Source organism: Protopterus annectens, chromosome 12.part0 (genome assembly GCF_019279795.1).
Source record: "Protopterus annectens isolate FY-2018-M chromosome 12.part0, PAN1.0, whole genome shotgun sequence".
Taxonomy (NCBI): Eukaryota; Metazoa; Chordata; order Ceratodontiformes; family Protopteridae; genus Protopterus; species Protopterus annectens.
Window position 1 is genome coordinate 1,458,013,531 of NC_056746.1, and position 72,089 is coordinate 1,458,085,619.

Below are 72,089 nucleotides of genomic sequence, written 5' to 3' on the forward strand. Positions count from 1 at the left end.
TCAAGTGCCTTTTTAAGCTGTAAATAACTATATATCTACACTGCACAGAGAAACATGCAGTATGATGTGTTACTTAAATGTTTTCATTTTTTTAAGATTCTTTTTCCCCTTTCTTTCTTAAAGTGACTTGTCTGAGACTATGTCATTAAAATACTCTAACAAAAGGTCTAAGCAGATAAAGCATGGTTTTGTTTCATATATTATGCTATTGTTATTTACTATACTTTGAGAGATATTAGTTTTATGCCGATTTATTCATGCATTACCAAACTGTTAAGTTAATGACCTAGAAAGTTAATAAACAGGAATAAAATGTTTTTACCTTTTGGGATTGTAGTCTTTTAGTTAAAAAGCATTTTTGTTGTACATTTTAGAGAACTTCATAGATTTGCCATCTGAGTAAAGTGCGGTTCCCTTTAGATAATTTATGTGCAGTATAAAAGGAAAAAAGTGTAAAGTAATTATTTAAAAGTTACTTGTCATTTAGTTTCTTCTTGTTTATGTCTACTTTCTTCATTCATTCCTCTCAGCTTGGTATTTTAGGGTAACACTAGTCCAATCCATTTCTTCTGTTTGATTCAAAGTTTTGTTCGATGTTAAAAATGACACATCCAAGGTGTCAAAAGTCTTTGTTCCATCTGAGAAAAAAAATTTAAGGCTCTCAGGAAACAGTAGATGAATCTTAAAATGTCTCCTTTTCAATTCTTTTACTAAAGGTAAACATGCCTTTCTTTTAGAGTTTACCTCCAATGAGTAATCATTGTTAAATCTTATTATATTATCTTGGTATTTGACAGGAGAGTTTGATCATGCAGTTTTTAGCATCAGTTCCTTGTCCTGAGAAGATCTAAATCTTACTATTATTGATCTTGGACTTTTATTTGCTTTGCCGGAAGATGAAGGAACTGCCAGTGACCTGTGGGCTCTTTCAATTCCATAAGAAAAAGACTCAGGTAAATTCAGAATATATGGAAGACAGGATAGGAGGAAGTTTACCATGTTGTCTCCTTCAGCATTTTCTGGTAGTCCATAAATATGCAAGTTATTTCTCCTTGACCTATTTTCTAGGTCATCTAATTTGTTTGTTAGAAAAGTATTTTGTTTTGAGAGAGACTCAAATTGATGTTCTTGTTCCATGAGTCTGCCTTCCATGTCATTTAATGTTTCTTCTATATCAGCAATCTGAGTCTTATGTTGCATTATCAATTCTTGTAACTGCGCCATTTGTTTTGTGCATTTTTCTTTAAAAAAGTCAAGTTTTTTGTCCATTTTATCAAACTTCAAAGATAAATCCTGCATGGTAGATAATGAAGTTTATAGTTCCTTTTTCATTGTCTGGTCATGTGAAGTGTTCTTTTGATAACTCATTCTGTGAAGAAACTTGAGCCCTTTCTGCTTGAATTTTGACAGACAAATTGTAGAATATGAACAAAATAATCCAATGTAGACTTCCAAAGACTGTTGTAGAAGTTACTGATTAAGTCTAAGACATTTAGGAGTCTCAGTTTTTAAACTTTTCTGTCAGAAACATAACTTAGATAAGAGAGCTGAGAAAAAGTGCTGTCAAGCTGTCAGCAACCTGGCCATGCCTCCAGCATGCATTTTCTGAAGGATGAAATTCAAATGTCTCTGATTATTTAGTGACTTCAATTTCCAGTGAGTTGGCCAAAACACACATATTTTATGAGGAACAGTTCAGACATATGAGGCGAAAATCGATACATTCTGTAAACATCTGGATAGCTGAGAGGTATAGTTCAAGTTTAGAATGCACTTACCATTTCATACAAGATTAATATGTAGGTATGGCTGACTGGTTCTTTTGTATTTTTGGGTATAGATTGTTACTCAGCCTTAAATCAATCCGTAAACATTGATGATGAATATTAATGATGAATCAAAAAATTAAGACATTAAAGGGATCACTTCCAGTTTTTCCTGAGGCCAGGAATCAGTTGCTGGCAAAGGTAATAATGCACTTAATTTTATCTGTTAGAATGTTAGGGGACTAAGTACAATACAGATGATGACTGCAGTTATATAGTGAAACAGAACGGCGTGCAATTAATTTTTTATAAGAAACCAGACTTAAAAGGGATGAGGTTACTAATGTACTGAAATATTGGAAGGGATAGGACAAAACAACTATCAAAATATCTTTAAAATAGAAAGTATTATTATTACATCAACAACTGATCAGAAAAATATGCAGGATAAAAAATGGGAAAGTGGATAATGCTAAAAATCCTGATGCATGAACATTTTTTATTTAATTTTGTGGCCCCACTAAGCACAATATAAGTGAAATGCAGGAATTCTTTAAACCATAGTCTTAGAAACAGTTGATCAGTTATATTAGGGGGTAATTTTATTTTGGTTTCTTGATCATGGCAAAATTCCAGAAGGGAAGATTAGACCTCCAAGATTTAGACAGAATTTGAATTGTTATATGAAGGATAATTGTTAGCTGTATGGAGTGAACAAATTCCATGGGGAAAGATCGCACATTTTGAGCAGCCAGTCAGAAATAACTAGTTGTAATGACATGTGCTCATGGATAATAGATAGGTAGACTTAGTGACAAAGCACAAGCACCAAAATTTATCTGACCATTGCATGGCAAACTTGTAAATTAGTAGGATATACCTTCATAAGATAAAAGGAGAAAGGATCTTAGATCAATTAATTATTAAGTCTAAGTATAATAGTAAGATACTGGTAGGGTGAATAAAGGATTGTTGGCACCACAACCAGGAATCAGCAGTTGCATGGAAAGCTGAATGGGACATATTTAAACAATACATATAAAGGTTTGTAATATGACTGCAAAGAAATGAACATAAAGATAGGGTATCCACATTCAGGGAAATGAAAAAGAGGTGGAAAAGATAAAGCTTTATAAGGTCAATGGACATAAGGATCAACTGACCTCAAATATTGAAACCATAAGATAGAACATTGTGATTAAACTATATGGAATAAATGAAACATGGTAGAGATGGAAATCTTTTGATTGTGCTAAAGGACTGAAATCCCTTAAATATTTGGCAAGAGGACATTTTGAGAGAAGGAAAGAAATCACTATTATAGTATTTAGCAATAAAACTGAGGACATCATATATAATGAAAATAAACTAAATGAATGAATGTACAATAAACATAAAGATATTTATAGCTCACAAGAAGGAGATTCAGAGGATAAACTTAACTGCTATGTAGTAATGGTTACTGTTGCCAACTGCCTCAATAAGCCTATTACTGTCTCAGAAATTAAAAGATCCACTGAATTACTTAAATCAGGCAAAGAAGCAGAATCTGATAGCTTGTCTACAGAATTTTATAACAATTATAAAAAATTGCCCAGTACATATTAAGATATCCAAGAAGTAGAAAGAGTAGATTAGCTAAGGGATAAAAGTAAAATGGCCGATATAATCCTTATTCCCAAACCTGTAAAAATGGTCTACTATTGGTGCTCACATGCTAGCAGCTTGCAAAATACTTGCTTCCTGTCACTTGCCCCAAAAAAGCAAGTTTGCAAACTACTGCTAGCCTGATTTCCCATTTCTACATAGCCCTCACAACAGCCCAACCTATAAAAGTCCTACTGGGACCTAAACTCTAACCCTAAATCTTCCTTACCCTAAAGATGTACTCCCCCAGAGACCTTGATTACTCCTTAAACCTAAAACCCAAACCCTTCTTTTCTAAACCTAATTCCCCAATCACTCTCTAACCATAAAACCTCCCTTCCTACTCCCTAACCCTAAAACTCTATTACTGCTCCCTAACCCCCAAATCCCCGCTTGGTCCCTAATACTTAAATCCCTATCACTCCCCTCAGCTGCTTGCCTAAACTCATGTTTGAGCTTGAATGTGAGCAGCAGCTTATACAAGCTATACAATGTTCAGATCTCTAGCTTTGTGGTTTTCTAGCACTTGACACTTGAGAGCTTATAGTGCTTCCTGGAGAGGACATTTTAGATCCAAACATTTATGACCCATTTCACTGATTCAAATTGATAGTAACATTTACTCAAGCTGAGATGGTAGTGTAATGCATAATAAAAGAAAGACAACAAGGCTTCACAAAAGGAAGGATGTTCACCCAGAATTGGTCAGGTCATAGCTACATGTTGCACAAAGGCTTATGAATATCATCATGAGCCTAGAGTGGTCATCCTACTGGATTTTAGACATGCATTGGAATCAATGGATTGGAAGTATGTGTCAAAAGTATTACAGAAGTTTCAAATGCCTCTATTTTTATCAGTAATTGTAAAGCCTTCTATTCTAAACCTACAACTACAGTGTGAACACATGGCATTTACCCATCAAGCTTTAGTTTATATAGACAAACACCTGTGTTATTTGGTATAGCCTTTGAAATGCTAGCAGATGTCCTGGAAATTCAAGTGAAGGAATGAATGATCTCAGTATCACTTCAGAATCTCCTAATATCCACATGCGTTGTGGATGTTGAAAATATTTGGATTCATCAACCCCAGATAGGTACTACACATGTTATGAAATTGATTAAGATGTTCTTTCTTGTCTCAGGATTACACCTAAATAAAAGGAAATATTTGATATTTCCCCTTAACAGTATATGCAGAGATGAAATTAAGGTTAATAAAATTAATAGTCAAATGAAGATTGTCATAAAATGCACCTATTTACATATTTGTATGTTCAGTAAAATGAACAAAATATTCAGTCTAAATATTCATATGATCTACTATGAAATCATCATCATCATCAGCCCCTTTTTTCCATTTTCTACATGGGGTTGGGGTATTGTGTTAACCATCACCATCTCTCTTGATTCAATGCTACACTCCTGCCTCCTTCAACACTCATGTCTGCCTGCCACAGATCTTCTCGCACACGATCCATCCATTTCTTTGCTGGATGCTCTTATTTCCTCTTTCTTTCTTCCTGTCTGTCCCAAATCTTCTTCACCGCATTGTCTTCTGATTTTCTACACGTGTCTGAATCACCATAATATGTTTTCTTTGATTTTCTCTGCAATTGGAGCTACTCTAGCTTCTGCACTTGTGTCCTCATTTATTCATCTGTCCTACATTGTGTATCCTACCATCCATCTCAGGCACTTAATTTCCTTCACCTCTAGCTTCCTCATCTGCTCTGCCTTTCCTGCCCAGGTTTCTGTACCATACAGTAGTACTGGTCACACCACTGTTTTGCACACTTTATGTTTCAGCTTCTTTGGCATTGTTCTGTCATACAGTATGCTTGACACTCTGTGCCAGTTGGCTACAGCCCCTCTGATTCTAGCTTTAACCTCTTCATTCAGACTACCCTTCTCCTCATCCACAACTTCCAGATACTTGAAGCTGCTAACCTGTTCTGCTATGTTCCCTACTATCTCAATTCTCAGCTTCTTCTGATTTCCCCAATTTATTTATTTATTATTTATTTTACATTTGTTAACCGGGAAATTCTGACTGGACCAGGTCCATTTTCAGCGGAGGCCCGGGGAGAAAAGCTCCAACATCAAGTTATACAAATACAGTGCATCCAGCATAATACACAAAACAGGTTACATCATGTATGCTGAACATAATTTGCCGCCATTACTACTATCTTATCTGTACTTAGTTTCATCTGATGTGCCTTCAGTTTTGCATTACATTCCCCTATCCTTTGCTGAAGTTCTTGCTCAGAGTCTGCCTGTAATTCAACATTGTCTGCATACAGCAACTTTGTAGATCTGTCCCCTTTGACCTGTTTGCTAATGTAATCCATCACAATATGAACAGTAGTGGTCTCAGATCTGAACCCTGATGCACACCTACTCCCACTGGGAATCCCTCTGTGAGACTGAACGCTCTTTCCACTTGAGTCATTGGTTCCTTGTAATTAGCCTAATTATACCAATGTTTTGGGGATTTTGAACCAGTGTAGGACTGCCCAAATCAGTTTTCTTGGTACCTTGTCATGCCTATTCTCCAAGTCTAGGAATGCCCAAGTGGATTCTTTCCTCATCTTTAGCTTCTTCTCAACGGCCTGTGTCACTGCAAACATTGGGTCAGTTGTGCTGCTTCTTGATCTGAATCCAAACTGCCCCTCTCCCATCTTAATTTCTACTACTCTGTCTATATGTTTCTTAATCAACCTCTCTAGAACTTTCATGCACTGTGACAGGAATTTGATACCTCTGTACTGCCCACAGTTATGAATGTCCTCTGTACTTAACTGGGTTAGAGACCAGTTGGCACAATGGTTAGGGTCTTTGCCTCCCATGCATAAGGTACAAGGTTCTATCCTGACCTGTAGTAAATGACTGTGTGGAGTTTGCATGTTCTTCTATGTCTCTATAGGGATCCTCCTACATCTGTAAAATCATGCTGAGTGTTTTCATCTCAAACCCACAAATGAATAGAGCTGTGGGCAGCAGCACAGACTCTATATGGTGCCCTACGAGGGAAAGAGTTGTATAGACCAAATGTTTTGGGCATCCACTGTGGTGCACAGTATTTTCAAGATAGGAGGAAATGGATCACAGACTGCATGCTGTGGCAGTGCTAAACACTCAGTGCAAAGTATGGTTCTAGGCGATTCAATCATGGTAGGTGAGTCTGTCTACCATGAAATGTTTAACAAAATATAGGGTTGAAAAAAATGTAATCATTTTTTTGTAAGATCTAAGTGATAAAAATGGTCTTTCTCCCTAAGATTCAATTCCTGAAAAAATTACTGCAGCATCTACAGTATATTGCTCTCATGAACAAAATTAATAGGTTTTAAAAAGCAATAGTGAGTTACATTTGGGATTCAAAGGTACCAAAGATAAGTAGAAATAAGATCATGGCAATAACAGAGAAAAGGAAGACAGGTTCTGCATTTGTACTGATACACAATCTCTGAATAAAATGATTAAATGAGACCCTTGTTCATTGTTTACAGCTTAAAAAGTGGTCTCACTCTCAACAATGTCAAATGCCAAGTTTTTCTCAGTACTTGATGCAAACCAGGGAATCTGGAAGATGAAACTAAATTAAGCAAGCTCAACATTGTGTATGCTTAATATTCAGTTAGGTTGTTGCAGATTCCTTACATTTCTGTTTAGTATTTATTTAGCATCATAGAGATTTAAAAAAAAAAACTTTTTGCTTTCATAATTGAAGGATTGGGAGATGCTGTAGACATAACTTAAGCTCTACTGGTGTGAGGATCAGAGAAAAGAAAGACTTGACAAGAGACTGAGGCAGATGCTGAACAGATTGAGGGAGCTTTATTACATGTTAATTAGGAGCACATAGCAAATATGTGTGATAAGTCTGATATACATGGGTAATATTTTAATGTTAGAGGGATTGAAACATACATTCAAGGCTAGAAGTCAAAAAGGCTTTACAGAGATGTGTGAATGATGCAGTACCTTCCAAGTTTATACTTGGTATGTTTGAGATAACTGTTTCTGTGGAAACCGTTGGACTCAGGTGTGGCCTGGGAATGGCACTACAGAGGGGAAAAAGAGTTTTGAAGTACTTAAAACAACTAGTTACAGAGGCACCAGTATTATAATACTATGATGTGAATAAAGAAGTTGTGTTGCAAGCAAATATCAATCAGAAATGTTTATGAGCTGTGATTGTACAAGGAATATACAATTTAACTGTGAGTTAAGAGCACTTATCTAACTTTAACATCTCCCCAAAAACTCTTTCCTGGTTCTCCAGCTATCTTTCTGACAGGTCCCAAGCAGTGAAATGGGGCCAATCCTCTTCCACCTTCCTTCCAACACCCACAGGAGTTCCCCAAGGTCCCATTCTTGGCCCTCTGCTATTTAACATTTTCATTAATGATTTCCACAAAGCCATTCCAAACACCAAAATTGTCCAATATACAGACGGCTCTACTCTGATCTGCTATGCCTCCAACCAAACTGAACTCAAGTCTCTAACTCAATCTGCCTTCTCAACCACTGAAAAATGGATGCTCCAAAACCACCTCTCACTTAACGCTAACAAAACTAAAATCCTCCTATTCACTCCCTCCAAATCCACTCCCATTGACAAAAACTCATTTCAAATTACCAGCCTCAACAACCCTATCATTGATATTGTTCCCTCCGCCAAACTCTTGGGGGTCACCATTGATGAACACCTAAAATTCAATACCCATATCCAACTTAACATCAAGAAAACCCACATAAAACTCGGCCTACTCTCCAGGAATAATCACTTCCTCTTTCCTTCTACTAGACTGACCCTGGCCACTACATATCTTCTCCCATCTCTTCTATATGGAGCTCCTCTGCTTACTAATCTATCTTCCACCCTTACCTCCAAACTAGAAGTATGCTACAACAAAATCTCCAGGTTTGCCACAAAAGCAAAAGCCTCCTCTCACCACTGCTCCTCCCTACTAACTTTAAACTGGCTTGAACTCCCCAATCAACTAGACTTCCTCCAAATTGTCTCAGCCCACAAGTTACTATTTCAACCCACCAGCTGCCCTGCTTTTTCTAATATCCTCCTAACTTATAGCCCCCCAAGACCCCTTAGATCCACTCACCAAAACCTCATTACCATCCACAAATGTAAGTGCCCTGCTGGTCAACTTTTACTCTCCTTCACCCTAGCTAAAAAATGGAATGCCCTGCCCTCCACTTTGAGGGCCTGTGACAACCTAAACACCTTCAAAAGACTACTTCACTCCTACCTGTTTCTTCACAGAAAATGTAACTGCACTCTTCAGCCCATACCTCTCAACCTCCCCTCTTCCTTCTCTCCTGGCTAACCTCCTTCCCTTCAAACCTCTCACTTATACCCAGACCATAAATTATAACCAATCTCCACCCAGCCTCTCGCTCTATGCCTCTCATCCTTTCCTTCATAACTACTTTTTAACATCTTAGCTACTAAGTATTGGATACCTTTTCTTTCTACTACCCGACCTGGTATATAATTGTACGACTACATATTGAATGCAATGTAAATTAATCTTTTTTCCTTTTGTTATTTCAATTTGTTATGTAACTTAGCAATGTGAACATTCTATATGTTATGTAACTTGTTATGCGGAGCTTCGCAGCTTAGCAATGTGAAAATTATATATTCTATATAACTTGTTATGTGGAGCTTTTCTCCCTGGGCCTCCACTGAAAATAGGCTCTCGAGCCCAGTGGACCTCCCCGGTCACCAAACTGGAATAAATATAAATAAATAAATAACTGTGAGTTAAGAGCACTTATAGACATACAAAAGTGATATGCTCAGCTAGAAAAGGAACTGTTAACAGTAGTTTATGAGTGTGACAAATTCAATCAGTATGGCAGCAGTAAATAAGTTCAGGTAGAAGAAGACCACAAACCCTTGCAAAACATCCCCATAAAGTCATTATACAAGGCCCTTCCTAAAAATACAATGGATGTTACTTTATCTACAGAAGTATGACCAGAAAGTAAAATGCAGACCAGGCAAAGAACTGAACACAGCAGATAGGTTGAGTACAGCAATTTTAGTAGTAGTGAATGAAGACTCATGATTTTGCAGTTATAAGTGACAGAAAAATAGTTCAGTGAAGTACAGACACTGAAAATGCAGCTACTAAAAATCTTACAATGAAAGGTTGTCCTGGGCAAAAGTCATCAGAAGGGAAGAAATTCATTCTTATTTTTCTTTCAGGAAGAAGATAAGTAGTATCTACATTGTAATGTTCAAAGTTATCAGTACAATAGTTCACAATCAGCTGCAAAACAAACACTAGAGAGGATATGTGAGTCACATCTATGAATTAAAGTGCAAACAAAAAAGCAAGAGATATAATGCATTTATCTAGAAGGTCAGCTCAAATAGAACAGGAAGTGCAGAGATGTGCCAACTGCAATTCCTACAGTGTTAATTATTATACAATAATGGCTCTGCCATTCAAAAACAAGTACACTTATTGGACAGCCCGACCTGTGTGCCCATTGTGAATCGAGCAAATACCAGTAGAAATAATTCTGGCCACTGAAGTGCCACTGAGCGGCTAGAATTTTCTTTTGGCATATGCTATGGACAACACAACAAAATATGAGAAATAATCAGATGCATTCTGCAAAAGTGAAACAGAAACATACCCGATTTTCCTCATATTTCTGCACTGTCCATTTGTCTATTTTTAACATTAAAACAAAAAACAAACAAACAAACAAAAAAAGCAATGGAGATTCTGTTTTCTCTGTCACGTCTCCTGCACTGACGTACTATGCAAGTGTGGGAACGTAAGTCCCATATACATGTGCAGTACATCAGTACAGTGGAGACAATGAGGAAGAAGACAGAAGTGCCATTATACAATCATATTATTAAAGAAAAGAAAGTAATTTATTTCTTATATAATATTATTATATAATAGCAATATTCATTCTTGTTTGTGGGCATATCAGTATTTACCTGTGGTTGGTTTGGTTTAATCACTCAGCCTTCACCCACATGATCAAACCACACCAATCATGGGTAAATCCCATACATGTCATGGATTATTGTTTAAATGTACTTCATGGTCATGAAGGTAACTCTCTTTTCTCAAACTCAGTGGGGAAGATTTGGAACAAGCTTCCCAGTAAACTGACATCTCTCTCATCATTACCACTCTTTAAAAAACAACTAAAAATTCAACTAAAATTACAATGGCTATGTCCATGTACTAACCCAGACTAACACCCCCCCAGTATTACCTTTTTTCTACATCTCCCCTCCACTCACCCACCTTGCTGAATTTAGTAAATTAATCCTCTCACTCCCCTCTTTGTGAATTATCTAAGACTTTTCTCATGGTAAACATTACTGTATTTTTGCCTTGCTAAACATTTGTACTCATCCACAGTAGAATTAAGTTACAGTATAAATCAACTTGTTGATGGATATTTTCAAGTTTATGTATTTTGGATTGTTTTTTTTTTGTTTTGTACTTTTTGTTTGTCTCGTATTTATGTAGATTATAGTGGAGCTTATCTCCCCGGGCCTCTACTGAAAATGGACTTGTATCCAGTTGGACTAGCCTGGTCAACAAATGTAAAATAAATAAATAAATAAATGAAAGATTCTTTGTGCAATGAGTAAAATGAGCTGTGATTTCATCTAGTTCAAAGAAGTCCTGTAACTCTTCATTTTCCTAAGTTCCCAGAAATCAAACTGATGGACACAACTGCACGTGTAATTACAGCTTCAAGTCTACATTCTTGACACAGGGACTACCTGACGTTGTCATATTCACTAAATGTCCACAATAAAAAAAATCAGAAATTTCGTAGATTTGTACAAGTGGGAATTTAAACATATAATGTTTAGTTCACACTATCCCTTTCCATGGTTTAATGGGCAAGCTAAGAGAACTCACCACTCAATGAAGACTCCTATATCAAAGAGCTGAAGTAAAAGCTCTGAGGATTATCATCTCACAGTTTGGATACATAGAAATACTCCAGGAAGTTGAAAAATGAATTGTAGTAAACTCTCAGTTAACTGGAACTCAAGCAATCAGCAAAAAAAAAAAAAAAATTGAAGAAATGCAGTACAATTTTCATGTGTTGCACTTTTCCCCCCTGCAGAAACATACCTTATATTTTTAGAGTTTTAGAGTTTTAAAAAGGAAGATAGGAATAAATTACTCTCTCCCCACCCTGAGAGCATGTCAAACCAAACAAATAGTATAAGCTACAGTATTAGTCAGGCATATTTTAATAATAACTCTCAAACAACCAGAAACTACAGTTATCTGGCATCTACCAATCCCCCTGGGTGCCGGTTAACTGAGAGTTTACTGTACTTACTTGAACTACAATGTTGATGCTCGAAAATCCACACATGATAAAAAACTGCTGAGAAGACATCAGCAGAAAGCTGAAAGTGCAAGAAAGCACCAATTTTACATGCTGGAAATTTAATTTAATTTAAGAGCACAAAACTCATGGGAATATCTGTAGAATGGAGCTGAAGTATTTGGTAAAGCAAGCAAACCAAGATCCTGTGTTGATCAAAATGAAGATGCAAAGCTATATAGAAGAGACATTCTTGAAAAGCATATATGTTGACTCTTAAGTTGCAGAAAGATGAGGAACCAGAAGTGTTACAGACAGTCCTTTTGCAATAAGAACTGCAAGAACTGTGGTAGTCAAGAGTTACTTTAAGAAACTCCTGAAGCTGTGCCTGCAAGTCAAGCTGTAGTCCAACAAGAACTGTCCTGCAAGTAAGATTAGATATCCAATGTGAACAGTCTTTAAAGAATTCAAAATGGAAGACCACTGAAGAAACCAGACAGATATATGGACTATTCAATAAGTAAAATTGATTCTAAAAACTGAAATATGCATTTATTTATATGCTTTAAAAATGTAACAAAGTTTTGTTATATGTAATCTACACTGATGCCTTCCTTGCACTTTCATGAGTTATGTTCTCTTTCTCTCTGACTTCTCATTTGATGCCTGTCTCTATCATTCCTCACTTCTGTCATTTCTGAACAATCTTTACCCTGGCACATCCATATCAAACCCTTCTCTTTTCATTGACCCATGTGTCTTTGATATTAGCATTGTCCACACGTCCCCTTACATCATTGTTTGCAGCTCTGTATCTTCCTACCCAGACTTCTTGCAGGGTGTATTAATACGTCTTTCCCATTCCCTGATTTACCATTCATTGTTTCACTGTTGTTCAGAAAATATGCCTCACCATCACATGTTGGGGTCTCCTATTTAACCTATTGCTTATCCACTGCATGTCATGACCATTGATTTGAACCAATTTATAATTTCCTTGTGGAGAACTGTCACTAAATATTATGGCTAGATCAAGTTTGGCCACGTATCTCTCAACTGTCCAGATTTTCGCAATTTGTTCAGATATTTGCCTCATAGTTTTGGTCTTTCCCTCATAAAATTTGTGGTTCCTGGCAAATCAGTAAGGACTGAAGTCACTAAACAATGATATACATTTGAGTTTCAGACTTCATATCCTTCAGAAAATGCATACTAATGCAAAACCTATTATTCTAGCAACTTTTTAAGTTTATAACAAAATTTAAAATCTGACCCTATTTTGGGCCTTTGTCCCACTATTGTTTAGACTTTGTCCAGATTTCTTGCACTAAGGTTGAGAGGTATGATTGGCTGTGTGTATAATCACCCCTTCATCCTTGGCTAAAATAACATTCTCAAAGTGACAAAATTCACTAAACATAGATGAAAATATTATTTAAAGAATAACTTCACCAGAAGACCGTTTTTTCCAACAGCAAAACATTTGTCTTTCTCCTTAAACCAGTCCCAAGAATTCCATATACAAAGAAAACCTAAGTTAATAATACTTTCACTGGTTTCTGCCAGAAACTCTCTGCACACTTTAACCTTTTGTGAAATGTCATGCCATTTCTTTGTTTTTGTCACTTGATCTGTGACATCATGAAGGCTAGGAAGAGGCAACTGCATCTCATAATATGTTTTTAAGAAATGTAAAAAATTAGAATGGTTGCAGATTCCACTTGCAGAGTAAGCATTATTAAAATTAGGTATTCAATGCAATCAGTCTTTTTGCTTGTGTGTTATCACAGATTATATATAATTCGCACATCAGGAAGCATATATAACTTGGAAATGAAAGCCTATGTCTGAACAAATGCGCCAAAGAAAACAACTCATTCAAGTTAATATTCAAGTGTAACTCAAAAATAGTGTGTAAGAGATGGCCACTAACAAAAATCAAAGGATATCATCACAAAAGACAAACTGATTATGTTGCCAGAGACAGCGAAAACAGCAGAAGCTGAGTGTAGTCTTATTTTAAGCTGATGGAGAGATAATGACACAATAAATGTTCTCACCACAATGCATTTTACAGTCCCATAAAATTACATCAGATGGTGAAAAAATAAAATAAAAAAAATTATGCAGCTTGATAGCGCGCCCCCCCCCCCCCAACAGACCAATATGGGGCACACTAGATAACTAGAAAATAATCCACTTGCAGAGATGTGTGGAAGTTAGTACTGCAGAAAATATCAGGATATACTGAAACACACATGTATTTTCAATGTTAGGGTATGGTTGTTCTTTAATATCATTGCACAGGTAATGCAACACAATGTGTTATACAAGCTGACAGATATCATCTGCTGCCAGCATGAAACCCATGCAATGCACAAACCTTTTGGATAGCCTACTATTACTTTAACGTATTCCTATGGACTACTTACACTGCACAAAACTGTGTGCTGTATTAAACCAACATCAACAACCTAAGTTAAAACTTAAAACCACCTAAAATGACTCAGGCTTTAAGCTCTACTAAACAGTATAAACACTTGCTTTATTGCATATGGTGGTAAGAGCACTGACAAAATTCAGTCACAGATTTTTTGTTTGCATAAAAATGGTGCACACAGCAGTCAGGCACTAGAGTTCAAGGCCACAAGAGATGATATTCATATAAGTAAGTGTTTACCACTGAATTATAAACAAGCAGTGTAACCTTTTTATTTACTTTCATTCCTGGCATGAGAACATGAATAGCATGCCACAGATCTAGGAAGCATTTGGTACTTAACAACTATACTTTTGACCTGCAAGCTAACTGCATAGAATGCAGAGAGATGCAATGACTAATTTACTATGTATACCTTCTATTATTGTTAGATAAATTATGACATTGTTAAAAAATAGTGAACACTGTAAAAATAAGCTTAGCAATGAAACTAAAGCAGGTACAACAGAGGTCAACCAAATTTTTTCGCAAGGGTATTGTGACATATTGTGCAGGCAGGGAGCTGTTAATGTTTAAAGGAAAAACACAACAGATCATGTGTTTTACTAGTGGATCATTTCTTAATACATGTCAGTGTTTATTTACAAAATAACAATAAGTCAATACCTTTTTTATTTCTGTCATGCTATAAAAGTAAGGATTCTTGCTAATGCTGTTCGCCATTCATAGCTCTTAGGTTATTAAGCATTAGGGCACCAAACATATTTAGGAACGTAAAAACACCAGTTAATTCACTCGTTTTGTTCAGTTAAGAAATAAGCCACCATGAATAACTCCATTGAATGGGTCAACATATGTTTAATACACAGCAATACAATTTTTGGGGTACAGAATATACATTGATTGATTCAGTAAGGGTCCAAAACAAACCAAGGAAATTACCAAAAGGTACTCAAAAGACAAAAATCCATGCAAACCACTTCAACAATCAATGGAAAATTCAGTAACGGTCTTTCTACAGTTTATCAGTTTTTCATGTTGCTGTCTTAACTTTTTTTAAGATTTGTATTAATTTGCAAGTTAAAAATACTAATACTGCAAATGATATAATTTATGAATTCAATTTTCATGGTTTGTTATGTTATAAATTAGTCTCCTGAAGTAAACAGTAGACTTCTGCATACAAATAAAAGGGCCGTTTGAGAAGTATCTTTGCAACAAAAATGACCTTAAATGTAAAATTACTGTAGAGTATTCAAAATACTTTTGTCAGTATGGACTTCTGGTGCCCAGAAGTCCCGACTGAAATGTTTTAAAATATGCTGTACATTTGTTGACTAGATGTGGGTCAACCTAGAACTGTGAATCTCAGGTGGCTAATTAAATTGCCCCTATTATAGTATACCAGTGCCCTTGAGTATGGCACTAACAAAACAGTTAGTTATTAAAGTCATAATATTTTGACCCCAGATTTATCTGCCATACCCTGTGAAGGCTGAAACTCACAGGTACTTTTCATTCTGGTAAGGAACACAGAAAACCCTGCCTTGGCACTCTATATTCCCACAGGCACCTTACCAAAGGAATTACAAGCAAAAAGAAAAACACTTAAGATGTATTTCCCACTTATCCAGCAAATTGTGCTTAGTGCCTTACACTTTTACTTTTCAATTTTATAACTATGTTAAAGCATGAGGCATTCCCATGGCTGCTCTCTGCTTGACTCTTCCTTGCAAAATACTTCTGTCTCAATAGGTAGATTCCCTTTAGGGTTACCCTACCCCATTAAAGTGGTGGAAAAACATGCACTGCTTTACTGTCATACAATTATTAGCACTGATGCTTTTCTCCATGCTCTCATTTCTGACCAACTCATGGATCTGTAACGATCTGCTAGGCACAGGCCTTGAGTGATTGACTCCCAAGACAGTGTGAGTTTTGTCCCATTTTGCTCCCTTCCCATCCTCATTTCCTCAGCTATCCCCTGGTCCACCTTATATATTTGCTCTGATTTCCACATACTGTCACACCCTCAAGACACATCACTTAAAAATACACCACCATAAAACCACACAATCCTCTTATTTCACCACCATAATAGTACTATAATATAACTGGAAGCCTTAACTCCCATTTACAACTTCCTGTACAAACAAAACTCACACCTGAGCAATAAAATGTTCCTCCTTCCACAACTTACTCTGTTCTGCCTCCTTCTTTCCTTTTCACCTCCCTCATCCCTATAACCAATAATAAACATCTTCAGAAAGCACTTATTCAACCAGTCATCACATTACCATGTATTACTCCTATGTTCTTAACTTCCACACTAACAAACCACCATCACAACCTCTAGGTAATCAGACTAAACCCACTCTCCACTCACCAGTTTCAGGGTCACTCTTCTGTATAATTACTAAGACTCAGAAACATTTTTCTCTCTCTGCCTAAAATCAAGATCTCTTTCAGACTATCCTCCATAATCTTTATACTCCTTCTAAAGAATAACACTGAATGCAATCCAGGCCGAACAACTCTGCTGTGCTTCTTCAGCATCATAACTACTCTCTTCCTATACTGCCCCATAACATTAAACCAGCAAAAATGTCACAACTGCAAACTATTTTGGTCTTCTATCAAAAATGTCTCCAACCAGGCCAAACCTCCACTCGAACCCCCAATATCACTGACAATGATTAAACAATAACAATGAAATTCAATTTATATTTCATAAATTCTATTCTGTCACTAATTAAAGACAATAAATATAACACTATCCCTAACAAAGCCCCACTAGACTTAAATAAAGATGGTTTACGTTAAAATGGTCCAAATCTCCAAAATAAGAAAACTGCTGCACCAGTTAAAACCTACTACATTAGCAGTTGACAATCTACCTTCTGAGTACTTAAAACCAGCAGCAAACATCTCAGCTCTTCCATATCAAGCCTCATCAATAAATCCATAACAGAAAATCTAGTACCCATCCTCTGGAAAATGTCATATATCATACCATTACATAAAGGAGACAACTCAACCAAAATCTCAAACTACTGATCAATAGCTATCCTATCCCCATATCCAAAATTATAGAAAAATGTTTTCATATCCAACTCATGGACTATATAACTGGCAACAATCTACTTTCCAAAACCTAGCACAGATTTCACCCAGGTCACAAGTACCACCACTCCCCTCATTAACTTCTGTAATATTATCAACCAAAACAGGAATGAAGGCAACTTAGTTTCATCCCTTTTCAGTGATCTCTCTAAAGTCTTTGACATAGCCATTCAGCCCTGTCCCGGTGCCAAAGCTAGCTAACCAATAGACAACAAGCTGTAAAATGGCAACAAGACCTCTCCCAGTTACAGCAGGTGTCCCACAAGGATCAACATTGGGTTCACTTCTATTCAACATATTCACAAATAAACTCCATAATGCCACAGACTTGGCATCCTTCTCCAAAATCCAGGAAATCACTCATCTCTCTTTCTCAGGAAATGTAACCTGAGTAAACAACTCCCAATTGCTCCTGAACTCAAACAAACCAAAACTAATGGTCTATACGCCCAAAACACTCTCATAACTAAAACAATCCTTTCACATTCTTTCACCCAACAACACCAAAATCAAAACAGTTACTCCAACTAAGCTACTTTGTATACTAATTGATGATAAACTAAAATTCAACCATCACATTTTGCAATCAATCAAAGAAACCCACATCCAGCTAGATTGCCTCTACAGAGCCAAGCCTTATCTCTCCAATTCCACCTGACAGTCCATAACCAGAAGTCACCTACTTTCTGCTCTACTCTACACATTACCAATTCTTACCACCTTAAACAAAACAGATAAATACAAACTTGAGAGATGTTACAACAAAATTGCCAAGTTGCCACAAATTCATCACACAAATCTTAGTACTGCAAAGCTCTAAAACAACTACATTTCCTAGAACTACCCCACTACTTGTCATACTCCCAATTAGTCACTGCATATGAGCTTATCTACACCCCAGGAAAATGCCCTGCACACCAAAACACCATGCAATACTACTTCTACACTAGAGAGTGAAGATCCAGCAACAAATCCCTTCTACTTACAACCAAATCTAATAACAATGCAAGTGACTCTCTTAAAACTCTGGAACTCTATCCCTATCAAAATTATGCAAATACAAAAACTACCTATTTTCAAATCCCATCTACTTCTTCTCCTTAGATGTCCTACTTCTTCTTCTTCTTAATTCTCCTACCTCCTCTGTCAGTCATCATACCATTTGCTCCTTCATCTACATATTCGACCAGGCATCCTCCTAAAATATTTGCAAACTTTTTCTTCTGTTTAATTCCTTTAATTATCAGGTAACTGATGTATTTATACCAAGCCATGTATATTATCTAAAGCTGTATGTATACCTACCCATGTATATTATCTAAAGCTGTATGTATACCTATCCATGTATATTATCTAAAGCTGTATGTATATCTACCCATGTATATTATCTAAAGCTGTATGTATACCTACCCATGTATATTATCTAAAGCATTACATTTTTGTATATTTGCTGCTATGTTTCCTGTGTTTCCTTACATATTCTACTATTATGCTGTATGTAAATTACATTATTTTGTCTATGTAACTGTATGCGATTTCTGGAGCTTTTCTCCCTGGGCCTCTGCTGAAAATGGACTTCTACCATGTCAGACTTTCCCAGTAAACAAATACAAATACATAAATAAATAATACTGGTCTGTGCCCTCCTCAATGCACATAGCATCAGAAACAAGCTAGGCCACATAAGTGATTTTATTTCTCAGCACAACCCAGCCATTTTAGCAGTCACAAAATCTTGGATCAAACAAGACTCTCCCAAAGTCCAACACTTTCTAACCTCCTACAAGTACTTCAGTGATGCCAGACCAGGCAAACGATCAGGTGGAAGGTCTCTAATTTTGTACAGAAATAACCTAAACCCAAAAGTCATTGCCCAAGGAAACACATCCTCAGACTGTAGTCCTAACTGGAGTCTCATAAAATTTCCAGCTCACAAAGGCAAACCACTACTGATCGCTACAGTTTCTCTACCATGCCCTGCTTCCCTAAATAAATTCAAATCACTCATCACTAACATCCTTAATAACTGCCCCAAAATAATAACATAATCATTCTAGGTGACTTTAATCTTAATTATCTTGGACCTCTTTTATTCGACATGGGGTATTTTCCTAGCAGACTTAGGTCTCCTTCAACTCATAAAAGAGCCAAAAGGCCCTAACCTCAGGACCGTTGAACACTCCACATTAGATATTATTACAAACAATCAAACTCCATCTCCAACATAAACATTCTGCCACCAACACTAAACTACCACTGCTCAATCACGTTTATAATTTTCAATTACCCTATACAACTGCCACCAATAAACCAGAGTAGCACTAATATTGACAAACTCAGAAGCTTTCTTATAGATCGCAACTGGAACCATATACTCTGCTCACATGAACCTAATACCACAGCTGTAAGCCTAATAAACTTTCTCCTCCACCTGTGAGACAAATTCTACTCACTTATCCACAGGCTTTATAAACCCAACAAAACTGAGTGGCTATCTACTGAACTCAAACATCTTTTAACTCTAAGAGATGAAGCATGGCAAAAATAGAAACAGACCTCCACAACTGACAACTACACCTCCTTTATAGTCTTATGTTACCTATCCAAGAAGGTACAAAAGAAATCTTTGAACAAAGAAACACATTACTCTCTTACATTCCCCTAAACACTTCTGGAAAGAGGTTAGCCTGCTCACAGGAAGAAAATCTCCTCATGATACCCTGTCTGCAAACACCATTCAGTGTGGTACAGCAAAGCTTTCTCCAGAAGCATTCCTTAAAGAATTTAGCAATCTCCCATCAATAGACTCCACACCTCCCACAGATCATGCACTGCCCACCCTGCCACCATTCATCCCCCTCTTCCACTTCAAATACATACATCCCAAAGAAGTCTCTATTTAACTTTAAAATATTTCCACTGACATCCCTCCTGGATCTGACAACATGACCACCTGATTCATATATCACTGCAGAGAGCATCTATATCTTTCTCTCACCCACATTTATAATCTGTGTCTCACAAAAAAAACATCATGCCCCACATATGGAAAACTGCTATAATTAAACCCCTCCCAAAGAAAACCAACTCAAAAAGATACCTCTCACTTCAGTCGAATATCTATCCTCCTGATTCTGGGCAAATTTCTAGGAAACTGCATTCATCTGTATATCCACCAGTACCACCTGCTCTCCTTCAAACAAAATGGATTCTGGCTGGGATGAAGTACTACGACAGCACTATAGTCCCTAACCGATGATATCCAGCTAATCTCTAATAGTGACCTTCTTTCAAGTGCTTTATTTATTAACCTGACAAAGGCATTTGAGCTCAATGACCACTACCTTCTCCAAAACAAACTATTTTAAATTGGTATTGGTCCAGATGCCACTCCCTGGCTTAAAAACCTCCTAAAAGACACTTCAGATTTACAACAGAATCCTCCCTATCAGCATCTGCACCTATTACAAAATGTGTACCACAAGGATTTTTTCTTGCCCTCCTCTTTTCATATTCATTAACAAATTTCCTTGTGACCTCCCCTATCTCCCACTTATTCTCTCTGTGGATTAGGCCACTCTCACACCAACATTTAATGCCACTCAGACTTTCATGACCTCCACCAATGGCACTTAAACCATAAATTACTTCTCAACCCCACCAAGACCAAAACTATGCTTTTTGGAACTCCACAGAAAATTCACCAAACCCCTGACTCTTTAACAGAGACAACTTCCACCTTCAAATACCTAGGAGTATGGCTTGATTAGTCACTAAATATATTTTTGATTTTTATAACTATTTTTGAATAAAATTGATTTTATCTACCTTAATTAACTTAAATCAATTATTTAAATTCTTTAATTGATTGATGCATTAATACTTGATTAGTCACTAAACTTGCATTTCCACATAGACAAAATGACAGCCAAAATAAACCCCCCTATTCTGGCCCAAAAAGGACTCTTCTTTTCTATCCCAACCAGCCAGAGCAGTCATTGCAAAGGAGTTCTCCTTTCTCTTGAATATGGTCTTCTAATTTTTAATTCTGCCTACAAGAAGGACATTACCACACTGCAGACTATCTCTAATAGCTTCTGAAAATTCATTACAAACTTGCCGCTCTGTGAACTTCACTGTATCACCATAAAAAAGCCAAATGGCTAATCATGAAACAAAGATCTAAACTACTTTTAGGATCCCAACTCTTCAAACTACTCCAGCTCCATACATTTACTCCCCTTGTGGCTTCACTTTATGAAAAAACACCTCATACAACCTGAGACACCGCTCACAAGCCACGCTGACTCTCATTACCCCTAGCACCAAACTCCACAGCACTGCACCTGATTTCTCCTGTCAGGCACCTACTCTTTGGTGGCTCTCCCAGTCAATATTAAGGAAATCAGCACTTATTCCAAATTCAGATTTCAAAAGGCACTTCTTCATGTAAACCAAATCCTCCTGCTTCATCACAGGACATATCACCTAATATATCTCCTTTCCATATCTTTTCTCTTCTCATAATATTAACTGAAGATTGACCCACTTTAGAAACTAATGAATATATTGTACATTATTATTTGCTTGATTGTACACTGTATTGTGCTTGTTTACTAATATATAAATATATATACATATATATATATATATATATATATATATATATATATATATATATATATATAGTTTTTTCTGTGTAATTTCCTGAACTACTCTGTTATTTTCTTACATTTCTGTATTTTTTGTTTGAGAAATGTTTTGCATTTCACTTGAGCTGTACCGGAAATTGGTTACTTTTGATCAGTGCACTACCCCAGTAAACAACTATAAATAAATAAAAAAATAAAAATAAAAAAGCACTTCTCAAATATTATTATACTATTTAGGCACTTACCCTGCAATCTTTAGCCTGGGGGGGGGGGGGATTCTATGAACTCAGGTCTATAGATTGTTGTTTGCAGCATTTGCTGCTCAATTTCTCCTGAGTGTGATTTTCTACAAGAACTAACTACTTCACATTACCTGTGGCCACTTCCACCCCCCCTCCTCCAATATTGTCCCAGCAAAGTGTTTTTAAACCCCTGGAGCCATCTTGGCTTACTCACAGCAGCTGACAATTCCCTTCAGCTCGTGGTGTATCTCATTGTAAGTGTTTAAGCTTTATTTTTATACTGCAGCTAAAGTCTCTACAAACTCAGTTGTTCTATTGTTCTATTGCTTTGTTTCTGTCAGCATTGCTACTGTTGCAGAACTGGTCTCCTATTTATAAAAGTTGTAGACAGTGCTACAATGTATCATTTTCCAGTCTGACTTGGTGCTTAGTGTGCTTAGTGCTGCTAGCACTTACAGATGCTATAGTATCAAACTGGGTTGCTACTCCTCATCACCTTTGTTTAGTACATACGTTTTAGTTAAAATAGAAGCTAAAAAGTGTGACTGAGTTTTCTGTGATTTAGTGTGAAGGAAAGAAATAAGTCAAATACAGAACACCATATTATGGCTAAAAGTCTTGTTTTGCTGCCAAGTCAGAGCGATCCTTAGTTGTTTTAACTGCTGTACCATGAGAAATATTACAGCAATGTAGATATGTAAATGTCTGTGTTGCGATATTTAAGTAGTGTTATATACAATTGTTGTGATAGTTTACGACTGCTATATATATGATAGAACTGCATCTAAATTCATGAGCTACCTAAATTATCTGGTATATATCACTGTCAGGTGTTTTTTTTTTTTTTATGTCAAGGGCTTCATATGCAAATGCATAACAGTTGTCTGAGCCTTTTTTAAACACTTTGTACCTGTGTAAATAGTGTAACGTGCTGCTACTCTTAAATCCAATACCCCTCCTGCCTGGGTGATAATTTATTATTTCAGTTACTTTTTACAGCACTTCTCTCTCATTCCCCTTTCAGAGCCCTTAACGTAATAATTATTTTTGTCTCCATATTTTCATTTAGTGACCACTGTTCCTGCAAACAGGTTCTCTCTCAGTCCCCCATTTACTGAATCCTTGGACATTGGTCACATCTGCAGTGAAGAAACCAGCCACAAGGACTCAAGGGCTTTAAACAGAAAATAAGTTACTGTAGGTGTCTAGCTATGTTTCCCCCTTAGCTTGCTACTGTAGAAAGTACCTGATCTAAAGCAGAAATAACTGGCTCTACCCACGGCTAGGGACAGCAGCTGCACCCCTAACCTCATCAGCTGTAAATACATTCCCCAGTCAACTTTTTCTTTTTAGTTATCAGTAAACCAAGATAAAGCTCTAGGCAAAAAGAGGTAACCCAGTAGATACACTGAAATTGCCCACTTGTAAAATAGAGGCAAAAAGGTACTTAAACTGCCACTTTTTGTCTGCTTCAAACTATAGATTGTTTTTCCCTACTAGAGTCTAATAACTCCTAACAATTTGGCTATTTAGACACTTACCCTGCAATCTTTAGCCTGAGGGGGGGTTCTAGCCCACTCCATTCGCTATGCTCACTCCGCTCCCTTTACTGCCCCCTATTCCCACCCACCCCCAGTACATCTGCATTTATTCATAGCCTTAACCCCCACCCCTAACTGCCAGTAATTAGGCTACACTACTACTACTCACCCCCCCTACATCCAACACAATCATGCTACTTACTAATATAATAATAATCCTAACCTGTGTAGTTCTAGCTCACATTACATCCTACCAAAGCTCCACGGTCACATGCCCCATCATCTTCCACTGTACTCTCTCATCACCCTCCCTCAAACATTTACACTATAACTACACAACCCTTGCCACCAAAACCATCCTCCTAATACACACACACTCCATTGCAAAACACCTAACACACACAAAAATAAAATATCCCTAAGATACCATAAGCAATTTACTATGTATATAAAACATATCCTAAATATCCTATATAAACTAGCCCTCTCTGGAGATATCCATCCAGATCCAGGTCCTCCCAAATCCAACCCAAACACAAACCCTAGTCCAAGCAACCCCCCCCCCAACAACTCAACTCCTAGTCAACAAGAAAACAACAGACCTACTTATAATGTCCCTAAACATCAGAAGTATATGCAATAAAATCCAAGAACTATACGCCAGCATAAGCATATATTCCCCAGATATTCTCTTCCTAACTGAAACCTGACTCAAACCTCACATCAAAAGTGAGGAAATACTTCCACCTGAATACAACATTCTTCACATAGACATATTGTCCAAAAACGGAGGTGGTGTAGCATTGATATTTAAACACCACCTCAATATTCAACTCCTGAACTCATCTGCCCCTCACCACAACAATGAAGAAATCCTTTATGTCAATCTCAAACTAAACCCAAACAAAACAATCAATATTATAAGATACTATTTTCCACCAGGGCAAAATATTACACCCCTAGAAAATCTCCTGAGCTGGGCTGCTCTATCTCTACCCCAGGAAACCATCAATCTCTGTGACTTTAACATCAACTGGCTATCCTGTAATAACCGTCTCCCAACCATTCACCTTACTCTCCATGGGTTCACTCAACACATTCAATCCCCTACCCGAATCAACACAAACCCTAACAATCATACCTTACTTGACTGGATCCTAGTCAAGAAAGCCCCTCACTCATACCTAGCAGGCTGCTTACCTGACAGTCTTAGTGACCACTCCCTCACTTTCCTAATTCAGCACCACACAAACAGTTTGAAGCCCATTATCCACAGGCAAATACGGAACAAGTCCAACTTCAACCCAACTCCTTCATCTCCTCCCTGCAAAAAAGTAACTGGTCACCACTAAAATACCTCAACCTAGATGAGGCTGTCCACTTCTTCAACAGTACCTTCCTCTCCATCCTAAACGCCTATGCTGCTGTAAGAAATGCCAAAGTCAGATCCAGGCATGCCCCATGGTTACAAAAGGCCACCAGAACCCTAATGTAATCCAGAGAAAAGGCCTGGGAGCATTGGCGACTAACAAAAAATAACTCGGCAATCATTTCTTGAACTGTGCAATAAAGCCAAAAAGCATATAAAATTAGACAAATCCCTTTACTATAAATCCACCCTAAACTCTACCAACCACAACTCTAACCAATTCTGGTCCACTATTAACACTATCCCCCACCCAGGGAAGGTTGATACCCCCCAGCCATCCATTCCCCCCTCCTCCAGCAATATTGCTGAATCCTTCAAAAAACACTTCACTGAAACTATAACATCTCTAAACAAACAACACTTCCCTACAACAGCCCCCCCAAATCCTAACCCTAAACCCCCCACTCCTCTTTTCTTCTTCACCTCAGTACCTACCTCCAATATAAAAAGACTATTGCCAAAGCTTAAACCCACCAAACTCGCAGCTGACAACCTTCCCTCTGAATATTTAAAAATTGCAGCTGACACACTAGCCTACCCAATTTCAATTCTAATCAACTGTTCCATAACAGAAGGCTATGTTCTGTTGATATGGAAAATACCCCACATCATTCCCCTCCACAAAGGCACCCCCTCCACCATCCTCTCCAATTACTGCCCCATTGTTATCCTCTCCTATCTCTCCAAGATACTTGAAAAATGTATCAACACCCAGGTCTCCAACTATCTCTTAGCTAATAATCTCCTCTCTAAAACCCAACATGGTTTCAGGCCATATCACAGCACTACCTCTGCTCTGGTCTCCTTCAACAACACTATACCTCATCACAAAAACAATGGCCTCTTCTCTACTGCCATATTTCTGGATCTTTCAAAGGCCTTTGACATGGTATCTCATGAGCTACTACTCTCTTCTCTCCCCAACCTCTCCTTCTCACAATCAGCCTGCAACTGGTTCCACAGCTATCTACACAGATGCCAGCAATCAGTAATCTGGGATGATAACATATCACCTCGCCCCCAGTTACTCTCGGAGTTCCCCAAGGGTCTATCCTTGGCCCTCTGCTATTCTCATTTTTCACTAACAACCTACATACTGCCACCACACAAGCATCTCTTATACAGTACGCAGATGACTCTAATCTCATCTGCTCTGCCCCCACTCTACCAGAACTACAACAAATCACACAGGAATCATTCTCTTCTGTAGAAAGCTGGCTATCCAATGCTCAGCTCCTACTCAACCCAAGTAAGACAAAACTTCTCCTGTTCTAACCTTCCAAAGCCACCCAAAACACCCCCCACTTCAACATTCTTGCCAAAGACAATACCATCATCTCTCCACCAGAACACACAAAATTACTCAGTGTGGGAACAGATAACAAACTTAGATTTGACACCCACATATCTCTCACAATAAAAAAAGTTCACAAGAAACTTGGTGCATTATATCGAAGCTGCCAATTCCGAACCAAGGTAGATAGAATCTCCATAGCCAATTCCCAGCTAATCTCCACCCTACTCTATGTGCCCCCATACTTACCAACCTTAAACAGACAAACCTGCACAAGCTGGATGCTTGTTACAACAAAATTGCTAAATTTGCCACTGGAACCTCCTACTGCAGCCATCACTGTATCTCCCTTAAAGAACTAAACTGGCCAGAACTCCCACAACTCCTTCATTTTAATCAACTCACCTTTGCTCATAAACTTATTAACCACCCCCTTAACATCCCTTCCCTTCAAACCCTTCTCCAACCCTATCACCCCTCTAGGCCCCTAAGATCAAGCAACAAAAATCAACTCACTGTTATCAAACCCAGCAGGAGAAGCCATATTTTCACGTACCATATCTAAACTTTGTTACAATCTTCCACCCTCTATAACCACTCTACCTTCCAGCAGCCTTTTCAAGACTGCACTCAAATTCCAGTTAAATTTGCAATGGCTTTGTCCTTGTTCTAATCCAGACTAACACCCCCACCCTTACCCCCCACCTAGACTCTTAACCCAACTATACTACCACCACTACTAACCACAGTCAGAAATAGCTAGTTGTCTTTACATACTTTAACATCTTGTCTGACAACTTTGTTACTAATATTATAAACAACATGAAAGTATCTTAACTTGTAACATTTACTGTATATACTGTTGATAATCAATATCTTGTTATTGTATTAAAGCCAACAACCTGTAATGTTGTTTACTATTGCTGCAACTTTGTATCTCTATTTATCGTGTACATGATGTGGAGCTTTTCTCCTCGGGCATCCGCGTCCAGTCGGAATTTCCCGGTAAACAAATGTAAATAAATAAATAAATAAATACATGCAGTGACAGAGTTATACCCTTAATGGTAGTCCTATATTCTTTTGCGACCTGCTGTTACACCTATTAATTTCATTTTTTATGGGAATTCCATTTTCACAATTTACCATTTATTACCTTTCTTGTCACTTAAGTCAGTTTTATTGTCTAACACCAGAATAAAGTTTATGAAAGGGAATTATAATGATGGCCCCTTTTGTCAAGTTACAGGGTGGTTATGGCATAAATTAAGATGTGCTTTATATAGGGTTCCCTTCAGAATTTCGAAGCTCAAAACTTCGAATTTCATATGATCGAAGATCATATGTTCGAAGTTTCAAAACTTTGAAATCCTGAATGGAGATTGGCATACAGCGCAGATCGGGAGATTTCCTTTGTCCTCGCTATAGTGCGATCTCAGAGTTGGTATATTTAAGTTGTGGGGGTGGGGAGTGCAGGGGGGCTTGCCCCCCTGCATACACATGCTTTAGTGTGTTGGGTAGTGTTTTGGGAAGGGGTTCACAATTTCAAGATTCCAAGATCTCAAGATTCTGAATTCGATAGTCTGAAACTCGAGATTTTGGGATTTCAAATTTTCGTAGTGAACCCGCTTTATAATACATTAAAATGTTATTATAGTAGAAATGTTTAGCTAACTTTTGGGTGACTTACTGTCTTAGTTTTCAATTGAGAAATGTTGTGTATGTGTGGAAGTAGAGGGTCTTTGTAGCTTACATGTAAGAGTTGCTACTGACAAATGGGAAACAGTGAAGACAGAGAACTAGTCAAGTGTTTGATGTCAGCATAACAGACTATATAAAACTACTGCAAAGAAGCAACAATCAGTAAAAACAAGGTTTTCTTTTCTGCCTTAATTACTAGATATGAATTCCAGGAAAAATATTTACTTAGGAGTAAGAGTTAAAAAAATATGTCCTAATTGCACTTGGTGATTTAACGGGGAATTACTGATGGGGCTATACTAATATCTTGGAAGGACAAGATTCCCTATCAATCCCTTGAGAAACTCAGGACAAAACATAAGATCAGTAACAACATTGTCTTCCTAACCAGAACTGTACTCACAATAGTAGTTCAGATATGTGGCTTCGTTGGTATACATACATTATGTGTAACTGATTAATACACTTCAGAGCAGAAACTGCACTGGTGAATAATAGACTTCATTAAAGTGAAAATCGTACTGAATCCTCCCTGTTTCTCATTCTTTTTTGAGCTTGCCAGACGTTTGTAAGCTGTTGAGATCTGCACATTTTGTTTTCTACTGCTACAATAGTCTTAATCCCTTTTTTAAAGCTGATGAATATATATATATATATATATATATATATATATATATATATATATATATATATATAGTGTTTGGATTTTTGTTTCAAGTTATATCATCGTTATTTTCATGATCTGGTCTAATTGTAGCACTTATATCAGCCTGAGTATGAGGAAATAAAAGGTGAAAGGGGAAACTACAGTTAATTTTCCTATAGTTCCCATGAAGAAATGACCCTATGAAAAGTACTCTGCAATGCTAGGACAATGTTTGCTAGTGAGATTATAAATGATTACAGGAAACAATTTCTGCTGCTTACTGTTTATGTTGCTTATGCCTTCCATTTATTGAAAAGTCGCCTGACTTCTGAAAACGTTTATCTTAAATTTAGTGAAATACTAGAGATATGCACATCTTCTACTAGAACATTTATGGAATCACTGACTGGCACTGTGGGTAAATTTAAAAAAATGTTGCAAGATTGTACTTATTTAGTTATAAGTAGTAATGGAAATGCTGAAAGATAGACCTTTATGTGAAATAAACAATGAACACCTATGAAGGCAAGTATTATCATAAAGTTTGTTTGTTTGTCTTTCAGCTTTTCCCAGTAAGGGGTCACCACAGCGGAACTCCGGTCCACTAATGATTGGCAGCAGATATTTACGAAATGCTGAGGTGCCAGCTCGGCGTCCAACCTTCAACGAAGGCATGCCCATTTACGCACGCATGTCTTTTGAAACGCTACCCAACCACGGGGAGGACATGCAGTCTCCACAAAAAAGGCACTCCCAAACCAAGCCGAGAATCGAACGGGAGAAACTCTTGCTGTGAGGTAACAATGCTACCGCCGTACCACCGCGGCATTATCAGAAAGTAACCTGATATTTTAAATGTCTTATATAATTCTCAAGGAGTCGAATCAACAAATAAAAATGAACATGATTTGCAAGCTAGACAGTCTGCTATGGCATGTAACAAAGTCAAATGACAGCAATGCTCAGGGCATGATTCCAATAGTATTGACTGCAGTAAAGCTAATCCATGTTATTAAGTGCTTTGGTAAATAGTATGTACAATGCACAGCTTCTCACTGTAAGTTTAGGCAAGAAAAGTTTTGCCTTTGTATTAAGAACTAAGCACATACAAAGTGCCAGCAAAACAAATAATAGGCATATTTTAAGATAGCTTCAGTTGAAAGGGATACAAACTAATTTAGTACCACCTGCTTGCATAATGCTTTTGATGAAAATATAGCATGTCTGTTTCCTGCTGTTTGATGTTATTGGTGGAAGATTTTCCAGAAAATGCTACACTGATGTGTAGCTGATCATTGTAAGAATGGCATCACTGTGTGGTACACAAAGAAAGCAAACTGTTAAAATTAGTATTGAAGACTGTGGTTTAAAGGATTTCTGATTCGGAGTGCTGGAGCTGATCTATGTAGTAGCCATATATGAAATGTTTTAATTATATCATCAGTGAAGTTTCTTAAAAACTCTGATTATTAAATATTTTATTTTATTGCACTAATTTGTAGAAAAGTCACATAATGAAACTACGTTGCTTCAAGCCTTTTTCTAAATGTATTCCCATATATGTATATGAGTCAACTTATCTAAATGATCTTATATGAGAAAAATCAATAAAAATCTTGTTAAAACAAATTATAAAGAAAAAATAAATACACACAGAATACCAGAAACAGGATCACGCATGCATTTTACAGGCATTTTCTTTCATATACAGCTATCTTAAATGTCTCACAGATATTACCTCAGCAACATCTTTTTCCTTTTTTGAAAGGATTCATTCTAGGTCAAATGTCCTCCTTCACTGACTTGAACCCTTTCAGTTTTCAATAATACCATTCAGAACCTGCTATCTCAAAATTGCTGAGGGGAAGAATAAACGAACAAAGCAAGCTGAAGAGTTACGTCATTGTGTGGGCTGCCAAGGGAACAAAATTGATATCTTAAATATATGCTGAAAATAGAAAGTAGATGTAGCATAAACATTTCAGTCATGATGACTTCCTCATAAAAGTTGAGTTGAAAAAAGTAAGCACTGCTTCCAGCAAGTTTGCTGCAGCTCTGCTGATGTTGCTGTTTCTCAATCATCTGAAAATAGGCTGTGGAAGTTAAAATAACAGTTTTCAATTTATTTTCAGCTTTTCTGCCTGCTTAGGGGAACCTGTGATTTTTTTATAGTCCCAAGCTATATTACACTACAGAAATTTGAGTTTCTGAGAGTTTTAGAAGACATCTGTTAAGGGAGGCTTTTTTTTTTATTAGTCAACATGTACTATTCATGCCCCACTTTAAGCACAAAATACCCCTTCTCCTTCCTTTATAAAGAATAATGACCTTAAAATAACTGTTGCAATTGAACTACAGAACAAAAATGCCATTGATGGCTTCGATGCTGAAATACATTACAAATAAAATGCATTGTCAATAAAGAAACACGAGGGCAGTAATCTCTGGTCAGAATAATGATGCTGAGAACAGCTTAGGCATTACTGGGCTCTGGGAGTTGAATGCTAGCATCCGCATGCAGTGTATACTCACTGTTCATTAAATATAATGCTGAGTGGAAGATTACATATTAGTAGCATGACCAATATATTATAATATGGCAGATTCAGCAGAAGTGGACAGGACATCATTTTCTAAATCAGAAAGAGCCTTTATAATATTTTTTGCAGCAGATATGATTCTGATGCTGAGTTTCAAATAGTTGTTTGACTGTAAGTTGTTTGAAAAAAGTATTTTTATTTGCAACTGCCTTATCAAAACTGCACTTGAACAGTGTCATATATAATTATTTATATAATGTAATTATTTATTTATTTTTTTTTTTTTGAAGAAGGAATATGTTTCATACCTCATACAGGAGGCTATGGCCTGTATAGCTCCACAGTTGTATTACTATAATTAGCTTTGGGATCTCTGCATTAATGGTGACATAGTCAGAGGCCTTAACATTTTTAGTAAACTTGACAAAAAGTACTAATTCACACAGCTAGTTGTCAAGGAATTGCCTGCTTTTACTTAGATAGCTCAGGTTAAGAAACATTATTTTGGCATATTTTGTCTTTTAGACCATTTCACTGGTACATAGAGACGTCTTGTTGGAAATGACTTCCTATGAGACTGTCAGTGCTGAAAGTACATATATATTTGTGTATGTATATATAGATAGAGACATAGACACACACACACACACACACACACACACACACACACACACACACACACACACACACACACATAATATATATAAATATATACACACATGTTTTTATGTATATGGTCAATTGCACAACTTGTTGACAGCTATTTGTCAAATGCATCTTAGCTGAGTGCAGGATCTATTGAGTTATGAAACAGTGACTTTTTTTGCTTTATTTTGAAGGTTCCCTTTTATTCACAGTTGTGATACCCTGAAGTTAATATCTATAAGTTAGGGTGTGTGGGTGTGGGGGAAAACAAAGTTTCACACATAAAATATGTGTTTTGGGCATTTTTTTTACCAGTTTCAATAGGAAATTGGTTTCCTTTTGCAATCAGTTTACTTTCTCTGAATGTTTCCTTCAGTGTTCCAGTGCTGATGAAATTGGCATTAATGTAACAGAATACTGACAATTAATGGCATACTTACACATATATGTATTGTAGGATTAAAGACAATGGAGGCAGGACATGCACAAAACTTGGCATTAAATGCTCAAAATAAAACAGTACTTTTGATAACGTATCCAATCTACACAGCTATTCTAGCATACAGGATGTTTCACAATTAACAGGAAAGTATCAGGCTGTAGGCCTCTCTCCTAGGCTCAGTTCTCATCTCCTTTTTCCATCTAGTTCCACAGGTTCTGTCCAAGGCTGTAGGCCTCCTCCAGGACCAACATTCCGCTCCAAAAACAAGTACTTAGCCCCAACTGGACCCTTCTCTCAGTGTACTCTTCTAGCCAATCCTTTCAGCGTTTCTCCAAAGTTCCTTCACTGAAAAAATAGCTTCTTTAATTTACTCTTCCACACTGCTCAGTTTTATAATAGAAAAACTGTCAATTAAAATCATATGCTCTGACTTATTGCTGTTCAAACCACGGTGAGAATGTTCAATACTCCTTCTATTCTGGGAATATATTTGAAGGCAGATAATCATTTTCCATAATTAACATATCACACTATCACAATTACACAGTATGTTATACAATATTTATAGACTCAGTAGGTCCAGTATATTACAACTGTATCCCATCCCAGTGGATCCCAAACCAGGTGCTGTAGATTCATCATGATGGATAGTCAGTCTTCAATAACTCATATGACAACTTATCATTTGTATGGATATTATATTTTCCACAGGAAATGGCCTTTTCCAATATGTCTCCCTTAAGCCTGTTATACTATTTCCTTTTTATCTGATCAGAAGTATTCTGGTGCCCTACAAGATTTCAACAGAAACTTCCCTATTACTGGTTTCTGTGTTATGGGTGTCACCCCTTTTAACCCATCTTGTAACTCTGTTCTGTTTCATAACAGAAACTTCCATTTTAATGTTTTTTCTTTTCTTTTTTGTGTTATGGGTTTCACCCCCTTCAACACATCTTGTTATGTTATTTATGCCACTTTTAAAGGAATTGTTCTTGTATTCCAAGAGTCACTATTAATGTCTAGAGGTGACAAGACTAGCTTCTTTTAGTTTCCTTACTATGTCTACAGATTTTATTTTTTTTAATTAAGGAATTCTGTGCACACCCTTTGAATTTTGTTTTGAATACTACTTTTATTTTGTGAATATTTAGAGAATGATTGAATAACCTTTACTAATTTCACTACCTATTCTTCCAATGTAATTTCTTTACAGACTTCTGCCTTACTTACACTGTCTATTGCTGTCAGTAACATCCCTGCAATGTTAATGTGAACTTTGTTTTCAGAGATAGAGTGACGGAGAGAAAGAAAGAGAGAGAGATTCTTGTCTTTCACCTTCCTGTTAGGACTGCTTGTCATTATACTCAGTGAACTGTCACCTTGGGTTTTAATTGCAGACTTCAGACACAGGAATCTTGTTACTCACCATCAGTTTAACATTGACAGAGTCATCATCACATTTAATTTTGGTAGTATCTTGTTTGACCTCACACGTTACTTTGTACAACCAGTGCATTTGTACTGCTGGAATGTCTATACTTAACCATGTTTTTCTTCGGCTAGAAGGTTCAGGTTTGCTCCACTATATACCACCGGGCTACTGCCCAGTTTGATTTCCTTTGTGTTCTGTTCCTCCATCCCATCTCTTCATTTCTGAGTTTGATGCAATGAGGAACATATTGTCCTGTCTATACAAGTCAACTACCATTTTAATTTTTTTTTTTTGTGGCATAGTGGTAAGTTCACTAACTTAGGATTACTTTCTTTTGAAACCTGAATGTCTCCCTTAGTTTGAGTGGACACTACACTTTCACTTTTTCTTCCTTGGGTTGCTCTTTTACTGCAAAGAGTAACAAAGGATACAACATATCATTTTTATTTTTTCTTGGTTTGCTGATTCTTGTTGCTTACATTTCTGCTTTACACTAGTATAAATAGTCTCAGCACTCTGCAGTCACCTGATTATTCTTATGTTCGCTCTCTTTTTTGAGGGTGACTCTGCACAACTCAGCAACTGTTTTTTCTTCTCTGATTTGCTTTTCTTCTACCTCAGAATGGACAAGCACCACTATATCACTTAATTTTCCTTTTCAGTAAGATACTCCTTTTCTTTAGTTTTGCCAGTTATTTCTTTTCCCTGCCCTGCAGTACTTTCATTCTGCAATGACTTTTTTATTCTCTGTCCTGGAATACTGTCAGATTACAATAATACTTTTATTTCCTACTTATTACCTATTACCTAGAGTCTACATTGATTTTATTTCTTTTATGTACTGATAGAAATGGGTTTAGAGCTCTGATCAGGTATTACACCTACCTCCTATACTATATTAAAACAATGTCTTACTGTTATGCCCTTCTTCCTCAGCACTGTTGCTTAGAATTATTCCCTTCTAAAGCTTTCTGTTTTAACTTAAAAGAAAATTCAGGATTCTGACCAGGTTATGCTTTTTCAGTAAGATATTCCTTTTTGTTAGTTTTGCCAGTTACTTCCATTCCCTGCCCTGCAGTACTTTCATTCTGCAATGATTGCTCTATTCTCTGTCCTGGAATACTGTCAGTACAATAATGCTTTTATTTCCTGCTTTGTAACATTTTCAAGCTATACTGGCTTAGGATATGAATCTTTTCTTTCATCTGGCTATAATCTTGTATGCTGTTATTTCTTAGCAGACTGTAGTATTTTAGTGTCTAAGTCTCTAAAGGTTCTGCTTTTGCAGGGTGTTCTGTCTATCAGCAGACTGTAATATTTTGTTGTGTAAATTGTTTACTTCTACAGATTTCTGCTCTTATGTACAGCTGTATCATAGCAGACTATAATGTTTTGGTGTTCATATTTTTTTACTTTTACCAGTTCATCTCTTGTGAATTACTCTACATTGACAGTCTATAACTTAGTGTGCAAGTGCTATCCTTTTATCAATACTACTTTTGTATACAGCTTCATTTTTGCAAGTTGTAATACTTTGTTGTTCAAATCCCTTTTACTGGATTTCCCCCTTGCTTATTTCCCTTAGTGCTTTAAAATGGGGGAATATTTTCTTGAATTTCTACATGTGTAAGGGAATATTCCAGTTTTTTAGAGCCTGAAAGTGGTGCAACAGGCAGTAAACTCCGTTTTGGTACAGAAGACTCTGGGTACTCTTCCCCCATCAGGTAGCTCAATTAATTTTGGGGTTGGGATCTGGAATTATAGTTGAGGTGTTTACATCACTAGACAAAAGGTACAGGGTTTAATTCTCACATTTGAAGGAAATTGGCTAGGCTTAAATGGACTTAAAAGGCAGCTAGCCTAGTACTTGCATATGAACCTCATAATCCTATATTTATATCCCAGTGAAATACTTCAACCCTTTTTTCTTTCCAAGAATGCAATACATTTTACTAACTTGGTTATAACACAGTGACCGAGAACTATTTTGGTTATTGCAAATACAACCTTATTTAAAGCATGCATTTTAGATTATAAAGTAGCATTCTGTATACAAACCTTAGCAATGTGATACATCCATATTTGTAACAGATTAACACATTATTTGTATTCTCTTTTAATGAGAAGGGTACATTTCTTTCTGCAGTTTCAGCCATAGAAATAGATACTTTCATTTCTAAACATTGTGCCATTAACTTGCAAATATTCAACTGAAGTAATTTGCTTATCAGATTTATTGGGAATTGCATTGTAAACTCTATTCTCGTATCATTAGCAAAGTTCTTTTATGCTCCTATGCTCGGGCTTACTCCAGTCAACTGCCCCTTCCCCGCCCACCCCTGCATACCCTAGATTTATACTATATCCCTCTTATTCTCCTCCTCACAATTAACCAATCACTACATAACTTTACATCAGACCTCCAAACCCCTCCCCCTCATACCCAACTTGCACCACTCTACTACCAACCTCTTTCTCCTCCCTGTCTTTTTTTCTCTTATATTACAAACTTCCTTTTTAATACCATATAACTCTTTCAGACATGACAGGCATCCTATTACTAACATCAATACTACTACTCCTTACCTCCTTAACATCTTCTCACACCAACCTTAATTACCAGAAACCCACACAAACTTTATCTCTGTCCATAGACAAACACTTGGTCTCCCTTATACTATCGCTCCCTCTCCACTTAATTGCTCTTACAATCAATTATTTCATTGCAAACTCCTGCAACTATTTCCCTCTCCCGTAAACTCAAACTGAAAAGCCTTAACCTTTCTTTCCATTAATATACAAAGTCTATCTAATAAAGTTACTGAGCCACATGCATGTATGTCACACTACACCTCACATATATTAACACTATCAGAAACCTGGCTAAAACAGCATATCAGTAACACACACATTCTGCCTCCTGGGTATATCTATCATCTAAACAGAGCCTTCACCTTTCTTCAGAGTCACAAAAAAGGTGGAGGAGTTGCAATTCTTTACTCTGAACACCTGAACTTTTCCACTTTCCCCAATGCCACTCCTGATTTCCACCCAGCTGAAAATACTACTTCTAAATTGTCACATCAACAATCAGAAAAAAATTGCTATAGCTGCTACCTATATCCCACCTGGCAAAAGCATCCCTATTATAGAAAATATACTGTCCTGGATCTCTCAAAACATACCATATGAAACTAGAATACTTGGAGATGTAAACATAGACTGGAATGCTTTAAATACTGATGGCCTGCCCAAAGCATCAGCTTATTCAGATTTACACAACTAATCCTTACCCCCACTCATCTAAACAAGCAGTCTCACACAGGTTCAACACTCGACTGGATTCTGACCACTGACGCTCACCTCTGCCATAAGCCGTACTCTCTCCCAGATGCATTAAGTGACCACTTACACATCTACACCCAAAGCTTAAGAAACCTCATCTCTTTAAGTACTGCCATAAACTCTCTGCCTTTGATCCTTCCACTTTCAATGACAGACTCACATCCATCAATTGATTTAGCCTGCAAACACTCCCTCTTAATGATGCAGTAGAATTCAACAGCATATTCCTAAATATCCTTAATGACCTAGCCCCTCCTTGTAAAATTAGAATAAAATCCAACTATGCCCCCTGGCTCACAAAAGATACTCACACCCTTATGCACCAAAGAGACTCTGCCTGGAAAACATGGCAAAAATCCAGATCCCCTACTCACCATCAACTGTTCAAAAAACTTAGGAATCAGACCAAAAAGCAAGTATACAATGAAAAGAAAAACTTCTACCATAAAGCCCAATCCACCCAACAGTCCAATCCCAAAAACATCTGGACCAACATCAATGCTATCTTTCACCCTGGAAAACCTCAAACCCTTATCCCTTATCCCAATCTTTCCAGACATGAAACTACCTCTCTCCTTACCCAGTTCTTTATTGACACCATCAGTAAACTAACTAACACCAGCCAACACCTCCACACCTTTTCTCCACCACAACCTGAAGCAAAGCAGGCACTGTTGTTGCTCAAACCTATCTCAACCGCTTACATTAAGTCTCTTCTCCAAAAGCTTAAATCTTGTACTCCTTCTGCTGACAATCTACTTCCTCTCTTTCTCAAGCTAGCAGCCAAATCTATTGCCTACCCAGTCTCAATACTCATAAATAGATCCATCAAAAAAGCCGCTATACCCAACATCTGGAAATCTTTCTTTTTAATGCCCCTTCACAAAGGAGGGAACTCCACTGATGCCTTCAACTATAGACCCATTGCTATCCTTTCCCTCCATCTAAAATCCTTGAAAAATGTATACATTCCCAAATTCTCAAATATCTCATCCATAATAATCTTCTGACTCCTAGTCAACGTAGCTTTCGGCCAAACCATAGTACCTTTACAGCCCTCCTATCTTTCTCCTACACTATTTCTGAAGCTTGCGATAATAACAAACTGGTCTCAAGTCTTTTCTTAGACCTATTGAAAGCCTTTGACACAGTATCCCACTCCATATTCCTAGCCAAACTTGCCAGCCTACATGTATCTCCCACCACACTCAAATGGTCCTCCAGTTATCTAGCAAACATACAACAGTCAGATGGCAGTCTTCCTGCTCTACTTTTCTACCTATTCATACAGGCATTCCCCAGGGCTCCATCCTGGGATCCCCTTCTTTTTAACATCTTTACCAATGAACTCTATACCTCAACTTCTCACTCTATCCTTATACAATACACTGATGATTCCACATTTATCACAGCCTCTGACACACTGTCATAACTTCAGTCACTCACCCAAGACTCTTTCCTTTCAGTAGAAAATTGACTAACTAAAAATCAACTCATTTTGAATCCTGAAAAGATAAAACTTTTCCTCTTTCTCCCAAAATCAAGTAGCCATCTCAAACAATCGTTCATGATTTCCTCCTCTAACAAAACCATCATTACAGTAGAGCACCACACAAAATTACTTGGAATGACAATAGACGATCAACTAAAACTAAACCAAAAACTAGATCTCCTGTATTGGAACAAGAAATGTCTTACTTCTGACTCTAGACCCTCCTTGGCCCAAGACTACTTACTTCTAAACCTTTTCTATGCAGCTCTAATTCTTACAAATCTCTAATCCTCTCTCATTACCAAACTTGAACAGACTTGCAACAAAGTTGCAAAATTTGCAGCTAACCTACCTAATACCTCTCACCACTGTATTTCTCTAAAAAAACTTCACTGAATGGAACTTCCCCATCATCTAAAATTCTCACAACTCCCACTAACTCACTTTCTACTCAATAAACCCACTGCCTGTCCCTCCCTGTCCAAACTGTGACTTACTATACCCCTCCATGCCCATTAAAAAGTACTGACAAAGTCCATCTACAAACATACAAATCCAACAAAACAATCGGCAACATTTTATACAAATCCTCTGTGTCTCTTTTCTGGAAAAATCTCCCTTTCCCCTTATGTACCATCCCAAACACACAGATTCAAAAAAGAATTAAGAAGTTCCTTCTTTAAGTCATGGATATGCCCCTGTCAGGACACTTCTTAATTGGATCTACCACTCTCTACACTTCCTAGAATCACCATCCTGCAATTTACGCCTTATGCATATGACACCCCCTACTTATCAAAAAATAAAAATAAATAAATAATTAAAAAATCAGATGATGGTATATTCTCACTATTTTTTGCCTAACATATAAGAATCTTTCTCCTGTATTATTTGTTACAAGTCCTCTATGTATATACTGTAAATAGCGTACCAACTTTACTATGTATCTAATTATACTTGTGTACTTTCCCTGTTTTTCTATTACTCTACCTTGTGATTATTGTATAACTGTTATTATTATTACTCAGTTTTGTAAAAGTTGTATAACTGAATAATCTGTACATTTTGCTGGAGCTTTTTTCCTTGGGTCTCCACTGAAAATGGGTTTGTGCTCAGGTGGACCAACCCGGTTAACAAATGTGAAATTAAATAAATAAATAATTACTGCCAACATTTCTTCTTTTGTTTTCTTTATAGTTGCTATCAGGCTAAATGAAAAACTTTAAAATATGTTATAACTCATGCATCTATGCACCTACCAGTTTGTCTAAATTAAAAGACACATAATAAAGTTTTACTGCTTGCAGTTTAGAAGTTTTACCAGAACTAACAGTTTTTTTAAAATGTTATCTTAGGTCATACAATTAGCCTTATTCATAAGATCATAGGATCATAGGAAGTTACTAGGCTGGTGTTAGTGCCAGTTCGAAGGCAACTGATTCATGGTCAGATTTAACTAATGAAGGTCCGACAGTTGCAGTGGTGCATCTGTTTGTCATGTTAGTGAGGACCAGATCTAGTATGTTTTTTTTCCTCTTGTTGGGGTTTGAACAATTTCTTCCAGGGCATTTGAGTTAACAAAGTCAAGGAACTTGTGCACTAGTGAATTAGGGCAAAAGTAGGTTTCCCAGTTGATGGTGGGATAATTGAAATCCCCATGACCAGAGTGTTTGGCAATATTTGGATTGACTCTAGTTTGGTCAAGTAGGCCTCATGCACATCATGATCCATGGAGGGGGAATCTATAACTTGCTATGACTTGAATGGGGGTCTTACCCACAGTAATCTAAACTTGGAGTAAGTCCATGGAGTTGTTCAGTCTAACTAGTCGGGAGGTGAATTTATCTCTAATATAGATAGAAACACTGCCTCCTTTGGTTTTCACACGTTCGTTTTGCAGTCTGAATGTGTAAAAGGTACTGTAGCTTTGCAAGGCCAGGGTACATTCTGAGGCCTTGAATCAGGTTTCTGTGGCTGCACAGACCTCTGCATCCTCCACTGAAAGAAGTGCTTACAGGGTGTGCAGTTTTTGGTTTAAGCTCCGAACATTTAGCAGCATAACCCTTAAGTTGTTATGGTTGGAATTTTCACATCAGCAATTTTATTTTTGAGACCTTGCCTAAAAAAGCACTATGGGCGAGGCAAGAGACTTTGCCAGCAGCTGAAAGAAAGCAGCGAGGGTTGTCGACCATGTCATCCCAGGGTGATAGAAATTGGATCCCCTTTTAATGACATCAAAAACTAAGCCAGTTATTGAAATCGATCATTTTTTGTTTATACTGTGGCATTAGAAATTAAATACTTCATGCAAATATATCTAGCTTTTATGCTGTTAGTTACCATCATACTACTGTGCACTGTTACTATGTATATCAAAGTGTCTTGTGTCATCAAAACTGTCAGATGTAAAAGTTATATACTGTATTAGGAGCTTTTCTCACCAGGCCTCCACTGAAAAAGGACCTATGTCCAGTCGGACTTTCTCAGTAAACAAATGTAAAATAAATAAATACATAAATTCTAGGTGAGGGTAATATGCTGTTTAAGGCTAGGGACATACCTGCCTGGGACACATACTTGGAGAACTCAATCATGTCTCTCTGCATATGACACTGTCTTTGAGTTGTCAGCTTCTCTGGTCAGCCCTACTAGCTTTTTCTGTAGTTGCCTAAGCGTTTGGTCTGTTTTCATATGTGAATCAACAAGCCTCTGCAGTAATCCCTTCACCAGTAACACAAGTGACACATTTCTCAAGGGGAAAAAAACTTGGCGCTAAACAGGATCACAACTGCATAAAACAGAACTCCTCAGTACTCTCATTAAAAAAGGGAAAACCACACTCACTTGATTTATTGCAGGTTATATCTTGAGAATTCAGTTGTAGGATTGCACCTGAAATGTCCACATCCTTTACCAGTGCTGGGTCCAAGAGGACATTGGAGGCAGGACATACAGAAATCTCACATTTATTTAACATTCACAACTAAAATATTATTCCACATGGATTTATAAGCTCAAAATAAAACAGTTCTCTCATTACAGCATCCTGGCCACCCACCTCTTCCACCGTAACTCTCAATTGTCCAGATTTTCACAGAACATCCATATTTTTGGCTTATTTTTGATCTTTTTCTCCAGAAGTTGTGGTTTTCTGGCAAATCACTGAGGACTGAAGTCAGAAAATAATGACAGAAATTTGAGTTTTAGATTTCATATCCTTTATAAAATTCATAATAATTCAATAGGCTACATGTTATTCTATCAATTTTCTAAGTTTGTAAGAGCAATATTTAAAAACTGTCCCTATTTTTGGGTCTTTCCCCCATTATTTATGTCTTTATCCAGATTTCTTGCTTTAAGAGGTCGAGAGGTATCCCTTCCATTATACAGGCTGATTCATAACCTGAGCCATAGCTGACTCATCTAGTGCTGGGTGTTGGTCTCCAATATAGTGCTCCACCTCTCTCCCAAACTTTTGTACCCATCAGTTTTATACAGCTCCACCCCCCTCAGCTATTCAATTGAAGGGGGTAAAAACGACTTATGCTTTCTTTAAAATGATCTGTAGTAAGCCAATATCAGCTTGCTAGATAAGGTGCTGAAGTGCTGGCATTCTGGTACTTGAAAAAGGAAAGCAGCAACATTCAGTATAGTACCCTCCTGACACTTTACACCCAGGGATGCTGTCATCTTTGCCCCACACTTGATATGCTACTGGTCACAAGTAATAGGAAATTCCAGGCTGCAGGCCTTTCACCTAAGCCCAACTCTCAGCTCTGTGCTCAGCTACTTCAACAGGTTTATTCCAGGTCTATAAGCCACTGCCAGGCCTTACCTTCAACTCCACAAGCAGGCACCACCACCTGGCATAGTCCACAAGTTACTCTCACCTGATTGGTCCTGACTGGGTTGTCTCTCAGTCCATGCTTTCAGATCTTCTTTTCAGTACTTCCTTCACTGTATAACTTCCTAAATTTAGCCCTCTAGGCAACTCTGTTTTATACTAGAAATAAATGGCAATAAAAGCCATGTGATTTGTCTAACTGCCATTGGAACCACTGTGAGAATGTGCCTTTAGTCCATCCATTTCAAGAAAACACTGAATACATTTAAGGCACATGCATATTTTCTCTTAACATGTAATAATGTTACAATTATACAAGACTTCATATATTTATAGACTCAATAGGTATAATATACACAAAAACGCACACACACACACACACACACACACACACACACACACACACACACACACACACACACATATATGTATATATATATATATATATATATATATGTATATATGAAAGTAGACCCATATCCGTCTATCTATCTATCTATCTATCTATCTATCTATCTATCTATCTATCTATACATAAACATATATCTTTGTATCTATCTATCAATATATATCTCTGTATCTATAGATATATATATATATATATATATATATATATATATATATATATATATATATATATATATATTGGGGGTGGCTGCGGTGGTGCAGTGGTTAGCATTGTTACCTCACAGCAACAGGTTCTCTGCTTTGATTCTCGGTTGGGGTGCCTTCTGTGTGGTGTCTGCATGTCCTCTGTGCAGTCATGTGGGTTTTCTCTGGGTGCTCTGGTTTCCTCTCACAGTCCAAAAACATGCAGTAGGTAGATTGGATACTATAAATTGGCTGTAGATGAGTGAGTGGTACAAATGAACTACCAAAACAGAGCTAGCCACCCAGTGGTCTAAACCTTGGCTTGAGATGATTGTCACTGCTGAAGTGACACCCGATTCCTCATGTGCAAAATAGGAAAAATGCATGGAGGGATATATATATATATATATATATATATATATATATATGGATCTAGGACGTTTGCTTGAGTAAACGTCCGAATCCATAATAATCGAACACACTTTAACGAAAGCGCTTTTATTGAAAAAGCGCTTTCGTTAAAGCGTGTTACAAAAAAATAAATAAATAAAACACTACATTTACATTTTAGCAGGGGGGCTTTGCCCTCCCTGCACCCCCATGTGGGGGGCTGTGCCCCCACACCCCCCTACTTTAATATTCTCCCTCCAAGACCGCACTACAGTGGGGAAAAGGGAAATTTCCCTTACTCACACCATAGTACAGCCTCGGCAACAGGCATACTTATGCGAAAGTGCTTCTTCGGTGAAAAGCACTTTCACATAAGTATGACCGGCCGTTTGGGTTTCGGTCGTTTGCTCACTCGAGTAAACTTACTAGATCCATATATACACATGTATGGAAAACCACTAGGTAGAACAAGAACACTCATCCATCTACCTGCTAAACTGAATAAACTACTTGAAACTTCAACAGCCTCTTCATTTCTCCCACATGGAGGGTATCAGAGAGAGTGTGTCTAGCTAAAGTGATTTTATCTGGACTAATCCTTTGTACTCTCTTTCTTGTTATCCTGTTACCCCTGAACAGTCTAAAATAACACTTATAAGGACCCTTGGAGTTACTATTTACCTATTGTATTAAAACAGACTTTGTGTTAAGAGAATGTAGGAAAGCAAAGGTCATCCTCCTTCATCAGGGAGGATCTTCAACACATCCTGAAAACCACCGACCCATAAGTCTGGCTAGTCTTATTTGCAAAGCCATGAAAGTATTATCATGGAAATTATCAGCAAGAACATAGAAGACCTTCAGACACTGGATCCATCCCAATTTGGCTTTATAAGGTCATGCCTACTGAACTTGGTGGACTTCTTTGAAAAGGCCACTAAGGCAGTGGATGAGGGGAAAGTGGTGTATACTGCCTACCTAGATCTGGCTAAAGCATTTGATACAGTAACCCACTCGGGCATTGTCAGCAAACTTGTGGAACTAGACATAAACCTCTTTATAACCTGGTGGATAGCTATCTGGCTTGCAAATAGGTCCCAAGAGTTTAGGCTAAGTAAGGCCACCTACACAAAAAGGCCAGTCATCAGTGCAGACCTCAGGGCTCTTGTGTGGCCTGCTTCTATTTGGCAACAACTTTTTGGAGGTCAAGCCAATGTCAAAGGCTTCTGGCTGACAAAGTTTGCAAATGGCTGCAATCATTGAATCCCCCGAAGATGAGAACACCCCTCAGGAAAGTCTAACACAGACAAACACTTGGCTACAAAGCCTTAGCTTAAAACTCAATGCCAAGAAATACATTATAGTACCTTTTGGGAAGTCAGCCAACCTAGGTAATTACATAATTGATGAAACACCACTAAAAGTTGATTCACTAGTCAGGGATCTGGGAACTCATGTACAAAGTAACCTAGCCTTCGACCAACATGTTTACAGGGTAGTAAGGGCATGCCATCTAAGTCCAGAGAAGTCATCATTCCACTGTACTTGGCCATCATCAGACCCATCATAGAGTATAATGCTACCTTTGATGTATACCTAACCAAACACATGCAGCAACTGCAACATCCAGAAAGGTAATTTACAAAAAGAATACAAGTTTTGCAGATCTGCAAAACAAATAACAGAACTTCTACATTAGAAGACCTAAATTTAGATTTTCTGGAACAAATTCCCCATATGTGTGAAGCAGATTTCTTCCTTAACCCTATTTAAGTGCAACTTGGACTAATGGATGGGTAATCGGAAATTCATCTCTGGTCTGGTGCCTATGTCTCTGATGGACAGAGGCAGTAAGTAAACCATTCCCTATATAAATCAACATTGTGGGTCACATTTGGATTACATGTCTAGGCTGAAAAGGGGCCTAGTGGTCATTTGCCTAGTATATACCTATGAACCTAAACAAGTATATTTATAGCAGTATTATGAAAAATCAGTTGGAAATAAAGTCACATTTCTTTCAATGTAGCAGCAGAAACCACAACAGTAGCTATGTCACATTCAGTGGAATGGACTTTTGATCAAATGGTCATTCAGCTAAAGGGACTTTCAGTCAATCCGACTCATTGATTTGCCATTCAACAAAATTGTCATCTCTTCTTCCTGAGCTACCTTTAAAAAGTGATTCTACACCAACTGTGAAAAAAAGAAACTGAAAAATAAGAACTAGTAATTATGGCAGCATGAGTAAAATTTGGTTACTGGCTAGTAAAGACACTGCCTGGATGCCAGCAAAGAAGAAATTTAGAGAACCTTAAAAATAATTAACTTGTAAATGTGAAGAGAAAATACTGACTGGTAAGAATCTTACAGATGTTTAGTAAAAGGCAGGTCAAGCTCTGTCTTTGGTACAAGAGATGGCTTCCGGTAATTTAGAGAAAAAAATCAAATGTACTCAGAGCTGATTAAAATAAATACTACAGTGTAGTATATCAACTCAAATAAGAAAAGGAAGGAAAAATAGAAGAAGCTATTCAGATGAGTTGATAAAACTGCAAAAATTAGAGATTGAAATGAAGAAAAGGCTGGCTGAGTATAAGACTTCTCAAGAAGAGCTGCTTCAAAAAGTGGTAGAGTTAGAGAACATAGCAGACAGATAAAAACTCAGATTTTCTGCTGTACCAGAGAAATTGGAAGGAAGAGACTTTATTAATGCCATATAGCACAGCGGTCGCCAACATTTTTTGCACCAAGCACCATTTTCATGTAAGACAATTTTCCATGGACTGGGCATCCCGCGTGCATAATAAAGTGCATAATATTTATTTATTTATTTATTTGACATTTGTTTACCAGGGAGGCCTGACTGGACTAGAAGTCCATTTTCAACCAATACCTGGGAAGGAAAGCTCCAAAGTACAATAAAAAGACAATTAGCAATAATTACCAAAAAAAAGAAAAAAATAGTGTACCTTCTGTGTAACAGCATAACATTGATCTACTGTGGTCGAGAGGCAGGTAAACCTAATGGCAACCTTATTTACTTTCTAAGTTTATAAGAGCAATATTTAAAGTCTGCCCCTATTATTTGGCTGTGTCCATCATACCTCCCAACTGTACAGATTTTCGCAGAATAGTCCAGATCTTTGCCTCATAATGTTGGTCTGTTTCTCATAAAATTGTTGTTAGCTGGCAAATTACTGGCAGAGCATTGAGGTTTGAAGTCAGAAAATAATGACAGACAGTTGAGTTGTTGACTTCATACCCTTCAGAAAATACATGCTAAAGCAAAAACTGTATTTCTATCTACTCTCTACATTTGTAAGAGCAGTACTTAAAAGTGTCCCTATTTTTAGGTCTTTGCCCCCCCCCATTATTTTTGGCTTTGTCCAGATTTCTTCTTGTAAGATGTTGAGAGGTATATGTCCAGATTTATTGTGTGAGAGGTGGAGTGGTATACTCGAGAGGTACAAATCTAATGTCAACCTTACTGACTTTTTATTTATTTATTTGACATTTGTTGACCGGATTAGTGCAACTGGCCAGGTGCCCTTTTTCAGCACAGACCCAAGGAGGAAAGCTCCAATTTGTAAAGTATTAAAATACAAGATAATAAGTGTTAAGACAACATAACGACTTTTTATTTTTATAAAAGCAGTATTTAAAATCTGTCCTGTTATTTGTGGCTCTGTCCAGATTAATTGTGCAAGAGGTTGAGTGGTATGGTTGAGAGGTATGGAAATGGTACACATACCTCATTGCTGCTGCTGCCAGGGATCGAGCTCGCTCTCTCTTACACACACACACACACACACACACACACACACACACACACACACACACACACACACACACACACACACACACACACACACTTTTTTTGGTTTTATTTTACACTCACTAAACAGCATTAGCACTGCTTAGCAAGTATAAAATAATGTCTCGATTGATTTCTCTGCTCATTCTCTCTCATACACACATAGTCTCTTCTTCTTTCACACACACATACGTTCTGCTTTCATCTATGCATTTACTCACACAAACTGTTGAACAATAAATCCAGTAGCACAGTAACAAGTGCCGGACCACCGTTGATCGAAATCCAAAATTTTATTATTATAAAATAGTGAGCGCTTTCGGCTATGTAATACTAGCCTTCATCAGACAATTTAAAATGCACATTGCATCAGTTTTAAACCTTGTGGCATATTAGCAATTATCTAATTAGCCAATAGTGATCCAACTCATTAATGTTCAACATCAATATGAACTTACTCAACATAAACTTTCTCAACATAAAATGTATTTGTATATAGTATATTTCTACTGTTAAAAATTAATATACCTATATATGCTATATATGTATTTAAAACATGTCTTCAAAACTAATCCAAAATATTAAATATAAAAATCACTGCTAAATAAAAATATATGTATATTAATTAATTAACTTAGAATATACTGTTTACTGAAACAATATGTGTATAAACTGAAATTATAACTGTGAATATCATCTATTAAAAGCTCTAAGTTTTAAAATGCTAGTAATGGAGATAGAATCATTTCATCCTGGAAATTGTGTGGCATTCAAATGAACCTGCCACCAATATTCTTTGGACTCTAATATTAATTTCCATGGGCCTCTCCTAGGAGATGGCCGTACTTGTTCTAATATTATGAAGCCAAATTTATGTGTGTCATTATGTAATATGTGTCTGAATAAAGCATTGTTAGTTGATTTTCTAGCAATATCATGGACATGCTCGTAAATGTGTTGTTTTAATTTACGCTCAGTTTTGCCTACATAGTAGGCCGAGCACTGTCCACATATTGCAGCATAAACCACTCCAGAAACATTACAATTGTATTTACCTTTTACTTTTACATAAATCCCATTTAATGCAAGAAAATAGCAATAATCAAGAATTCCCTTTAGAGGATGGCAGTTTGCGGCGCTCGGAACGTCTTCATAACAAGGGCAATTACACAATGAGGAACAACAGCTCCCGGGTATGGAACAAGCAGAGGACTGGCTCACGCAGCAACCGCAGTTAAATCTAGTAAGTTTAGATAATTCTCAAAATACAGTAAACTTAGAGCTTTTAATATATGTTATATGTAGTTTGCAAGTTATGTGTTCTGTGTGATGAATAACTAAGTTCTTTGCTGTGCAATAACAGGATAGATGGCATTTTCAAGGATAGCCAGAATGTGAAAATTATCATGGTGATGCAATAAGCAAGGAAAGTGTGAAGTCAAGCTTACTGCATAGATACCGGAGGTATGTGAATTGTTCATTTTTCATAACTCAGGAGTCAGTTATTTGAGATTATCCTCTAACAATGTGGTTGACTAACTAGGTAAAGGCATTTATATTGCTCTTTGATGGACTGTCTTACCACTAATCAAGAAGAATAGTTTAAACATGAGAAGTGCATTTGCAAGATTGATTCTTGCTGATGGGATAGAGTATCTTTTCTGAATCATTTGCCCTTGTGCCTCCCCCAGTCTGCCTCAGCCCATTCACTCCCCCATGCTGGTGATGTACCTAGTACAGTACTAGTGCCCTTGCCAGCATGCTGGTAATGAAGATGTGTTTTACTAGCCCTAAACTCATATGTAGGGATGCAGTGACTTCTTACATCACTGCAGAGTCTACCTATGTGCCCTTTATGCACATGTGCACTCCTTGGTGCATGTCAAAAAAGAATACCATCAAAGCATTGGGTGGACACAGCCTACATTTTCCTAATTTCTGGCTCTCTGCTTAAAATACAAGTCTTTGCTTGCACTGGGGTAGCAGCACTATCCAGCCAGGACCCCCCACCCAGGATGAACAAGGTATACACTGCTCACTCCCATTATCCTTTGCCTGGCTGTTCCAGTGTCTAAGCTGTTACTCAACATGAGTAATCTGGGGAACAATCAGGCTTCATCCCTCAGTGCCACAGAGCTGGGATGGGATAGAGTTTTGTTAATTCTACAGAGGGTGCCATGTTTATGTTTAGATCCTTCACAACAATGCCCATATGAATGATGAAAGACAATTTCTTATCTAAATTCACTTCTAGATATTTATATTGCTCACCCATTTCAATGCCTCTCTTGATAATTCAGACAAATGTTAGGTAGGGCATAATAGCTTTGTTCCCAAAGATCGTGGTTTTTCATTGACTAAAAGTTTGAGTTTGAATGCTACGGCTGAGTCATAAGAGTATACATGCCTTTGGCACTAGACAGGATGGTTTAAACCCATAATAATATGGTTACGCATATTAGTTTTAAAAATGGTGACAGTAATGGTCCAAGAACCGAGTCCTGGAGAATGCCAGTGTTTGAAATAAATATGTATGAATTGGTGTTTTCGTAGGCAACTGTTTGAGTTCTGCTTTATAAAGAAATATGGAAGCATGTTTTATATGTATGAGCTGCAACCTATATTTCTGAAACTTTTTCTAAGATTTGTGTGGGTTACAACACTGCAGGCTTTAGAGAGGTCTAAGAAAAGAGTAGCAGTGGATATCCCTTTTTCACTTTGAGTTGCCCTGTGCTTAATGATATCCACTAATGTAATTTGGGTGTTGTGACCAAGGCAAAGGCCACATTGGGTTACTGTCAGTATATCACGTGTGGCTAGATCGTCTGTTAGTAGTTTAAGAGCACTTCTTACAAGGAACTTGGATGGTGGACTGAGAATACAGATGAGATTGTAGCTTTTATTTTTGTGTTTGCTCATGCCTTTGTTCAAAAGTTGGGGCATGGATTCTTTCCAAATTGAAGAAAATATTAAACGCTTTATCTTCTGTTTATCACTATTGCTAGGAGATATGGAATGGTGTCCGAGAAGCATTTTAAAAAAGTAGAAGGGATGCTGTCTAGGAATGGAAAGCTTTTTCCTTTAAGGTTTCAAAAGAGGTTTTTAGTGCAGTTAATCATGACTGGTTTGAATGTAAATTCAGGAATGTTTGGTTGACTGTTGGGTATAGTGGATGTAGATACACTGAGCATAATAACTGCTTGATATTCTGAGACTCATTTGTGGGAGTCTTGGAATAGTGAGACGGAAGGAGTGCAAATGTTGATTTATATATACTAAGTCTGACATTGCTGTTTTTTGGAGTATTCTCTTTTCTGCAAGACATGACAGTCTTGGAGTTGGTATATATATATATATATATATATATATATATATATATATGTGTGTGTGTGTGTGTGTGTGTGTGTGTGTGTATGGGTCTACTTCTAAATTTCAATGTTTCAAAACTTCGAATTTCTTATGGTCGAGACCAAAAGATCGAAGTTTTGAAACTGTGAACCGTTTAAATGGAGATTGCCATACAGCGCGGAACAGTATATTTACCATTTTCCTTGCTGTAGTGCAATCTTGGAGTTGGTATATTTAATTTGCAGGGAGTGTGGGGGGTGCAGTGTAATAAAAAGGATTTTTTTTTTGTTTTTGTTTTTATTTTTTGTATTTACCTTTCAAAGTTTCAAGACTTTGATCTTTTGGTCTTGACCATAAGAAATTTGAAGTTTTGAAAGTTTGAAATTTAGAAGTAGACTCAAATATATATATATATATATATATATATATATATATATATATATATATATATATATATATATATATAAAGTGTGGGGTGTGTGGGTAAACTTCTCCCCCACAGTGGGGTAGCATGAAACAAGCTCGTACACAAAAAACAACTTTAAAGGAGAGCAGCAGTGTTTGACAATCACTGTTTTCCTTCATTTTCATATTTTGTTTTTAATAATTCCTAGGCTTGCTCTTACAAGTTTCAGAATTAAAATAGGAAGCCATTAGCCAGGAAATATTTATTGAAAATTGATTTGAAGTGAACTGAAAACACAGTCACTGTATCCTGATCAGACAGGAGGTTCAGTGGGTTATTGTCTCATGATCTTATATTATTTAGGATTTGATTAGCAGTACTCCAAATTGCTCTGGGGCTGTGTTTATTTTTGGTCTGTAGTTGAACATATTTCACTTTTGCTGATGTTATTTGCTTTTGAAATGTCTAAGTTTTTGTAAGGTACTGATGAGTGACCATCACCTATTGTTTTGTACACTTTTCAGAGATTTTCTGTGCATTTTTAAGTTTTTGAGCAGGCAACGAGATCCAGGAGAGTGATGGATTATTTTAATTACTCTATCAGGGTCATATTTATCTAGGAAGAATATCAGAATTTTACTGAACAGGTACACAACACCGTCTATAATTTTAGTCTGATTGAGTATGGTTCCGTTGATTTCACAGAGTTCCTGTAGAATCATGTCTATTGCTAATCTATCCATCTTTCTAATTATGATTGTTTTTGCTAGGGTATGGGTGAGTTATTTTGTGAGATTATGTATATGGAATTGTGGTTTTATAGGTTGTTTGGCAGGATTTCAGTAACCAAAAGTTATGTGGATGTTTTGTAAGAATACAGTCCAGTATTTGTTCTAGTCTGGTCTGGGTCTGAATCAGCTGAGGAAATTCAAGTGTTTAGATAAGTTTTCAGGGTTATATTGGATTTTTAGAGACATGGGATGTTGAAATGGGTTCCTATTAGAACACCAAATGCTTGAAATGTCGAATGTCATATGGTCGACACCATATGAGTGACATTTCAAGAGTTCAAAGGTTAAATGTAATGGCACCGTATGGTGCAGAATGGGAGAATTTCCCTTTTCTGCACTGAAGTGCGGTCTCGGAGTTGGTATATTTAAGTGGGGGGGGTGCAGGTGGGCAAGCCCCCCTGCTCGCACCATTAAGGTAAGTTTTTCTTTTTTCTTTTTTTTTTAATTGTATATTCGATCTTTCAAACTTCGACCATATGTTGTCGAACATATGGGATTCAAAGGTTTGAAAGTTCTAATATATAATATAGACCCATTGAAATCACCAGGTAGAATAAGCACATGTGCAGTTATCATGGAACCAGCTTAAAGCTTGTGGTAGTGGTTTTAGTGCATACTTTGGCTAAAAATATTTACATTCCACATTCATAACTTTTTTGTTGGCTATTTTAATGATGATTAGCAAAGATTCTATGCCTTCAATAAACATAGGTTGAGTTGAATGGAATGTTAAGACACTGCCATCTCTTATAGGTGTGTGGTCTTTTTTCGGTATATAGTCTACTCAGTAGTAAACAAGTCTTGTATCAGGCATGTGCAGTTTAAGGGTTCTTGGTCATTTGCCTGAAAGCTTATGTCCATTTACCTGAAAACACGTATGCTTGAAAATTCATTTGCCTGAAAACTCATTTGACTGAAAATTGTAGAAATCTGTAGAAAGTATCTGATGGTGTCATTTCTTATCATAGAAGATTTTAGGGATGTGAGTCTTGCAGAGTATGTGCAGATTGTATTGGTCAGCATCATGTTGTACCTACATATGTGTAGATGTTTGTCTTTGTGTTCCATCATGGATTAACTGTGTATCATATTTTTGTCTTGTCTTACAGGTTGTGCATTCATAGAGTTAGTATATATAAGGAAGGGTGAAAGAGCAAGGTCACACACATCATAAGGGCATGCCCCCTTACAACAATAGTTTTTATGGTACATTTGTTGTGGAAATGCTTTTCAAGCAAATTACTTTTTGGAGCAAATGAGTTTTTGAGGCAAATGATTTCTTGGGCAAATGAGCTGTAACTGGTTTAAGACGTGTTTCTTATGATCAGGATATTTTGGATTTATCATTTCCTTTGGCAAGCTTCCTTGAAGTGGAAGAATGTGAGGTGCACATCCAAGGATGACAAGATGATCAGTGTAAAAGGTGGTTAAGCACATTTTAGCTGAAATTACTTATAAATTGTAAACACAGACATGGGCCGGAGGGGCTTTGGGGATATTCTATGAAAGTGTTCCTCTAGTATAAATTGTATTATGGTCTTTGGGTACAGGCTGCTTTTTATATAGACAGTTATGAAAATACTTCCCAACTGTCCAGCATTTTGCAGAATGTCCATTTTTTTGCCTCATATGTTTGGTATGTTCCTCATACAATTTGATGTTTTCTGGCAAATGGTTGAAGGTTGAAGTCACTGAATAAAAGGCACTTGAATAGCAGACTTCATATCCTTCAGAAAATGCACATGAATGAAAAACCTTTTATTCTAGCAACTTTCTGAGTTTATAAGACCCATACTTAAAATCTGTTCCTGATTTTGAACCTTTGTACCTCCTTTGTTTTTGTGTTTGTCCAGAACTCTTGCTCTGAGATGATGAGGATCATAGTTATAAAATCAGCAAGAGACTACGCTAAAAAAGCTCAGTGTGGAAGAGTGTTGTATGAATAAGAAGTAGTTAACTTTATCAAAAGTCGTATTAAGGTTGACAAATTTAGCAACTGTCAACATTTCTTTGTCTATAAGAGTAATTTGCTAAGCATTCAACTTGGCTGCCATTACAGTGTACTTGGGTCTGAGGGTATGTTACTCATAGATGTACGTCACTAGCTGTTCATGTATAACATTTTATTATTTTTGCCAGGGTTGGTTGAGTAAAAATAGGTTAGCTGCTTTTTTCTGCATCTTTGGGAGTTATGAATTTTGGATAAGGGAATAATAAATAACCAAATATACCTCAGTAGTAAACTTTTGGAAACCACTTCACACATCAAGTCCATAAAAAATGTATTTATTGATGGATTTAGCGCTTTCATCTCAAAGACTTCATCAGAATATCCATTCAAAATACATGATTCCATTTATACCCAATCATTTTAAATTAACTTTATCCCATTGGTTCCTTACAATACATCACTTCCTTTCCTACACAGACTTCATTAATTTTGCTCAAGGATAAAGGATTAGCAAAACTGCTTTTCTGATACAATTTAGATTTAAATGTGTTCATTTCCACATCTTTGACTAACTCCACATCTAAATAAGCAATTTTATACATTCCCATTTGATATGTGAATTTTAGAAAGTCTGTAGTACTGTTAATATATTGAATATATTCCTCTAATATGTCATTCAATTCATTCCATATAATAAAAGTATGATCCAAAAAATGTAAATACAGAGATATTAATTACAAGAAGGGAGAATTAAACACATACCCCGGGATTCTTGAAGCTTGCGTCAGGAACAGGCGTAGCGTCGGCGATCTAACACTAAATATAGCCGCCAAGTGATTTAGGTATGAGCTGTTTCCACGTGCACTACCTGTGTACGCCACACCCGCAAGCTCCCAGTGCATGTATGCTAATTACCCCATGCACAGCAGCGTAGCATGCAAATGAAGGTATATAGCGATTCAGGAAGTGGTGCAGGCGTAGTGTAAGCATGCAGAAATGTAAACCGAAAAAAAATGGTTTACATTTTCCAAACATAAAATCGGAGCCATGACAGTGGTCTAAACTCACGAATTATACTGTTAATATATGCCAATGGCTAAATATATAGCCTTTGGCATAAAAAAACATGCACAACATATAAAAAAGAACATTTAATGTCATGCCCACACTAACGCAAAGTAAAATCGCATGGCACTGATGCGCAAACGGGATCACAATGAAAATTTATTTATATGTAATAAAACTGCAATGTAACACATTTCATGAATTCACCAAATGATAAAACGTTCCAGGATGCATGAAAAATACTAGTAACCAAAATTAATGCACCCAGTAGCCATCAAGGAAAACTCCACTTTATTTGAAACAAACACCAGCAAAATCCATTAGTTGTTCACTCTTGTGCACCTTAGGTATGCCAAAAATCACAGGAACCCTGAGCTGGGTGTTGGTCAAAAGACTGTAGGTGTCCTGGTCAATACGTTGGTCCAACAAAAATTCTAACAAAAAACTGTCAATACGTTGGTATCCAATGTGTATCTGGTTAATGGACACCTGTGTATAGTTGTCCTGGTCAAATAACAAATCCTGAATGATGTTGGTGTAATCAGTAGTGTTAAAAATAACTATACCTCCTCCTTTGTCGGGGGTCATAATTTGCACCGACCTGTCCTCTTTGATTTGATTCAATAAAGTCCTTTCTTTGGGGTTAAGATTGGAATAGAAATTTTTGTGTCCTGCCCAAAGTTTATACATGTCCTCTTTAACGGCTGTCTCAAAGGTGTGTATAAGGGGGTGCAAAGATGGATTAAATATACTAGTTTTCCTAAGACCACCTTTCCCTCCTGGTTAGAAAACATGACCTGAAATTTCAATTTCCTGGTATAGAAATGGATATCCAGGAGACTGTCAGGAATATCCAGGATACTGGCAGGCACAAATTTAAAACCCTTCAAGAAAAGTGTAAAATGTTCATTAGTGATAGGTCGGTTAGTGTAATTATAAATGTTAAATCCTTCAAAGGTGTGAACAATGTTTTCACCTTCAACATTGGGGGGTACACTTAATAATAATTCCTGCCTCTCCCCCTGTATGAATTTTTCCTGGGATACTGACCCACATAATTGTGTCCATAATTCCTGATTGCTATTCTTTCTGAGCGACGTAATGGGGGAAAATCCTGATTAACTATGCCTTCTTGTGTTCCCTTAAACTCGGGTTCCTCATTCACAAGTGCCTCATCATTAAAAAGTTGTTGTTCATCTAATACACCAATGTCGTGTTTAACAAAAATGTTATTAGTAGGATATGCCTCCTTGAAATTATATTGTTTGATATCCCTGGACAATTTCCTACTTTTTTTGTGAAATAACACATTGCATTTCTTCTCTTCAATACTTTTTGATAAACAGTTCATATTGTTTAAATAACGAATCACTAATAATCTGTGCATTTAGTACAGCCAATTCATTCTGCAATTCCACTTGCATTTTATCATGGTAAACCAACACTTTTTGCAACAGTTCAAAACCCCACCCATTAAACATATTTAAATCCTCGATAATACAATTGTCATAGTAAATCCCAAATGGAAATTTAAAAACCCGTAGGCCTTGTGGTACCACTTTGGCTTTAATACATTCTCTAAAGTATTTAGACTCAAGCTGCAAGGTTTTGTATTTAAACAATTTATTTTCAAAGGTAAAAATAATATCTTTTAAAGATTTAAAGTCCATATGGTCAGCACTGACAGTGTTGCCTCGTGCATCAGGTTGTTCTTTAGAAAAGGTGTAATTTTTATTGATAAGATTGTCAAATCTGGAACTGGGATGCAAACCAGCCTTCGTTGTTGAAGTAGCTGTCCTAGCATTCTGATTCAGGAGGACAAAGGAGGAGGCATAGTTATTTTTAACACTACTGATTACACCAACATCATTCAGGATTTGTTATCTGACCAGGACAACTATACACAGGTGTCCATTAACCAGATACACATTGGATACCAACGTATTGACAGTTTTTTGTTAGAATTTTTGTTGGACCAACGTATTGACCAGGACGCCTACAGTCTTTTGACCAACACCCAGCTCAGGGTTCCTGTGATTTTTGGCATACCTAAGGTGCACAAGAGTGAACAACTAATGGATTTTGCTGGTGTTTGTTTCAAATAAAGTGGAGTTTTCCTTGATGGCTACTGGGTGCATTAATTTTAGTTACTAGTACATTTCATGAATTCCCCATAATAGTCAATGGCACGCATGCTACACCACACCATGGTGCAAGGGTTGCTAAGGGGCTGTGACAGTGTTCTGGGTGGTAACTAGGAATTAGTAGGCAATGCCATGCAAATGAGATGAGTAACACTGAATCACAAAATCCCTGCCGGCATAAGGATGTACCTCACAGCATAGCGGTACAACACCGAGGTGTGGCCTGGAGATAAAGATGACATCAAAAGAGGGGTGCGCCACCTTAGCTGTAAGCACATTGGAGCATTGTTAATCCAGTTTGCCTGTTGCTAAGCAAAGCTGCAGGATATGGGGTGTGTTGAAGTAGCCATAGCTTTGCTTAGCAGAGAGCACACAAGGTAACCGAATGTGCATGTGAACATGGATGAAAACGCGCTCAAAACCCGGTAAACGGCTGTGTGCGGTGTGCACCAGAGCTGAAACAGGAAGGATACGGAAAGAAAATAAGGAAATGCTGCAGCATGGTAATTGGAGTACAAATGAGTAATTAACACCTAGGAACCCACAGTGGGCCATTGACAACAGCTAACAAGGCTGCTAGCAGCTACCTGCAGAACAGGAAAGGAGAGGTGCCATACTGCAAAGAAAAGAGAACTGTCATAGCAGAACAAAGCAAACTTGCAGTAGATCAGCTACATAACAAATTTTGCAACACAATCCAGGGTTGGAAAAGTACAAAACAAGAAAGCTGGCAGCTGGATGCATGCCTGACAATGGGAGGGGAATCGGGTTGAAAAGTGAAGTAAAGGGCAATAGATGAATCACGGCAGCCAAGTGTAATTCAACACCAAAGGCCCCACAATAGCAGTACCTGCTGTAAAACTCATAATTAAGATACCCTGCAGCTGGAATTGCACATACACACCCAATTACACCAGCAGCATCCATAGCAGAATAGTATAACATGTGAAAGCACCTCACACACACTTGTGTATTCCCAAACACTCTGCACCATTGGTGTATACAGATGGGGAACTTTTAATATGTACATGTTAGGAGCTGCCATAGCTTTGATTCACCAGCATGTGTTGGAGACTGAAGGGGTGTGGAGGATGATGCTGGCAACCATCTCAGGCACCGGAGGAGGAGAAGAGTGTTCAGACCCAGGGTAACCTGCCAGGGGCTACATGATATGGAGATAGTAGAGTGTTACAGGGTGGACAGGGACACCATACAGCAACCTGTTGAGCTGTACCGGCCACGCCTCAAAGCCAGAAATAACAGAGGAGAACCCATCCCAGTGGACACGAAGGTATGTGTAAGCTTGAAAATACTAGCCACAGGTACCTTTCAAAGGCCAACTGGGGATATCATGGGAATCTCACAGGCATCAGCATCCAGGGTACTCCTCCAGTTCCTGGATGCCATGTTACCACATGCCAATGAGCACATATACTTCCCCCAAATGCAGGAGGAGTTGGCCAGCAATATGCCTCTCTTCCACCATGTGGCAGACCACCTGGAGGTACTGGGTGCAATAGACTGCATGCACATACACATGAAGTCACCACCCGGTGAGCAGGGTAGGCAATACATAAACCGCAAGGGATACCCCTCCATCAACTGCCAGGTCATGTGCAATGCCCAGGGCATTATCATGGATGTGTGTGCTGGCATCCCTGAAAGCTATCACGGCTCCCACATCTGGCATGCCTCACAGCTGTATCAGGTATTTGCCATGGGGGACATCTCATATCACCACCTGGTGGGGGATGCTGGCTATGCACTGGAACTGTGGATGATGACTTCCATCAGAAATACACACACACCCATGCAAGAACACCATAATGAGGCACACGCACAAACCAGAATCATCATAGAGCATGTGTTTGGGATGCTGAAACCATGGTTCCATTGCTTGGACATATCTGGTGGAACCTTGCAGTACTCTCCAGGCATGTGTGCCCATATCTTCATAGTATGTGCCATGCTACATAATATAATCCTGTGGAAACAGCTGCAGCAGGGACAGAATGGTGAAGGCCTTCACAGCCCACCACCATTGCCAAGGGCCCCACATGCACAGAGGGACTCAGACCATGAACACCCTGTGCCAGCCCCAGTAGGCAGATGGAGGCATGCCCAGTATGCCAATGCCTTGGCAAAGGGGGAATGTATAGCACACACACTGACAGTGTAGGCACCTACAGACTGACACCCTTCTCCACCTGCACACACAATAAACATGGATGGCACACACACATGACCACCTGTAAATTGTCATGTATAGGTGGTCTACTGTGTGCATCCTACATAGGCAGCCCTCAACTATTGTGCACACAACTGCCATTGGCACAAGGTAAGTCAATACCTGAACAGTAAATTAAGCTATCAGCATGTGTCGATACTGTATGTATAGGTTTATAGGTACATAGGTAGGTACTTGCCTAACTGATCAAGGCCATTCATAAGCCTAGCCAAAATGTGCCTGCTGTTGCCACCCCATTGATTAACTAATTGTTCCTCTGTGGAGCAGAGTCAATTGCAGGATCCCTGGGGTGTATCTACTGTTCCCCACCCACTCTGCAAGGATTCCCTGGAGTGCCACTGAGGGGATCCATATAATGTAATCAGGGATGTAGTTCCAAAGCATGGGAAGTACCCCTGACAGGAATCTGTCACTCCAGCATCTTCCAGTTATGGTTGTGGCAAGGTGTAGCTCATTACAGTGTGTGACTCACTGTGACATGGATTCCCATATGTGGAGCATATCCATTAAAGGCCTTTTTAGTTTTAACGAATCACTAATAATCTGTGCATTTAGTACAGCCAATTCATTCTGCAATTCCACTTGCATTTTATCATGGTAAACCAACACTTTTTGCAACAGTTCAAAACCCCACCCATTAAACATATTTAAATCCTCGATAATACAATTGTCATAGTAAATCCCAAATGGAAATTTAAAAATCCGTAGGCCTTGTGGTACTACTTTAGCTTTAATACATTCTCTAAAGTATTTAGACTCAAGCTGCAAGGTTTTGTATTTAAACAATTTATTTTCAAAGGTAAAAATAATATCTTTTAAAGATTTAAAGTCCATATGGTCAGCACTGACAGTGTTGCCTCGTGCATCAGGTTGTTCTTTAGAAAAGGTGTAATTTTTATTGATAAGATTGTCAAATTTGGAACTGGGATGCAAACCAGCCTTCGTTGTTGAAGTAGCTGTCCTAGCATTCTGATTCAGGAGGACAAAGGAGGAGGTATAGTTATTTTTAACACTACTGATTACACCAACATCATTCAGGATTTGTTATTTGACCAGGACAACTATACACAGGTGTCCATTAACCAGATACACATCGGATACCAACGTATTGACAGTTTTTTGTTAGAATTTTTGTTGGACCAAAGTATTGACCAGGACACCTACAGTCTTTTGACCAACACCCAGCTCAGGGTTCCTGTGATTTTTGGCATACCTAAGGTGCACAAGAGTGAACAACTAATGGATTTTGCTGATGTTTGTTTCAAATAAAGTGGAGTTTTCCTTGATGGCTACTGGGTGCATTAATTTTGGTTACTAGTACATTTCATGAATTCCCCATAATAGTCAATGGCACGCATGCTACACCACACCATGGCGCAACGGTTGCTAAGGGGCTGTGACAGTGTTCTGGGCGGTAACTAGGAATTAGTAGGCAATGCCATGCAAATGAGATGAGTAACACTGAATCACAAAATCCCCACCGGCATAAGGATGTACCTCACAGCATAGCGGTACAACACCGAGGTGTGGCCTGGAGATAAAGATGACATCAAAAGAGGGGTGCGCCACCTTAGCTGTAAGCACATTGGAGCATTGTTAATCCAGTTTGCCTGTTGCTAAGCAAAGCTGCAGGATAGGGGTGTGTTGAAGTAGCCATAGCTTTGCTTAGCAGAGAGCACACAAGGTAACTGAATGTGCATGTGAACATGGATGAAAACGCGCTCGAAACCCGGTAAATGGCTGTGTGCGGTGTGCACCAGATCTGAAACAGGAAGGATACGGAAAGAAAATAAGGAAATGCTGCAGCATGGTAATTGGAGTACAAATGAGTAATTAACACCTAGGAACCCACAGTGGGCCATTGACAACAGCTAACAAGGCTGCTAGCAGCTACCTGCAGAACAGGAAAGGAGAGGTGCCATACTGCAAAGAAAAGAGAACTGTCATAGCAGAACAAAGCAAACTTGTAGTAGATCAGCTACATAACAAATTTTGCAACACAATCCAGGGTTGGAAAAGTACAAAACAAGAAAGCCGGCAGCTGTATGCATGCCTGACAATGGGAGGGGAATCGGGTTGAAAAGTGAAGTAAAGGGCAATAGATGAATCACGGCAGCCAAGTGTAATTCAACACCAAAGGCCCCACAATAGCAGTACTGTCTTACTTCTGTTGTATAGCCTGTACATTGCAGGGGTTCAGCAGACTGGTGTCCTTGTTTTAGGAGTAGCGAGTCCTGGTTTACCATTGATGGCATGACCCATACATCTTTGTAGGTGCTTATAGAGTGCATTTGTAATTCTGTCTGTATCTTGAAAAGTGTCATCCCTGAGTGTGGGGGCTGTGTACCCTCCCACCTCTGTCATTAGTACTGTGAATTTAGCTGTAGGAAAGGTATTCACTGTGTGTTCCTTGGGTGGGGGAGATGGTTGGGAGTAGAAATCATCAGTGAATAGTTCATGGTCAGATCTAAACAGTGACTGGTTTACCTCTGCTGTAGTGCACCTGTTGCACATGTCAGTGATTACCACTTCTAGTGTGTTTTCACCTCTTGTTAGTCCATCTACCAACTGATACAGGCCATATGAGGTGATAAATCCCAGTTAGTGCTGGGTCAGGAAGTGCATACTCAAGTAGGTTATCCAGTTAAGTGTAGGGTAGCCGACATTGACCAGTAACAGGGTGTCTGGTAGGACTGTCATTTTTACCACTGTCTCCAGATAGTTGTAGTGGTGCTCCTGGGTCATGGAGGGCTATCTGTAGCAGCTCACAATTTGCATTGCAGTCATGGTTGATGTTAGCTGCACACGGATGATCACAGAGGTATCATGCTGCCCCTCTAACTTGGAGGTGTAGGTATCCCCGATGAATATAGATACACCCCCTCCATGTCTGTGCCAGTCCATGTTCAGTGGCTGAAATGTGCGTTATGGGTTGTAGTCTGGTAGTGCTGGTGTGCCTATAGGAGCCTTATACAGGTCCCAGTCACTGAAGAAATGTAGATGTTGTCCATATTGAGGGGTGCTGTGAGTGCGTGCATGTTGTGAGTACTACCCCTGTTGTTGAGTAGCCTAACCCTCATTGATTCCGCTATTGTGCACTTCATGGAGGTGAGAGTCACCCCTGAGACCTGCCTAAAAATGGCACCATGGGGGCGCCAATAGCCTTGCCCAGCATTCCAAAGCCTTAGGCTGACACGTGCAAGTTGGTATGGCATTGTTGCAGGCATGTTTGCCATCTGTGCTTGTGTCCCATCTTTCCTGTAGGCAACCTACTGGTAAGCAATACAAAGCCTGAAACCTATACAAGTCCACTAGCTTCCAAGATAAGCTTTTGTAGTGATTATGTATCAGTAGTCTGTATGCTGTTGCTGTACTTACTGTTGTCTGACTACATGGTGATTTTACACTGTATATTGTGATCAGAAAACTCTGTATTATCACATATGATGTTGAAGATGGCCTGCATTGTAGATGTTAACAGATAGGTAGTAGGCTATATGCCCAAGGGCATTTAGAAGCATAGCTACAGTGTGGTGGCTTTATCTGCACCATTGATGAAGTAACTGAGCCTCTGTCAAGTATAGCCAATGAAGTGATTCCAGGCAAAGTTGCTGGAAGCTATTGAAGACTGGGGTGCTGTAGGGTGATAGGGGCACATAGTGATCTCAAAAGGGCATGCTAACATGACAACCCAACAGCATTCATTTTCCCCAGCAGGTCTTGCAGCTATAAAACTGAAGTGGCTCCCCTACACCCTGGCTGTATGTGTCTGGGACACATGATCCCAGAGGTGTATATACTGTTGCCCAGCCACACATCAAGGTTTCCCCTGGTGTGTCAGTGAGGGGCTATGCCAAATGTAGTTAGGATGTTAATGTATAGTCTCTCACTTCATGTGGCATGTCGGTATTTCGAGAAGCTCACTGGGTGTGGGTGGCTCTGCCTGTTGTGTAGCCAAGCTTACGCATAGGATTCATGGACATAGGAAATAGGCAGAAGGAATGTTAATGTCAATAGTGTAATTGCTGCAGCATTTGCATAATATCTGTGCATTCATGGTTCAAATTCCAAGTCAGAGATGTTTTGCATGTTACATATTATACCTTAATCACAGCTTGCATATATAGGTAGTATTCCATAGAATAATAAACATTTGGAACACACATAGACCCATGTGTACTGGAGAGTACAGTTAACAGACAATGTAATGTTATGCAAGCACACAGTGAGATGTTACATCACTGAAATGTATATATCCTGAGTAGTTAGCAGAAGTGGCCATATTTGCATGCACAGGTTGTAGGATGTAAAGTTTGTTTAACTGTGTACAACTGCTGGTATAATGTCGCACAAACACCTTTAAACCTGCTTGCAACTGCTTAAATTAGCCTTATTCTGTAATAAGATATGTCTAATACATCGCAGGTGTTGAACCCTGGACCATGCACACCATAGTCATAGGACCCACTACTAAGCCATCTAATCTGTATACATGATAAGTGGTTGTTAGACTACACTTTATACTACAGGCATTTCACAGTACAGACCACAAATGGGACAGTCACTTTGCGTACATATGTACAGTACATTGAAATGTACTGTAATGTGTGAATCAACATATACAAGTCTACATATGCATAAGTGTTACAAATTAATACTAAATATATATATATATATACATATATATATATATATATATATATATATATATATACAGTAACATCTATAACTATATATATATATATATATGGTTCTACCTGACATAATCGAAACCACACAACACCGACAACCACATCACCGACACATATACAGTCCATAAACACGAAACCACACATAACCGACAACGAAATAACCGGACGGTACACAAACACGAAACCCATACAAAACAAAACACATCCCATTCCACAAACCACACACACAACACAAGCACACCAAAATCCTTACAAGCCCACACTAAACCTTACCTAACCCTAAGGTCCGTCATCGCACACTTACCTACCCGCTCCCTAACCTAACTCACTTAACCGCCCTATCGCTCCTAACCTAACTCCTTAACCCCCCCTATAAACTCCTAACCCTAACTCACTTAACCCACCCCTATCGGCTCCTAACCCTAACTTTAACCCTAACTCCTTAACCCCTATCACAGACCGTCAATCTCACACTTACCTGCCTCGCACCCTAACGTCCGTCACTACCGCATACTCACAGCCTTTCCCCATGCCGGCATCCCGGCGTTGGTGTTGTCATCCGTCGTGTCGGTCTTCATTGTCGATGTTCTGCAACCGCGATTGGCGTCGGTCTTCTTAAGCTTCGATCTTCTGGAGCTCAGTTCGATGTGTCTTCTCAGCTGTCGGCGAAGTCAGGTAGAACCATATATATATATATATGGTTCTACCTGACTTCGCTGACAAATGAGAAATCGAACTGGACTCAGAAAAATCGTGAAGTAGAAAGTCAAAGCGCTGAGTAAATGAGATTGGCGGAGCGACAAAATAAGTGAGTTAGGTTAGAAAGCCGGGCTAGTGTGCGATAGTGACGGACCTTAGGGTAGGGTAAGGTTTAGTGTGGGCTTGTAAGGATTTTGGTGTGCTTGTGTTGTGTGTGGTTTGTGGAATGGGATGTGTTTTGTTTTGTATGGGGTTTCGTGTTTGTGTACCGTCGGTTATTTCGTTGTCGGTTTGTGGTTTTATGGACTGTCGAATATGTGGTGTCGGTGATGTGGTTGTCGGTGTTGTGTGGTTTCGATTATGTCAGGTAGAACCATATATATATATATATATATAAACATCTATGAACACACTTTGTGACACAGAAGCATTCCAAATGGATAGAAGTGTATGCAAAACACATGCAGCTCTGGTATTATAACTATTAATATTAACCTAATTCCCCATAGAAGCAATGGTTGCTGTGTATGTGGAGATTGGTGTGGGGGAGGACCGCTGGCTAATGGAATATGCATCAAGGAGGTCCTGTGTCGGATGTTCATTACATGAACTGGAGGGATACACATGGAGTATGGGCACAATGTAAAAAGGACACAAAACAAGAACCATTCACATCCATAATACACCCTGTCAGGTCACATTGCAACACTGACTTCAACAAACATATGAACATTAACAGGTATCATACATATGTACACCAACTGACTTACACATTTGTTTGCAGTAGTGAGGAACGACTGTAGTACACTGTACATACTAAACACCATAAAAGTTGTACATATCTCAGATGCCTCAGTGGTAAAGTGAGTGACTGTGGTGTTCATGGTCCCAGTTTCAAGACCTGCAAGGGCTGTTATGTCATTTTGAGGTCCCGAATAAGGGATGTTGGATGCAGGGTGATTAAAGCACTTTTAAGCAGTCGTTAGTGGGTTATTGCACCGGTAAGTGCCGGTAAGTGGCACTTAAACATGACAACACAGATAAGCACCACACAGGTTTAACCTTTGTTGAACATCACGCAGATCACGGGCAAAGCCGCTCATAACCACTGAAATGTGCGTTAATCACCCTTGCACTACCAGTGCCTGCTCTGAGAGGTAAAACGACTACTGCCAGGATTAGAACACGCAACCATGTACACCAGCTTCACAATAACCTACCACTAAGCTACCTGAGATGTACCAATGGCAGTTGTGTATTCTGACAGGTTAAAACACAAAAGGAAGGATTGTGTGGAAATAGGACAAACCGCCATGTACCCAATGAAAGGTGTATACTATATATATATATATATATATATATATATATATATATAAATCAGCATATATATATATATATATATATATATATATATATATAGAGAGAGAGAGAGAAAGGGGGAGATATATATATATATATATGTCAATATATAGGGATATACAGGTATATGTAGATATATACATAGGTTAACAACATCTACACAACCATGGAGGTACATATAAATGGGATACCTACCAAATACCGAATGCTTGACATACCGATGCGTGTAATCCTGAGGCTTAAAGACCAAAAGACCACAGTACCGAAACACCAGAAGCGTGAGTTTTAAAATCCCGATGTTAAGGCACTGTTAGTTAGTGCTACTGGTGTTGCGGTTCAGGTAGGTTACTCTGTGTAAGTGTGTTTCTGAGGGCTTTAGTGTGTGCTCTGAGTGTGTTGTGTGTTTCTGGGGGACTGTAATGTGTGGGTGTGGGTTTGGCTTGTGTATCTGTGCGATCTTGGAGGTAGAATATTAAAGTAGGGGGGGTGTGCGGGGCACAGCCACCCACATGGGGGGTATAGGGGGGGCTTGCCCACCTGCTCATATGTAGTGTAGGATGGTTTGTTTGAATGTGGTGGGTAGCAGTGTGTCTGTGTGTGCGCATGTGTGTGTTCTGTGTTTGTGTTACTTTCGCAAGTTTGACTGTCGTGCGTTTGAGTGTTCGGTAATGTGGGGTTTGGGAGTCTGGGCCCAGTACTGTGGGCGTTGGAATTGTGTGCATTCGGGATTCTGTAGGTATTCCGTATACAGCGGTTGAAGTGTTCATATATGAGTATAACATGGACCATAGCGATCACACATTCCGCCACGACCAAACTATATGAACAAAGGATATGGAGATTATATGCCTATACACTATTACAAATATGTGCTATGGACATGATCCAAAGATAGGGTTACCACCTGTCCCACTTTGCGAGGAACAGTCCATCTTTGGGCGGTTGTGTCCTGACCAAAAATATTAAAAATGGCAAATGTCCTGAGATTGTAGGACATAATTATGTCCCATATTTTATGTAATGGTTGCATATAATAGTTATTTCGGTATCTAACATACCTAAATCTTACAAGAAACAGAATAAGCAACTAAACTGCTACAAGAATAAGCTTTTATTTAGGCAAAAAGGTAAAGTTCTATCCTTTGTACTGACCATGGGTATGTGTCGGCCTGTAAAATCTGATGTGTGTCCCAAAAATATTCCACTATGGCCATTTGAAAAGGTAGCAACCCCAGGCAAAGAGGATCAGTCACCAACACAACTCCAATGACTGCAAATACCTATGACAGAAATACACAGACAGCTTTCATGTAGCAACACTTTATTACATTCCGATGTATTGCCAAAAGGATTCAAGGACTAACATCACCTGCATGCTATACAGAAACCATTTAACAGTGCCTTAATGAATCAGCCTGCAATTACCACAGTATTAGCCCACTAAAGGATAGGTGTTCAAATAGGGAAGGAACCCTCACACACATACTGAATATGTATAAAAGCAGTTCCTACACACCTGCATCTGCTATGTACACCCACCAACATCTCCCCCACACCCAAACCAATTACAATACATACTGTAATAACATTACAAATCATTCACTCACTGTACGACATCTGCAGAAGCCTTAACATACCTTGTCAGAGACACACTAACATGGGCCTATGTGAAATATTTGCTGTTATACAATGGAACAGCTGCTGATGTTACAGGGTTTGTTTGCACTAATCCCGTTTCAGAGGGTTGTGTGTTCACCAGGAAGTGTTACCAATTACTGACTAACAGCACAGTATAATACACATTTACACCAAACCAAAGATGTCTGGTGAGCACACTGTAAACCACCTAACATTATATGCATAGCCATACAGCCTTGAACTGCTCAAACATCCTTGCCAGACTGAAACATCTGCAGAAGTATCAGGTACAAACAAACCCTGCATAAGTAGAAATGTTCTGAAATATAACAGCTGTACTTGAAAAAATTACATGGAGCTGCTTACTGCTTGGTGTGATGGATTTGAAGTATTCTTAAGACACTCAGTCTTGCTGGCTGGATTCTGCTAAAATTCAAAGTCTAGTTATATTTGCATTCACAGTCTGTTGCATACAGAAACTTGCAGAATATACACTGATGAGAGAATATACTTTGCAGCATCAACTTTAGAGAGCAGTAACAAATAACTTTTTATAATAAACCAAACGGAAACACGTTACAGCTTAAAAGTACTGTTCCAACTTTACTTCTCATATAGTACAGATGATGTGAGAGATATAACATTTACCTCAGAACACCAAATGTGTTCCTACCATACCCCTAAACAACTGGATTTATACAGCTCTTTATATACTCTTTTTAGTCATGCATAAACATATTTTGGAGAATTGCTTATCCTGTAGAAACAATACTAAACTTCCTTGTTTAACAATGTCTTGTAAGAGACCAGCTTTTGTGAATATCCTGTAACAGTGTCCTGATGTCCATGTAGAAAAACATATTTTTGAGGAAACACATTGTCCTGTATTCTATTTGAATCTGTGTATGGAAACATGTGTTCTTATGTCAATGCTGATAAGCATATCCTGTTTTTTATGAAGAAAAACATATTTTTGAGAAAACACATTGTCAGAGATCAGCTTTTCTGACAGTGTGAACATCCTGTATTTTATTTGGATCTTTGTATAAAAAAATCTGTTCTTGTGCCATCCTGTTTTTCCATGCAGAATAACATGTCATTGTTCTTTAAAAGCAGATTTTGCATTTTGTTCTTGCATACATCCTGTTTTGAGTCTGTAAGGGAAAAATGTCCATTCTTTAAAAGCAGATTTTGTATTTTTGCTCTTGCATACATCCTGTTTTGAGTCTGTAAGGGAAAAGTGTCCATTCTTTAAAAGCAGATTTTGTATTTTTGCTCTTGCATACATCCTGTTTTGAGTCTGTAAGGGGAAAAATGTCCATTCAGCAGATTCCTTTTCCAAGCCATGGTAATTTAGTATGGATGCTGATTACATATTACTAAACTATATTTCTACATTTAAGCAAGCTTTATCTTATACATTATTTATGTTGCATAATTGCAGCAAAATTACTTTCAACCTTAGTATATTGTTGAGCACACTCTAACAATTCCGTCTTTTTATTTTAAACTAGAGAAATAAATTCAGCATTATTTGGTAATACTTTTCATTATGACAATTAACAACAGTAACTTGACTAGCTTTTGCTAAGCAGACTTTAATACATGTAAATAATATGCAACCAAGCATTACAATAACAATAAAAGAAATTAAAAATACAGTGATTTTTCCTGTCCATCCTGTAAATAGATTACTAAACCATTCACTCCAGTCATCATTCCAGTTTTTTCTAGTATGTTGAGACACTTGTGCAATCACTTCTAAATGTGCTTTTACAGATTCAGTTTTGTCTGGAATAAATGTACAACACTGTTCTCCTATTAAAGCACATGTACCCCTTGTGATGCTAATATGTAATCTAATGCCATTCGATTTTGCAAAACCATAGTTCGTATTGCTGTCATTTCGACAGTAATGTCAAGGACTGCATTGAAAGTGGCATTTGCCAATACCTCAACTAGTTTAGATAGTTTTCTCAGTTCCCAGATGTCTTTTGCAGCCCCGTACCAAGGGAAAATACCTGCTCCAGAGATTACATCATCTCCTAAATCCATATCTTTTAATTTAATATAATCAAGATTTTGATGATATATACGTGATGTATCTAAGGTGTCTACTGGATTTTCTGGACTTTCAATTACAGGTAATATATCCCTTTTCTTTTTTGTATTCCTAATGTTTTCTTTTGGTAACTCTTTTACATGATGCATTGCTGGTACCACTAATCTTATATAACAGGTGCCATCCCATCCCTTTGGTAACCATTTATAAGCATATTTACCACAGATGTAATATAACCCATCTGATAGAGCAACACTGCTATTTACCAGACTGCCATTTACTTGCCCCATAGTAGGAGTTTTATCATGTACAACTGTAATGTTTTATCTGTTTTACTTCTCCAACATGTAATATTAGTTTTACAGTCATTTTTGTCATTTTGTGAAAAGTGAAATACTGCTGTGTCACTTAATATTAACTGACCCTTAATTGGTATTAAAATAGGGAAACCATGAAAAAATACTCCACGTACTGGTATGTGGTTGTGAAAATTTATCATTTCAATTGTTTGAATACAATTGCTATTACCCACTGGAACAGTTCCATTTTGTTGAAAACATGTGATCCCCTGTACTATAGCAGATAACTGTACTCTTGCTTTACGTAATTGTACATTTATAACTTGATCTCCTGTTTCATTTATTAATACTCTCCAACTACTAAGAGAATTTAGTGGAATAGGTATTAGAGGCATTACCCCTGTTATTTTTGGTATTAAACTACATACCCAACAATTAGAAACATTCATGCTTTTTGCATACCAACATTGTCTTGCTAAGAAAGTATTAAAAGATGGTGACCAGTCTTGTTCATTTTTCCACATTTCTTTACTCTCTCTCTTATGTAACTTTGCAGTTTGATTAACAGGTTGTAAGTATAATTTAATACTAAGCAATACAATAATAGTTAGTATAATAGCTATTATCAATTTAAAAAACCATCCTTTAAATAGAAATTCCATTGTTGAATCATTTTGCCTTTGGTCATCCGAAAATGGATTTCCAAAAGGATGCACTTTAAACCATGTCAATTTCATTAGGGTTTTCTCTGTTGGAAACCTACAAAAGAATACATTTAATCAGATTTACATTGCTCACTATTTTTTATCATTCTTAGTTGATCTTTATGTACCAACATTGTTCTGTTTTTTTTTTCCTTTGATTTTGTACACTAATGGTCCAATTTGTTCCACTACTTCAAAAGGGCCTTGCCAATTGCTAGCCCATGGTCCTTCCATTTGGAATGTTTTTACCAATACTTTGGTTCCACAGGGAAGGTTTTCTTCAGCTGGTATTATTGGCACCTTTTTCCATAGATGGAACGCTTGCTCCCTTGCATTATAGTCACATATACTAGTAAGTTGTTTTAGCCATTCCTGATGTTTGCTAATTTCTAGCATGGGCCTACCATTAGGTAAATCTGGATCAAATGGTAATTGTATGGGCATTTTGTGGCCTGTCATTATTTCATATGGGGAAATACCTGTTTTGCTGTTTGGTGTTGCTCGAATACCCATTAAAATACCAGGCAGATGATGTACCCATGTATTGCCCTTTTCCAAGCATGCCTTTTTAGACGTTCTTTTAACGTCCGATTCATCGTTCTACAATGCCATTAGATTGTGGATGGTATGGTACATGAAACCTTTGCTGTATGCCTAACAAATTACACATTTGTTTAATGAGATCACTAACAAACTGTGGGCCATTGTCTGACTCTATAACCGTGGCCATCCCCAATGACAGAAAATATTTTTCCATAAGGCTTCTGCTGTTGCCTTTGCTGTCATGGTTTTGGTAGGAATTGCTTCTACCCATTTTGAAAAGACGTCCACTACTACTAGTAGATATCTGTAACCTCCCTTTGTTGTTGGTAATGGACCTGCATAATCTATTTGAACTGCATACCATGGCCCATCCGCTGGCTGTACTCGATGTAACTGAGGCCTTTTGCTTTTAGCATTTACCTGAAGACAGATTAAACATTCTTCTATAATCAGTTTGCAGACCTTTTTAAATTTGGGTTCCAATACTTTTCTTTTACAACTGCCCATAACTTATCAGTTCCTATATGGCCCAGTATTTGGTGATTTAACTTGACCAACTGGCGTGCCAACTGAAATGGTACATATGGCAACTGTAACCCTTTGGAGGTCGTGTATGCATAGTACTCCTTTGGTGGTATGCCTACCAATCTGCACTGATCGGTTTCTTCTTTTAAGCCCTGTTGTTTTGTATATTTACAAGGTCTTTCTCTATTGACTCTTTATCTAGCTCTTTTAAGACACTAACTTCTACATTGGCAT